At 43.4% G+C, this 72089-nt stretch overlaps 1 protein-coding gene across 4 annotated transcripts; it reads left to right on the top strand.

The window, feature by feature from the left end:
• The first annotated feature begins 26686 nt into the window (after window positions 1–26686).
• On the top strand, window positions 26687–71726 carry ZNF41 (zinc finger protein 41). Of its 4 annotated transcripts, none has more exons than XM_051827052.3 (5): window positions 26687–26821; window positions 44854–45076; window positions 65323–65465; window positions 65719–65814; window positions 69312–71726. In XM_051827052.3, exons 2-5 carry the CDS (start codon window positions 45024–45026, stop codon window positions 71354–71356), a joined length of 2337 nt encoding a protein of 778 aa, XP_051683012.1. In that variant the 5' UTR covers window positions 26687–26821; window positions 44854–45023; the 3' UTR covers window positions 71357–71726. The 4 variants fall into 4 exon arrangements, with proteins under 4 accessions (XP_051683012.1, XP_069923087.1, XP_051683013.2 ...); XM_070066986.2 differs by having other exon boundaries at window positions 26697–26821; window positions 65339–65465; XM_051827053.3 differs by having other exon boundaries at window positions 26713–26897; window positions 65339–65465.
• Window positions 71727–72089: the final 363 nt, after the last annotated feature.

Genomic DNA, 72089 nt, shown 5'->3' with positions numbered 1-72089 from the left:
GGCCCAGCTCCGGTCGTTGCGGCCATTTGGGGAGTGAACCAAGGGAAGGAAGACCTTTATCTCTTCTGTATCTCCATCTCACTGTCTGTAACTCTGGCTCTCAAATAAATACAATCTAAAAAAGAGGAAAGAAATTATCTTTAAAAAAAAAAACAAAAAAAAGATTTAGTTATTTACTCAAAAGAGTTACAGAAAGAGGGAGATACACACACATGCACACACACACAAAGAGAGAGGAGAGAGAAGAGAGGAGAGAGGAGAGAGGAGAGAGAGAGAGAGAGAAACGAGAATCTTCCATCTGCTGGTTCACTCCCCAAATAGTTGCAACAGCCTGGGACTTGGGTCATCTTCTGTTGCTTTCCCAGGTGCATTACCAGGAGCTGGATCGAAAGTGGAGCAGCTGGGACTCCATCCAGTGCTCTTATGGATGCCCACATTGCAGGTGACAGGTTAACCTGTTTCGCCGCAGTGCTGGCCTCCAACAAAACTTATTTTTATTTTTTAAAAGGATTTTTTTAGATTTTATTTATTTATTTGAGAAGTAGAGTTACAGACAGTGAGAGGGAGAGACAGAGAGAAAGGTCTTCCATCTGCTGGTTCACTCCCCAAATGGCCGCAATGGCTGGAGCTGCGCCGTTCTGAAGCCAGGAGCCAGGAGCTTCCTACAAGTCTCCCATGCAGGTGCAGGGGCCCAAGGACTTGGGCCATCTTCCACTGCTTTCCCAGGCCACAGCAGAGAGCTGGATGGGAAGTGGAGCTGCCGGGACTCAAATCAGTGCCCATATGGGATGCCGGCACCTCAGGTGGAGGATTAACCTACTGTGCCACGGCACCGGCCCCAAAACTTATTTTTTTATTATTATTTATTATTATTTTTTATTTTTTGACAGGCAGAGTGGACAGTGAGAGAGAGAGAGAGACAGAGAGAAAGGTCTTCCTTTGCCGTTGGTTCACCCTCCAATGGCCACCGCGGCCTGAGCACCGCGCTGATCCGATGGCAGGAGCCAGGTACTTATCCTGGTCTCCCATGGGGTGCAGGGCCCAAGCACTTGGGCCATCCTCCCACTGCACTCCCTGGCCACAGCAGAGAGCTGGCCTGGAAGAGGGGCAACCGGGACAGAATCCGGCACCCCGACCAGGACTAGAACCTGGTGTGCCAGCGCCGCAAGGCAGAGGATTAGCCTAGTGAGCCGTGGCGCCGGCTCCCAAAACATTTTTAAATGCCATTTTCCATGAGCTTTTGGACGTGCTCTCATATAGGCACATGAGACTGGAAAACCATCAGGCTCTAGGGCTGCCCAGACATTTTGTGTCTGCAAGAGGACATTAGCAAACTACAAACTGCTCTGAAAACTCCCCAAGTGCTTATCTCCCTGGAGAGCGCCTCTCTCTACACGCTGTCTCCCATTTCCCCAAGGCTCCCATAGGCAAAAATCAGCGTTTGCGAAGGCCTGTTATGTTTCCGATACTCAAAGAACTCAAACTGCAATCCACCAATAGGCAGCAAAAAGCAAGGGAGCTCTGATTCACTAACACCGTGATTTTTTTCTTTACAACTTTCCCTATCAGAGTGATCCATCTAAGAGTCATGAAATTATGCAGGTAACATTTTACATCATTTTTTATCATACACCCAGACGCAGTAACCACAGTGCACCAAGCCTTTTAAAAAAATCCATTCTTTTCACCTCAAACCATTAGCTATAAAAGCGGCATTTACAGGGTTAACACTAGAGCTGCCCAGTGTAAGACGCACTGACAGCTTGCAGAAGCAGCTTATTAAGCTGCAGCAAAGGCTGGAGTGTATTTTCAACACTTTCCCTCACTCTGACTTATGGAAAGCCTTGCTCCAGCCCTGCGAACTGATTTAACTCTTTTCCTTCTTCTTGGAGCAGAGAACGATTCACACCCATAACAACTCAAACCAGCCTTCACTTTTGGGAAAGGTTTGAGCCCTCTCTCTACCCAACTGGAGGAGAGAACAAAAACCGAAGTCATCGGATGAGCTGCACTTGCCCCTCCCTTGAGTCAGCATGGACCAAACCAGCTGGGGGCACCAGAATTGTCTCATCCTCCATTTTTTCTTTATTTTCCCCCAAACAACACCGGAGCCATATTTCAGTGAGTGGGATTGTTCTATTGAATCCCACCACTGCCACCACTGGGTCCCCACCATGTTCCATGATTGACTTGCTAAAATGACTCGCAGCACTCAGGATATAATTGTGTTCATAGCTAAGGTTTGAATAGCAAAAGAATATGTGACAGTGTTGGCAAAGGGAAAAAGATGCAAGTGGAGTCTGGAGGGTGCCATAATAGTCTTCCCCATGCTGTCTCCTTGCTAGGAGGGCTCACACAGAACACACTCTTCCCACAGCAACAAAAAGGCAGCCACTGTGTGGCATGTTCTGCCTATTAGAGACTCAACATCAAGGGCTTTTACTGGAAGGTATTAGCTCCTCTGGGTTCTCAGCCCAGCACATGCCATCATTTCAGACCCACAGAAGGAAAGCAGATGGTCAGTAGAAGCCACAGTGTCTGGATCGCTCAGGCACAGTGAACCCCTCTTATCAGTGAAGCTCCAAACGCTCCTGAGATCCCAGTCTCCAGAAGCCAGTCACTGGCAAACCTTGTCAGCAGAGTTTTCTCAGAACAGCAGTCTGAGGCCTGCTCCGCTCCCTTTCCAGGCACCCACATTATTCAGTCTCAGCAAACAAGACTGATGTCACTGATAAATTTACTGAGACTAGCTTTAAAGTGTGTGTGCCCGTGTGTGTGTGTGTGTGGGTGTGTGTGTATCCCATTATTTCCCAGTTGTTTTCCTAGTGGTCCTGCAGCTGTTATGACCTGAGCTGTTACATACTAACCTCTCCCTTTTAACTGTTAACTTTGGTCTTCCATCTTAGCTCAGCGCTCACCATCAGTCCTTCTTTGAGTGTCTCTGTCATCATTTTGATTATCTGAAGCTTGTTTTTTGATTCCTCAAGATGAGCTTATAAGGATCATAGGCCTTGCGTTCTTGCGTGCTGGGAACAATGTGTCTAAGTCCCCTTAGAGTTGAAACACAGTTTGGGTTGGTATAAATCCCTCAGCTCCTATTCTCTTTTCTGATATCCCTTAACCATTATTCTACTTTGTTCTGGCATAAAGTGTTTCTATCAAATCTTGATGAGAATCTAATTTTCTCATACTTTATGATAGTATGACTTCTTGTTGGTCATTCTGGATGGATATTATTAAGTTCATGATACACTTTTTCAAGTGTTTTTCTACATTCCCACTGCCCAGAGATACTAACTACAAGGATATTAGGCACTGGGGATTTATCTTACCGCTAACATTTTGTTCATTTTTCCTTTTGCATTTCAATTTGGATAATTTTTGTATTAATCAGATTTTGGTTACTACAAGGAAGTACCTGAGACAAGTTATTTATGAAAAAGAGGCTTATTTTGATTCACAGTTCTGTAAATTCAAGCCTAAGCTTCAGTGACCCCATAGTTTGATCCCTGATGAGGGTGGCAAAGTTGGAACTTGCAGCACAGATGGAGGAGGGGCCAGAGAGGATCTCTGCCAGGGAGCAGAGACAGAGAGGCAGAACCTCGCTCAGACTTTCTTTTCTTTTTTCTCTATTTTTTTAAAGATTCAATTATTCATTTGAAAGTCAGAAAGTCAGAGGGAGAGGGAGAGGGAGAGGGAGAGGGAGAGGGAGAGGGAGAGGGAGAGGGAGAGGGAGAGGGAGAGGGAGAGGGAGAGGGAGAGGGAGAGGGATCTTCCAACTTGTGGTTCACTCCCCAAATGGCCACAATAGCTGCAGCTGGCCCAGGCTGAAGCCTGGAGACAGGACCTTCTTTCAGGTCTCACACATGGGTGAGGGGCCAATGGACATGGGCCATCCTCTGCTGCTTTCCCAGGAGCATTAGCAGAGAGCTGGCTCGGAAGTGGAGCAGCCAGGACTCGAACCAGTGCCCATATGGGATGCTGGCGTTGTAGGCAGTGGCTTTACCAGCTATGCTCCAGCACCAGTCACCCTACTCAGACTTTTTAACCAATGCTTTTGTGAGAACTACCTTGCAAGGACACACCACCATAGACCTGAGGGTCTCCCACGAGGCCCAGTTCCTGAACACCAAAATCGGATTAAGTCTCCACACTCTTAGTCCCATTAACTTATGACTTTGGGATCTAAACGTCTGCGTGAGTTCAGAAGGCAAATTATGTTCAAATTGGAAAGTTTCTTTACTCTCTTCAGATTCACCAATCTCTTCTCCTGCAAATTATTTTCTGTTTTTAATCTCATCTAATGTATTATTAATCTCTAGATGTTCTATTTGGGCCATGTCTACTTAATATGCTTGATCTGGGCTTTTGAACATTTGGAATAGGGTTATAGTAGCAATTTTAATATTTGCAACTATTGAATCTATAATCTCTGCATTCTGGGTCATTTTTAATTGATTAATTTTTCTCCAAATTATGCATTATATTTTTAAAAGATTTATTTATTTATGTGAAGGCAGAGTTACAGAGAGGCAGAGGCAGAGCAAGACAGAAAGAGAGGTCTTCCAACTGCCGGTTCACTTCCCAGATGGCCGCAATGGCCCGAGCTGCACTGATCCGAAGCCAGGAACCAGGAGCTTCTTCTGGGTGGGTGTAGGGGCCCAAATACTTGGGCCATCTTTCTCTGCTTTTCCAGGCCATAGCAGAGAGTTGGATTGGAGGTGGAGCAACTGGGACTCAAACAGGAGCCCATATGGGATGCCAGTGTTGCAGGCAGCAGCTTTACCTGTTACCCCACAGCATTGGCCCCTATACAATATATTTTTCTGGTTCTTTGCATGCCTGTTTTTTTTTTTTTATCAGATACAGGCCAGTGGGAATTTTATGTTAATTGGGACTGGGTACTTATGCAACTCCTATAAATATTATTATGCTGCATTCTGAGACACAGTTCATTTACCTGGGAACAGTTTGATTCTTTCAGATTTTGTAGTTAAGATTTATTAGGCTGGGTCAGAGCAGCATTTAGTCTAAGGCTAATTTTGCCCCCAACTACTGAAATAAAAGCCTTCGAAGGACTCTGCTCAATTTCCTGTAAAGTATGAGGCTTTCCATTCTAGCTGGTTGGAACAGGAACTATTCCCAGCCTTCTGTGACCTCTGAGGGTTATTCCCTTTAACCCATTCCAGTGGTTCTTTGCCCAGCCATGTCTAGTTTCCTCACATGCATGAGCTGCAAAGGTGCCCCTCCATACAGCTCTGGAGCTCCTTCCCTCTCTGGTGCCTGCCAGGTGCCTGCCAGGTGAATACATGCTGCCTTGATCTGCGTGGACTCCCAGATCCATCCCCTTAACTCAGGGGAAGCACTGGGCTCTATCTAGGCTCCTCCCTCAGCACTGTGACTAGAAACTATCCAGAGCAAGTCACCCTAAGAATGACTTTGTTTGGGGCTGGTGCTGTGGCGTAGGTTAAGCTTCCACCTGCAGTGCTGGCATCCCGTATGGGCATTGGTTCGAGTCCCAGCTGCTCCTCTTCCAATCCAGCTCCCTGTTGATACTCCTGGGAAAGCAGTGGAAAAATGGCCCAAGTGCTTTGGCCCCTGCACGCACATGGGAGACCAGGAAGAAGCTCCTGGCTCCTGGCTTCAGATTAGCCCAGTTCCGGCCGTTGTTGCCATTTGAGGAGAAGTGAACCAATGGATGGAAGACCATTCTCTCTCTCTCTCTCTCTCTCTCTCTCTCTGTATTTCTGCCTTTCAAATAAATACCTTTTTAAAAAAATCACTTAATTTGTTTCCCCTTTCTCAAGAGTCACTCTTCTTCTTTGTCTGATATCCAGTGCCTTAAAAATCATTTTCTATGACTATTTTACCATTTTAAAGCTGTTACAGGTGTGAGGATAAAACTGGTTCTACTTATGCCTTTCAATCTGTAGCTTCAAATTCTTTTTTAGCTTTTTTTTTTAATTCCAGGAAGCTTTCTTGGATTATACTTCTCATTTTTTTCTTCTGTTAATCCTTGAATTCTTCAAGAACTCCTATGGTGTATGAATTGGACCTTTTCCAAATTTGATATGTGTCATTTGCCCTCTAATCCTCTTTTTTTCTTTTTAGAACATGTTCCAGGGACTGGCACTGTGCCATAGGGGGTTAAGCTGCCGCCTGCAGTGCTGGCATCCCATATGAGTGCCGGTTTGAGTCCCAGCTGCTCCACTTCCGATCCAGCTCTCTGCTGTGGCCTGGGAAAGCAGTAGAAGATGGCCCAAGTCCTTGGGCGCCTGCACACACATGGGAGACCTGGAAGAATCTCCTGGCTCCTGGCTTCAGATCAACACAGCTCCGACCCTTGTGGCCAATTGAGGAGTGAACCAGCTGATGGAAGACCTCGCTCGCTCTCTCTCTCTGTGTCTCTCCTTCTCTCTATGTGTAACTCTGCCTTTCAAATAAATAAATAAATCTTAAAGAAAAAACAACCAAAAACAAAACAAAACATGTTCCAGGCCCCAGGCATTGTCATGTAGTGGGTAAAGCTGCTGCCTGGGATGCCAGCATCCCATACAGGCATCAGTTTGTGTCATGGCTGCTTCATTTCTGATCCAACTCCCTGCTAATGCACCTGGAAAAAGCAGCAGAAGATGGCCCTAGTGCTTTGGGTCCCTGCCACTAATGTGAGAAACCTGGATCAAGTCTAGATCCTGGATCCTGGTTTTGACCTGGCCCAACCCTGGCCATTGAAGCGATCTGAAAAGTGAAGCAGCAGATAGAAGATCCCATGCCCCTCTGTCTTTCCTCCTCTGTAACCCCAACTTTAAAATAGATATATCTTTTTTTTTAATTTTTTTTTTGACAGGCAGAGTGGACAGTGAGAGAGAGAGACAGAGAGAAAGGTCTTCCTTTGCCGTTAGTTCACCCTCCAATGGCCGCCGCGGCCGGCGCACCACGCTGATCCGAAGGCAGGAGCCAGGTGCTTCTCCTGGTCTCCCATGGGGTGCAGGGCCTAAGCACTTGGGCCATCCTCCACTGCACTCCCTGGCCACAGCAGAAAGCTGGCCTGGAAGAGGGGCAACCGGGACAGAATCCGGCGCCCCGACCGGGACTAGAACCCGGTGTGCCGGCGTCGCAAGGCGGAGGATTAGCCTAGTGAGCCGCGGCGCCGGCAAAATAGATATATCTTTAAAAAAAAAAAAAAAAAAAAAAACCTGTGTTCCTCCTTTCTGCCTTCTATTTCTCTAAAACTATTATGTGTTATGGATGTTTGCTTTGTGTCCTTTGTAATTTCGTCTTCTATTCTGAAATGATTTTTCCTTTTATTTCCAAATATTTCTGGAGATCTATCACCATTTCAGAGTTTTTTGTTAGTTCTAATTTATGTTTTTCTTCCATCCCTTTATATGATTTTTGATGTGTTTTAGCTTCTTCAAAATAGCTGACTGCTGTTTTGATCTGTTCTGTGAGCATGTTTCTGGCATGCTTTCATTGACTCTAACGATGGTATTCTACTCTTTTTTCAGTCTTATAGCAACACTGTATGGGATTTGCTCTCTGTATATATTTGCTGCTCTTCTTAGTATCAAATGAGTTTTCTTACACTTTCAGGAGGTGGGGTTCAAGGCAGCTTCTCAAATGTCAGAGCTCCCTCTTCTGTTGTTTTTGCGTAGTGCTCATTTCTGAGATTTCTTGGCTCTATTCCCCCACTTTTATTGGAATATTCTCTTCCCTTATTGAGGTGTGCAAAATAATGATCTCCTAAAAAGAAATCCATATTCTAATCTCTGGAACCTTTAAATGTTGCTATATGGCAAAAAAAGAGGTTTCAAATGTGATTAAATTAAGGATTTTGCGATTAGGTGATCCTGGATCATCCAAGTGGGCTCTTGAGGCAGTCACAAGTGTCCTTAGAAGATGGGGAAATAGGGAGATGACTTAAGTAGAAGAGGAAAAGAAGAGGTAACTACAGCGGTAGCGATGGGAGTAGTGTGGTCACAAGCCAAGGAATGCCAGCCACCACCAGCAGCTGGAAGAGGCTCCCTTAAAGCTCCTGAAGGGAGTGTGGTTATTCCAACACTTTGATCTAGGCCCAGTGATACGGATTTTGGATTTCTGCCCTCTAGACCTATAAAAATAAATTTCTATTGTTTTAAGACACCAAGTTTGATAATTTGCTACACCTAGTATAGGAAACTAATACAGTTTGGTATCAGAAGTGGGGTGTTGGGCCAGCGCTGTGGCAGAGTGGGTTAAAGCCCTGGTCTGAAGCACCGGCATCCCATGTAGGCGTCTGTTTAAGACCCGGCTGCTCCTCTTCCGATCCAGCTCTCTGCTATGGCCTGGGAAAGCAGCAGCAGATGGCCCAAGTCCTTGGGCCCCTGTACCCACATGGGAGACCTGGAAGAAGCTCCTGGCTCCTGGCTTCAGACTGGCGCAACTCCACCCATTTCGGCCATCTGGGGAGTGAACCAATGGATGGAAAACCTCTCTCTCTGTCTCTACCTCTCTCTGTAACTCTGTCTTTCAAATAAATAAAATAAATCTAAAAAAGACAAAAGAAGTGAAGTGTTGTAACAAGTACCTAAAAATGTGGAAGTTGCTTTGGAATAGGGTAATTGGACAATAGGCCAAAAGAATTCTGAGGAATGTGATTTTTAAAAAACCTTAGAGGCTGGCACTGTGGTGTGGCAGGTAAAGCCACCACCTGTGGCACTGGCATCCCATATGGGTGCTGGTTTGTGTCCCAGCTACTCCACTTGAGATCCAGCTTCCTGTTAATCTACCTGGGAAAGCAGTGGAGGATGGCCCATGTGCTTGGGCCCCTGCACCCACAGGGGAAACCTGGAAGAAGCGCTGGGATTCTGACGACCCAGCCCCAGCTGTTGCAGCCATTCAGGGAGCGAACCAGCAGGTGGAAGATTCGTCTCTCTCTCTCCCTCTCCCTCTCCCTCTCCCTCTCCCTCTCCCTCTCCCTCTCCCTCTCTCTCCCCCTCTCTCCCTCCCTCCCTCCCTTTGCGTTTTAAATAAATAAATCTTTTTAAAAAGAAAACAAAAAAGCTTAGATTTCCTACAACAGACTGTTGGTAGAAAATGTGGATTTTGAAAATGCTGCTGGTGAGGACTCGGAAAGCAAGGAATATGGTAGAGAAAGTCTATATCATCTTAGAGAATACATATATCATCACAGGTAGAATGTTAGTATACATTCAGCCACTGAAGGTGTTGGTGAGAGCTCAGAAGGACATGGGAAACATATTATTGGAAACTGTCCCAATGGTGATCATTGTTATAAAGTGATGGATAGCTCATCTTGATTATGTCCTACAGTTATGTAAAAAGCAGGCTTGTAAGCAATGAACTTGGATATTTAGGTAATTTCTCGGGCTGTGGCATTCTGGTTTAGCAGTAAAAAACAGGATAATACAAGCGTTAATGCTCCTTGAAGAGACATCGAGGGAGATGACATAGAAGAGAAGACAATGTGACCATTTAGGAGAGATTGAAGTGTTGCAGTCACAAACCAATAAATCTTAGCAGCCTCTGTTAGGAGCAGAGAGAATACATTTTTGTTGTTTTTTAAACCACTCAGTTTCAGGTAATTTGTCACAGCAGCCTTAGGAAATGAATGCATAAGAGATCTGTTGTATAACATGATAACCATAACTAAAAGTAATATATTGAATATTTGAAAATTGTTAACAGAATGCATTTTTTTTATGTTCAAGGACTGCTTTTTTTTTAACTTTTATTTAATGAATATAAATTTCCAAAGTACAGCTTATGGATTACAATGGCTTCCCCCCCATAACATCCCTCCCACCCGCAACTCTCCCCTTTCCCACTCCCTCTCCCCTTCCATTCACATCAAGATTCATTTTCGATTATCTTTACATACAGAAGATCAGTTTAGCTTACATTGAGTAAAGATTTCAACAGTTTGCTCCCACACAGAAACATAAAGTGAAAAATACTGTTTGAGTACTAGTTATAGCATTAAATCTCAATGTACAGCACACTAAGGACAAAGATCCTACATGAGGAGTAAGTGCACAGTGACTCCTGTTGTTGACTTAACAAATTGACACTCTTGTTTATGGCATCAGTAATCACCCTAGGCTCTTGTCATGAATTTCCAAAGTACAGCTTATGGATTACAATAGCTTCCTCCCCCCCCCATAACTTCCCTCCCACCCACAACGCTCCCCTCTCCCACTCCCTCTCCCCTTCCCCTTCACATCAAGATTAATTTTCAATGATCTTTATACACAGAAGATCAATTTAGCACATATTAAGTAAAGATTTCCACATTTTGCACCCACACAGAAACACAAAATGTAAAATACTGTTTGAGTACTAGTTATAGCATTAATTAAACACCTAAGAGTAATTGTGTATTGATTACAGAGTTCAACCAATAATTTTACGTAGAACATAAAATGCAACTTTTGTATTGTTGTGGTCCCCCCCCAACCTCCCTCCCTCCCGTGGCCCTCCCCTCTCCCACTCCCTCTCCCATCCCACCCTTCATCACGTTTCATTTTCAATTACCTTCATATACTGAAGATCAACTTAGTATATACTAAGCAAGGATTTCAACAGGCTGCACTCACACAACCGAACCAGGTATAGGGTATTGTTAGACTAGTAGTGTTGTTTTTAAGTTTCATAGTTAAACACATTAAGGGCAGAGATCCTACGTGGGAAGCATGTACCCAGTGACTCCCGTTGTTGATTTAACAATTGGCACTCTTATTTATGATGTCAGCAATCACCCGAGACTCTTGTTATGAGCTGTCTAGGCTATGGAAGCCCCTTGAGTTCAGCAACTCTGAACTTGTTTAGTCAAGGCCTTATCACAGTGGAGGTTCCTTCCTCCCTTCAGAGAAAGGCGCCTCTTTCCTTGATGGCCTGTTCCTTCTGCTGGGGTCTTGTTCACCAGGATCTTGCATTTAGATTGTTTTTTGCCACTGTGTCATGGTTTTCCATGCCTGTGAGACAAGAGAATGCATTTTGAGTGTTTTTTTACTGAAAATAATATGTGTTGGGGCCCAGAACTGTGGCATAGCAGGTAAAGCCTGTGCCTGCAGTGCCGACATCCCATATGGGCGCTGGTTCAACTCCCAGCAGCTCTACTTCCAATCCAGCACTCTGCTGTGGCCTGGAAAAGCAGTAGAAGATGGCCCAAGTCCTTGGGCCCCTGCACCCATGTGGGAGACCTGGAAGAAGCTCCTGGCTCCTGGCTTCAGATCGGCACAGCTCCAGCCATTGCAGACAATTGGGGAATGAAACAGCGGATGGAAGACCTCTCTCTCTCTCTCTCTCTCTCTCTCTCTCTGCCTCTCCTTCTCTCTGTGTGTAACTCTGACTTGCAAATAATTAAATAAATCTTTTAAAAAAGAAAATATATATGTGAGGTAATACAAATGTTAATGAGCTTGATTTAGTCAATCCACAACATATACCTATTTCAAAACATCGTGTTATTCACCTGCTATATGGTGATTTATAAGATATGAATGTGTGTGTGTGTGTGTGTTGACATCATTTTCTGACACAGAGCTCTTAAAATTGTAGGAATCGCCAGAATTACAAGACTGTCTTTTGTGACAAGTAGCTGCTGACCCCTTCATATCTTCACAATGAGGCCTGGTCACCTGAAAGACCAAGGAGTGATTAAAGACTTGGGATTTGCAGTCTCATCCCCCAACCTCTAGGAAAGGGAAAGAGCTCAAGGTTGAGTTGATCACAGCCTTAGTTCATTTTCTGTTGCTATAACCAAATACTACAGATGGGATAAGTTACAAAGAAATTTATTTCTTACAGTTTTGGAAGCTGGAGAGTCCAAGTTGAGGGGCTGTATGTATTAAGAACCTTCTTGCTGGTGGGGACTTTGCAGAGTCCCAACGTGGTACAGGGTATCCCATGGCAAGAGATAGCCAAGGCATCTTTTATTTTGTATTATTTTTAAAATGTATTTATTCATTTTTATTTATAAACAGCTTTATTTATAAAATTATTTATTTGAAAGGCAGAGAGAGAGAGAGAGAGAAACAGAGGGCCCCATCTTCTAGTCCACTTTCTAAATGACTGCAATAGTCAGGGCTGGGTTAAGTCAATGACAAGTGCCTGGAACTCAATCAAGGTCTCCCACATGGGTGACAGGGACCCATCCACTTGAACCATCACATGCTGTCTCCAGGGTACATATCAGCAGGAAGCTGGGATTGGGAACAGAGCCAGGACTCAACGCCAGGCACTCCAATATGGGATACAGATGCTCCAAGTGGTGTTTTAACAATTACACCACATGTCCACCTCTCATCTATCTTTTATTTATGTTTAAAAAGTATTTACTTATATGAAAATTATCAATTATCTAAATGTAATAAATATTAACCTCTTTGTATCTTATGAGAAAACAATGTAATCTCTACTGCTATGTCCTCCCAACAAAAAATATTCACTTGTCTTACTACTTCAAAGAAGTGATCAACACATTTTTTAAAAATTTATTTTATTTATTTGAAAGACAGAGTTACAAAGAAAGGTAGAGACAGAAAGAGAGGTCTTGCATCCGCTGGTTCACTCCCCAAATGGCCACAATGGCTGGAGCTAGGCTGATCCGAAGCCAGGACCAGGAGTTTCTTCCTGGTCTCCCACACCGGTGCAGGGGCCCAAGGACTTGGGCCATCTTCTACTGCTTTCCCAGGCCATAGCAGAGAGCTGGATCGGAAGTGGAGCAGCCAGGACTTGAACTGGCACCCATGTGGGATGCCGGTGCTTCAGACCAGGGCTTTAACATGCTGTGCCACAGCATCGACCCCTCAATACCTTTTTTTAAACTTTCATTTAATAAATATAAATTTCCAAAGTACAACTTTTGGATTATAGCGGCTTTTCCCCCCATAACCTCCCTCCCACCCGCAACCATCCCATCTCCCCCTCCCTCTTCCATCCCATTCTTCATCAAGATTAATTTTCAATTATCTTCATATACAGAAGATCAACTTGGTATATACTAAGATTTCAACAGTTTGCACCCACACAGATACACAAAGTATAAAGTACTGTTTGAGTAGTAGTTTTACCATTAATTCTCATAGTAAAACACATTAAGGACAGAGATCCTACATGGGGAGTAAGTGTACAGTGACTCCTGTTGTTGATTTAACAATTGACACTCTTGTTTATGGCGTCAGTAATCACCCTAGGCTCTTGTCATGAGTTGCCAAGGCTGTGGAAGCCTTTTGAGTTCTCCAACTCCAATCTTATTTAGACAAGGCCATAGTCAAAGTGGAAGTTCTCTCCTCCCTTCAGAGAAAGGTACCTCCTTCTTTGATGGCCCGTTCTTTCCACTGGGATCTCACTCACAGAGATCTTTCATTTGGGTCTTTTTTTCTTTTGGCCACAGTATCTTGGCTTTCCATGCCTGAGAAACTCTCATGGGCTTTTTAACTGGATCTGAATGCCTTAAAGGCTGATTCTGAGGCCAGAGTGCTGTTTAGGGCATCTGCCATTCTAAAAGTCTGCTGTGTATCCTGCTTCCCATGTTGGATCGTTCTCTCCTTTTTAATTCTATCAGTTATTATTAGCAGACACTAGTCTTGTTTATGTGATCCCTTTGACACTTAATTCTATCTTTATGATCAATTATGAACTGAAACTGATCACTTTGACTAGTAAGATGGCATTGGTACATGCCACCTTGATGGGATTGATTTGGAATCCCCTGGCACATTTCTAACTCTACCATAGGGGTAAGTCCGATTGAGCATGTGCCGAACTGTACATCTCCTCCTTCTCTTATTCCCACTCTTATGTTTAACAGGAATCACTTTTCAGTTAAATTTAAATACCTAAGAATAATTGTGTGTTAATTAAAGAGTTCAACCAATGGCATTAAATAGAACAAAAAAATGCTAAAGGGAATAAAATAGTAAGTTGTTCCTCGACAGTCAGGACAAGGGCTGATCAAGTCATTGTTTCTCATAGTATCCATTTCACTTCTACAGGTTTCCTTTTAGGCACTCAGTTAGTTGTCACAGATCGGGGAGAACATATATTTGTCCCTTTGGGACTGGCTTATTTCACTCAGCATGATGTTTTACAGATTCCTCCATTTTGTTGTAAATGGCAGGATTTCATTTTTTTTACTGCTGTATAGTATTCTATAGAGTACATATCCCATAATTTCTTTATCCAGTCTTCTGTTGATGGGCATTTAGGTTGATTCCATGTTTTAGCTATTGTGAATTGAGCTGCAATAAACATTGAGGTGCAGACAGTTCTTTTATTTGCCAATTTCCTTTGGGTAAATTCCAAGGAGTGGGATGCTGTCTTCCATGGTGGCTTTACCAGTTTGCATTCCCACCAACAGTGGGTTAGTGTGCCTTTTCTCCCACATCCTCTCCAGCATCTGTTGTTAGTTGATTTCTGTATGTAAGCCATTCTAACCGGGGTGAGGTGAAACCTCATTGTGGTTTTGATTTGCATTTCCCTAATGGCTAGTGATGCTGAACATTTTTTCATGTGTCTGTTGGCTGTTTGGATTTCCTCTTTTTTTTTTTTTTTTGACAGGCAGAGTTAGAGAGAGAGAGAGAGACAGAGAGAAAGGTCTTCCTTTTTCTGTTGGTTCACCCCCAAAATGGCCACTACAACTGGCGCGCAGTGCCAATCCGAAGCCAGGAGCCAGGTGCTTCCTCCTGGTCTCCCATGCGGGTGCAGGGCCTAAGCACTTGGGCCATCCTCCACTGCCTTCCCGGGCCACATCAGAGAGCTGGACCGGAAGAGGAGCAACTGGGACAGAATCCGGCGCCCCAACCAGGACTAGGACCTGGGGTGCCGGTGCAACAGGAGGAAGATTAGCCAAGTGAACTGTGGTGCTGGCCTGGATTTCCTCTTTTGAAAATTGTCTATTTAGGTCCTTGGCCCATCTCTTAAGTGGGTTGTTTGTTTTGCTGTTGTGGAGTTTCTTAATCTTTTTGTAGATTCTGGTTATTAATCCTTTATCAGTTATATAATTTCAAATATTTTCTCCCATTCTGTTGGTTGCCTCTTCATTTTCCTGACTGTTTCTTTTGCAGTACAGAAGCTTCTCAATTTGATGTAATTCCAATTGCTAATTCTGCTTTTGACTGCCTGTGCCTCTGGGGTCTTTTCCAAGAAATCTTTGCCTGTGCTTATATCTTGCAGGGTTTCTCCAATATTCTCTAATAATTTGAGGGTGTTGGGTCATAGATTTAGGTCTTTAATCTATGTTGAGTGGATTTTTGTGTAAGTTGTAAGGTAGGGGTCTCGCTTCATGCTTCTGCACGTGGAAATCCAGTTTTCCGAGCACCATGTATTGAATAGACTGTCCTTACTACAGGAATTGGTTTTAGATCCTTGATAGAATATAAGTTGGCTGTAGATGTTTGGATTGATTTCTGGTGTCTCTATTCTGTTCCATTGGTCTATCCATCTGTTTCTGTACCAATACCATGCTGTTCTGATTATAAATGCCCTGCAGTAAGTCTTGAAATCTTGTATTGTGATGCCTCCAGCTTTGTTTTTGTTGTACAAGATTGCTTTAGCTATTCGAGGTCTCCTGTGTCTCCATATGAATTTCAGTATCATTTTTTCCAGATCTGAGAAGAATGTCTTTGGTATTTTGATTGTTGTCACATTGAATCTATAAATTACTTTTGGGAGAATGGACATTTTGATGATATTGATTCTTCCAATCCACGAGCATGGAAGATTTTTCCATTTTTTGGTATCCTCTTCTATTTCTTCATTTAAGATTTTGTAATTCTCATCGTAGAGATCTTTAACATCCTTGGTTAAGTTTATTCCAAGGTATTTGATTGTTTTTGTAGCTATTGTGAATGGGATTGATCTTAGCAGTTCTTTCTCAGCCGTGGCATTGCTTGTGTATACAAAGGCTGTTGATTTTTGTGCATTGATTTTATATCCTGCTACTTTTCCAAACTCTTCTATGAGTTCCAATAGTCTCTTAGTAGAGTTCTTCGGATCCCCTTGAGAAAGAATCATATCATCTGCAAAGAGGGATAGTTTGACTTCTTCCTTCCCAATTTGTATCCTTTAATTTCTTTTTCTTGCCTAATGGCTCTGGCTAAAACTTCTAGTACTATCTTGAATAGCAATGGTGAGAGTGGGCATCCCTGTCTGGTACCTGATCTCAGTGGAAATGCTTCCAACTTTTCCCCATTCAATAGGATGCTGGCCATGGTTTTTTCATAAATTGCCTTGATTGTGTTGAGGAATATTCCTTCTATACCCAATTTGATTAGAGTTTTCATCATGAAAGGGTGTTGTATTTTATCAAATGCTTTCTCTGCATCTATTGAGATAATCATATGGTTTTTCTTCTGCAGTCTGTTAATGTGGTGAATCACATTGATTCATTTGCGAATGTTGAACCATTCCTGCATACCAGGGATAAATCCCACTTGGTCTGGGTGGATGATCCTTCTGATGTGTTGTTGCATTCTATTGGCCAGAATTTTATTGAGGATTTTTGCGTCTATGTTCATCAGGGAAATTGGTCTGTAATTCTCTTTCTCTGCTGCATCTTTTTCAGGCTTAGGAATTAAAGTGATGCTGGCTTCATAGAAAGAATTTGGTAGGATTCCCTCTCTTTCAATTGTTTTGAATAGTTTGATAAGAATTAGAGTTAGTTCTTCTTTCAATGTCTGCTAGAATTCAGCAGTGAATCCATCCAGTCCTGGGCTTTTCTTTGTTGGGAGGGCCTTTATTACTGATTCAATTTCTGACTCGGTTATGGATCTGTTTAGGTTTTCTATGTCTTCATGGTTCAATTTAGGTAGGTTGTATGTGTTTAGGAATCTATTCATTTCTAATAGATTTCCCAGTTTGCTGCCATACAACTCTTTGTAGTAATTTCTGATGACTCTTTTTATTTCTGTAGTGGCTGTTGGTACATTCCCTTTTTCATCTATGATTTTATTTTTTTTATTTTTTTTTTTTACAGGCAGAGTGGACAGTGAGAGAGAGAGACAGAGAGAAAGGTCTTCCTTTTGCCATTGGTTCACCCTCCAATGGCCGCCGCGGCTGGCGCGCTGCGGCCGGCACACCGCGCTGATCCGATGGCAGGATCCAGGAGCCAGGTGCTTTTCCTGGTCTCCCATGGGGTGCAGGGCCCAAGCACCTGGGCCATCCTCCACTGCACTCCCTGGCCACAGCAGAGAGCTGGCCTGGAAGAGGGGCAACCGGGACAGAATCCGGCACCCCGACCGGGACTAGAACCCAGTGTGCCGGCGCCGCTAGGCAGAGGATTAGCCTAGTGAGCCGCGGCGCCAGCCTCATCTATGATTTTATTGATTTGGGTCTTCTCTCTCCTTTTTTTAGTTAGTTGGGCCAACAGTATGTCAATTTTGTTTATTTTTTCAAAAAACCAGCTCTTTGTTTTATTGCTCTTTTGTAATTTTTTATTCAATTCTGTTTTAATTTTAATTATTTCTCTTCTACTAGTTTTGGGTTTGGTTTGCTGTCATTTTTCTGGATCCTTGAGATGCATTGATAGCTCATTTATTTGGTGCCTTTCCAATTTCCTGATGTAGGCACCTATTGCTATAAACTTTCCTCTTAACACTGCTTTTGCTGTATCCCATAAGTTTTGATATGTTGTGTTGCTATCTTCATTTGCTTCCAGAAAGTTTTTGATTTCTCTTTTGATTTCTTCCATGACCCACTGTTCATTCAGGAGCATGCTGTTTAGTTTCCATGTGTTCGCATATGCTCTAGGGATTCCTGAGTTGCTAATTTCTACCTTCATTCCATTGTGGTCTAAGAAGATGCATGATATGATTTCGATTCTTTTGAATTTGCTGAGACTTGCCTTATGGCCTAGTATGTGGTCAATCCTAGAGTAGGTTCCATGTACTGCTGAGAAGAATGTGTATTCTTCAAGTGTAGGATGAAAAGTTCTGTAGATATCTGTTAGATCCATTTGGGCTATAGTGTCGATTAAATGTGCTGTTTCCTTGTTGACTTTCTGTCTGGTTGATCTGTCTATTGCTGAAAGTAGAGTATTGAAGTCCCCCAATACTATTGTATTGGAGTCTAAGTCTCCCTTTTAGTTCCTTAACATATCTTTTAAATAACCCGGTGCCCTGTAATTAAGTGCATATATGTTTATAATAGTCACATCTTCTTGTTGAATTGATCCCTTAATCATTATATAGTGCCCCTCTTTTTCTCTCTTAACAGTTCTTGTGTTAAAGTTTATTTTGTCTGATATTAAGATGGCTACGCCAGCTCTTTTTTGGTTTCTGTTGGCATGGAATATCTTTTTCCAACCTTTCACTTTCAGCCTGCATGCATCTTTGTTGGAAAGATGTGTTTCTTGTAAGCAGCAAATAGATGGGTTTTGTTTTTTAATCCATTCAGCCAGTCTGTGTCTTTTAACTGGAGAGTTGAGGCCATTTACATTCAAAGTGACTATTGATAAGTAGTGACTTTACCCTGCCATTTTTCCAAAGATATTTCTAATATATACTTTGAACTTCTTGTGATCTTTTACTGGGAGATTTTCTTCCTTTACCTTCTTTCATATTGATGATCGTGTTTCTGTGTTTCTGTGTGTAACACATCTTTAAGCATCTTTTGCAGGGCTGGATGAGTGGTGACAAATTCTTTCAATTTCTGTTTGCTATGAAAGGTCTTTATTTCACCTTCATTCACAAATGAGAGCTTTGCAGGATATCATATTCTGGGATGGCAGTTTTTTCTCTTAGCACTTGGGCTATATCTCACCATTCCCTCCTAGCCTGTAGTGTCTGCTGTGAGTCTAATTGGAGATCCTCTGAGAATAATCTGGAATTTCTCTCTTGCACATTTTAGAATCTTTTCTTTATGTTTCACTGTGGTGAGTTTCATTACAATGTGTCATGGTGAGGATCTCTTCTGGTCATGTTTATTTGGTGTTCTGTGTGCTTCCTGTACTTGGATGTCTCTTTCTTTCTCCAAAACCTGGGAAGTTTTCTGCTAGTATCTCACCAAAAAGGCCTTCTAATCCTTTCTCTCTCTCCATGTCTTCAGAAACTCCTAGAACTTGAATGTTAGTTTTTTTTTTTAATAATATACTGTAGATTCCCAACAGTATTTATTAGATTTGTAATTTCCTCTTCTTGTCTTTGGTTTGACTGTATACTTTCCTGTGCTCTAAGTCTGATATTCTCTCTTCTGCCTCACTGATTCTGTTTTTAAGGCTGTCAACTGTGTTTTTATTTGTTCTATTAAATTCTTCATTTCATTTTTATTTCTCTTCAATATCTCAATTTCATGTTCTACTAAATTCTTCATTTCATTTTAATTCCTCCTTAAGATTTAATTTTCATGAGAGAGATTTTATTTGATGTCCTGCATGGATTTCAGTAGTTCATGCATTTGTTTTTTGGTTACTTCTAAATATTCTTATTACCCCTCAATACATTTTTAAAAGTTGGGTCTTTTGATATGGTGTAACTAGTTAAAAACGTATGTCAGCTGGAACCCTTCTATCCCTGCACAGTGATGCTCTCTCTTTAACTGTTAGTTTGATACACCCACCTCCCCAGGATGCAGTGGTTGCATCCAGGACCAAAGCATATGCTCAGAACCCATCCCAGTTGTATTTCTGATTGGGGTGCCACCTCCTGCCTTATAAAAAGAGGTGAAGGATGAGGAAGGATGGGAAAGAGCTTTTTTTTTTTTTAACAGCAGAATGCACTCAGGGCTACCACTCTTGTTTTTCTCTGCCATGGACTAGTCTCAGATGGACTGCTCCCATATTTGCTTGGAGGTACCATTTTTGGTACCACTTTCTTTTTCATTTACGGGTAACTCTTTGACCCACTCATGTTGAGTACTTCACTGTGTAGGGCTGCCCACATTTTCATGTGAATGTGTGTTTATTCCCTCACTGTTAAATAAATTCGGTTCCTGTTTTTACACAATACTAGTCCAGGCAGGAACCTGTATTGGAAATGAATATATTCATTGCTCACATCACTTTGACAGATTGCATTCTGTAGGATTCAATAAGTTAAAGTATTAACAAAATATCTGAACCAGTCGGAAATTAAGAAACGCTACCCTAAATAAATCTGGACTAAATGGGTTTATGGTATATAAACTATTCTCAATTTATTTGATAAAGAAAAACTTTAAGTGGCTGGCATTGTGGCATAGCAGGTTACGCCACTGTGTACATTGCAGACACCCCATATCAGAGTGCAAGCTCAAGCCTTGGCTGTTCCACTTCTGATCTAGCATAGATGATGGCTCAAGTGTTTGGGCCTCCGCCATCCATATAAGAGGTCAGGATGGAGTTCCACATTCCCGGCTTTGGCCTGGCCCAGATCTGGCTGTTGCAAGCCATTTGAGGTATGAGCCAGTTGATGGAAGAGATTATTCTATGTTTCTCCCTCTCTCCTCTGTCACTGTGCCTTTCAAAAAAATACTTTTTAAAAAGAATAACCTTAAAATCAAACTGAAAAACATTGCTTGAAAAATCAGATAACAATCATACACAAATATGAATTAAAAATTATAAATAAAATATTAGCAAATCAAACCTAGATGTAACTCAATCTAGCTCTCTGCTATGGCCTGGGAAAGCAGTAGAACATGGCCCAAGTCCTTGGACCCCTGCCCCTTGCATGGGAGACCCAGAAGAAGCTCCTGGCTCCAGGCTTCAAATGGGCCCAGCTCCAGCTGTTGCGGCCATTTGGGGAGTGAACCAGTGGATGGAAGATCTTTATCTCTCTATCTGCCTCTGCCTTTCTGCTACTCTGCCTTTTAAATAAATAAATAAATAAGTAGGAAACTTATTATTAAAGTTGACAACATTTAAAAAAAATGGCACAAAACCTGATACTAATGTGTACAATGTTTAAATCCTCCCCATTAACATTGACAACCAGAAAGGGATGTTTTCTGCTACATCTATTACTTGATGTTATGTCAAAGGCTCAATCTTTGCAATGTCCAATGCAAATTTCTGCAATGATGGAAATATTTTATATTTAGTACCAACCAATACAGTAACTACTAGGCATATGCAGCTTTTGAGCACTTGAAATATAACTAGGCAACTCAGAAAATGAATTTTAAATCTTATTTAGCTTAAATTTAAGCAGCATATAAGCCTAGAGGCTGCCATATTAAATGGCTAAGACAGTGAGAAAAGATGAACAAATAATCATATCAAATATCAGCTAAAGGGGCACCCATTTGGCCTAGCAGTTAAGATGTCAGTTAAAATGCCTGTTTCCCTAGGGGCCAGTGCTGTGGCTCACTTGGTTAATCCTCCGCCTGTGGTGCTAGCATCCCATATGGACACCAGTTCTAGTCCCGGTTGCTCCTCTTCCAGTCCAGCTCTCTGCTGTGGCCCGGGAATGCAGTGGAGGATGGCTCAAGTGCTTGGGCCCTGTACCCATGTGCCATAGCGGCCATTTGGGGAGTGAACCAGCGGAAGGAACACCTTTCTCTCTGTCTGTCTCTCTCACTGTCTATAAATGTCAAAAAAAATTTTTAATAAATACCTGTATCCCACAACAGAATATCTAGGTTCAATACCTGGCTCTGGCTCCTAATTCCAGCTTCCTGCTAATGCACAACCTGGATGCATCAGTGATTGTTCAAGTACATGGGTTCCTACCATTCATGTGGGATACCTGGATTGAGTTCCTGGCTCCTGGCTCCTGGCTTCTTGCTCCTGGTTCCTCGTCCCTGGATGCAGGCTCCTGGCTTCTGCCTTATGCCATCTCCGGCCATTGTGAACATTTCAGTGAACCAGTAGATGGGAGCTCTCTCTTTCTGTCTCTCTCTCTCTCAAATAAATACATTAAAAATTTTTTAAATATCAGATAAATACAGAATATTATCTATATCTAATATAATTGTATAATCAGAAAAATAATTAAGAAATATAACTAAGAAATATACTAAATAAGAAAAATATTATATAACTACAGTTATTTAGCACGATATATAGTATGAAAAATACTAAGTAGAATTGATAAAATGTTGATAAGGAGCTGAACACCAGATAAAATTATAAAATGAGTACTTGTTCCTATACTAGCAGTAAGCAGATGAGATTGGCAAAAATAAATCATAAGAAGCACAACAATATGTTAGCAATACCTAAAAAAATAGCCAAAATGTTGATTCATCCGGTTCTCCCATGTGGCTGCAGAGGCCTAAGGACTTGGGCCATCTTCTGCTGCTTTCCCAGGCGCATTAGTGGAGAGCTGGATCCGAAGTGGAGCAGCCAGGACGTGAACCGGCACTCATATTGGATGCCAGTATTGTAGGTGGCAACTTTACCCATTATGCCACAACACCAGCCTCAGTTTCGGCATTCTAGTAAACAGATAGATTTGGAAGGAAGGAAGGAAGGAAGGAAGGAAGGAAGGAAGGAAGGAAGGAAGGAAGGAAGGAAGGAAGGAAGGAAGGGGGAGGGAAGGAAGGAAGGAAGGAAGGAAGGAAGGAAGGAAGGAAGGAAGGAAGGAAGAGGGAAGGAAGGAAGGAAGGAAGGAAGGAAGGAAGGAAGAGGGAAGGAAGGAAGGAAGGAAGGAAGGAAGGAAGGAAGGAAGGAAGGAAGGAAGAGAGGGAGGGATTGAGGGAGGAATCGAGAGAGGAATGAATCCCCTTACTCTTTTTGTTCTGGAAAATGGCTTATTGAAAATAACTTATGGATGCCCCTCTTGTTTGCCAATGAGGCAGCCAGACAAACCCTCCAAATTCCCAGGTTTTGCCTCAAAAATTACTAGACGAGGTAGTTGTCCCCACTGATGAATTGGAACAAGATAACTGTTAGCCAAACTTGAGTCAGGCTTCTTTCTTTCCTGCAGGCTCCTGAACTCTGCTTGCCCCAAGCCCCAGCAAGCACCAAAAACAAACATGGTACAACAGCTTCTCGTGGGAATGCGCACTGGCAATCAGCTCCCACTGCTCATTTCCCCTTTCATGTGCAGCTTCCTCTCCACAGATTCTGCTTATCACCACTTGCTTCCTTCTCACTCTATAAAAGAAAAAGCCTTTTTCTGTTTGCTTTTGAGATGCCTGCAGACTTCTGAGATGCAAGAGGTCTCCCTGTAGCAACAATCTTTCCTCCTAAGGAAAGTCTCTCCCTAAGTCCAAAAACAAACTTGATCTGGATCTCACGCCATACACCAGGGTAAATTCCAAACAGGTTAAAGGTTTAAATAGAAACAATTAAAACAATAAAACATTGAAATAAATGTTAAGACTATCTTTCTGGAACTATCTGGAATAGGGCTGGGGAATCATGCAAGACAGGAAATACATAAATCATAAAAGATAGCTTAGACATTCCTGATCAGAGATTATATTTTTCTAACTATATTAAAGGACATCTATAATATGCAAAGGACAAATAGAGTTAGGGAAAAATATTACAATGTAACTGACAGCTAATATCCCTAATTACAAATAGCTTCTACAAATTGATTTTAAAAAGTCACCCAAAAGAAAACTGGACAAAGGATATGAAAACCTGGAGAAGATGAAATCTAAATGGCCAAAAATGGAAGAAAATGTTCCATTGCATAAGCATTCAGGAAAATGCAAATTAAATCAATTAAACAGTATTAGTTCTCAGAATGGCAAAAATTAAAGACAGCATCAATTTTAATGAACTCATATTTTGCTGGTGGGATTAGCAAATGTTACAGTCTTTTGCAGGAAGGACTTTGGCTGAATCTACTTACCAACCACAAATACTCTTACCTTAATTTAATACTACAACCTCAAAATACACAAAAAAATTGACTGGCACAATTAAAACTTGACTTGCAGAGAAGGAGAACATCCTCTCTTTAATTCCTCTCAGTAACTCATGGTTGATAGCAGGAGAAATTCATCAGGAAAGATATAAACAATTTAAATGGCCCAACTAAGAAGTTTGAACGAATAGATACACAGAACACAGTAAACCCAATGTTGTAATGTGTGTTTTGCCATCTCACGAGTCTTGTGATTTTTTAAAAAAGATTTTTTAATTTATTTGAAAGGCAAAGTTACAGAGAGAGAGAGAGTGAAAGAGAGAGAGAGAGAGAGGTTTTCCATCCACTGGTTCACTCTCCAAATGGCCACAACAGCCAGAGCTGTGCCGGTCCAAAGCCAGGAGTCAGGAGCTTCTTGCGGGTCTCCCACGTGGGTATAGGGGTCCAAGGACATGGGCCATCTTCCACTGTTTTCCCAGGCACATGAGCAGAGAGCTTGATGGGAACTGGAGCAGCTGGGATATGAACTGGCGCCCATATGTGATGGTAGCACTGCAGGCAGCACCTGAACCCATTACACCACAGCACTGGCCCCAGTATATTGATACTTTAATTATTATTAGTGTGTCCCTGCTTTGACAGCACTAATTCCATTTTGAGCTTTCTCTTGTAACACAAGCTATAACTGAGTCAAATGGCTGGCTGATAGTCATTTTGATGACTGGCATGACTGATGACCACAATGACAAATGTGTGGTGATATGCAAATGAGATAGTTGATGCCTGGGACTCTTCCTTTCCAAATTCACATCTGGGAGCTGAGACAATGCAACTTTTGAAACCATAAATACCAGTACCTTCAGACTGCCATTTTGAGACACATCCCATTGTGAGTCCATGGTCTTGGGGTATTCACTCTGACAAGGCATCAGCTGCTGGAGGGTTTGCACAAGTCAGTAGTCTTTTGACTTCATGATTGGCGGCACTCCAGACCAGTGTGAGCATGATCTTGAAAGACTGCTCTCCTAGACCATTCAGACAACTTCTTCCAATGCTATAAGATGGGTTCAAGTTGTGGTGCTGTGGGTTAAGTGCCGGCATCCCAAATGAGCAACAGCTTCCCATCCAGATCCTTGCTAACACATCTGTGAAAGCAGCAGAAGATGGCCTGCCCCTGCCACTCACGTGGGAGACCTGGATATAGATCCTGATGGAGCTCATGGCTTCTGCCAGAACTAGCCCTGGCCATTGTGCCTATTTGGGTAATGAACCATGGAACATTCTCTCTCTCTCTCTCTCTCTCTCTCTCTCTCTCTGTCTCTGTCACTCTGCCTTTTTTATAAATTGTTTATGTGAAAGAATGACAGACAGAGACAGACAGAGAGAGATCTTCCATCTGCTGGTTCACTCCCCAAATGGCTGCAATGGCTGGAGCTGAGCCAGGTTGAAGCCAGGAGCCTGGAACTCCATCCAGATCTCTCATGTGGGTAGCAGGGGCCGAAGTACTTGAGTTGTTTTCCACTACTTTCCCAGGTGGATTAGCAGCAAACTGCATCAGAGGTGAAGCAGCCAGGACTCAAACCACTGTTCATATTGGATGCCAGCACCACAGACAGCAGCCTAACCCGAGAACACCAGCCCTGCCTTTCAAATAAAAAATAAATAAATTTTCATTAAAAAGATGTTTGGGGCCTGAGGTATGGCAGTTAAGCTGCCACCTGCAGTGCCAACATCCCAAATGGGGGCTGGTTGATTCTGGCATGCTCCACTTCTGATCCAACTACCTGCTAATGCACCTGGGAAAATCAGCAAAAGATGGACTAAGTGCTTGGGCCCTGCACCCAGAGGGGAGACCTGGAAGAGGCTCCTGGCTTTGGCCTGGGACAGCTGTTGCAGCCAGCTGCAGAGTGAACCAACAGATAGATCTCTCTCTCTCTGCCTTTCTGTAACTTTGCCTTTCAAATAAAAAATAAATATTTTTTGAAAAAAAGATGTTCTGTTGGTTACTTGCACCATGTGCTTGAATATTTTTTGCTTACCTATTTTTGCCTAAATTTTTATATATTCCTTTTGCTTATTCTGTTGTTAAGCACATTGCAATAAATGGATTCAATCAGAATCTACCTCACTTAGTTTGTCATTTGATCAAAGAATAAAAAGACTTTGCCAGGGTAGTCCATGTTCCCAACGCCTGGTCCAGCGTGACACCCAATAACTGGAAGCTACATACAATCTTTGCAATCAAAACCTGCAACAGTTTTGAAAACTACCTCTGAACTTGAACCTCAAGGCAAATTTCTCCAAATTTGGACTGAACATCATTCAAAAAGCATTATCAGGCCACAATAGAACTAGTTTAAAAATCACTGATACCTGGATTAACTTTTTGTTTGTGTGGGTAGTACAAAATGGTGTCAGAGACTGACATATTTTCTACTCTCCCTCCAGATAGATACCTTCTTTGATTGGGAGAAGAGCGTTTCCACCCCTGCTGACCAGAGTCCAGCAAAGGGGCAACTGACAGTTCTAGAACAAAGCTGTTCAGCCCCAAGCGCCGGGAGACACCGCGTTTGGGTGCCCTCTCTAGTTCAACAGCCAAAAGTAGAAACGCACCCATTACCTGGCACTCAGTGCCCCAGAGGATTTTTGCAAGTCCAACAATGGACCTCCAAAGAACTTGAGTGTGAGCAGGGTGTGTGTATGTGGAAGTGAGGGATTGAGGAAGGCTGTTACAGGCTAGCACTTGAAACTGAAATGCTGACACTAAAACCAATCCAAAGAATTACAACTTGAAGCTTCAGAAACTTTAGCCTTCATGCTCATACCGGGAAATCCGAAAGGTGAAACGCTGGACTTTGAAAGTTGAGCTAAGATACCCCCACCGCAGTCACCACCACCCCTCAACCCCTACCCATGACTCCCCACCCCTACTCCCACCCCACCCCGCCCCAGAACTTCAGTCCCTGGCGCCGCATCCCTTCAGCCCCCTCCGCGCACAGAGGTTAAACTCTCGCTGCTGGCGACTTCCGCTTCCTGGCCTAAACCTGACGCGCGCGACTCCCCCCGCGGCGACTGCACAGGTTCGGTGACAGCCGAGACGCTGGGAGGGTCCCTTTCGCGGCCCAAGTCCGAGCTTCTGACTGAGGCGCCCGCCAGGTGGGCCCGGAACAGCGTGGGCGCCGGGGGCTGGGCTACTTAAGGGAGCAGCCGGGGCTGCCGCGGGGCTGCCGAGTCCCGCCGAGAAACGCAGCCGAGTGGGGGCCCCGGGCTGGTCCGCCTCCCGGCCCGCTCCGGGATAGGGACCCTGGGCGAGGTTTCAGGGAGCCGAGGCTCCTGTGGGAGATGGCCTGGGACGAGGTCCCCCGCTGAGGGCTGGGAAGGCGAAGCGCCCGGGCCGCTAGGGCTTTGGAGTTAACTAAGTCCCTGAGGCTGCTGCGGAGGGGGAGAAGCCGGGTGTTACAGCCCAGGACCTGGTGCCGCGGTCACCGGCAAGTGCCCCAAGGGGAAGATCGGGCGGCGGGCTCCTTGGCTCAAATGCCCAGCCTTCCAAGATGGCGGCTCCCGTAGAGACACTCCCAAGGGGACAGCCATGTTCTGGGCCCGACAAAGTCACTGAAGAAAAGTGGAAAGCCCGCCTCTCCCCTACACACACACACACACACACACACACACAGTGTAAGTGCACCAGGTGTAATTGTCGGCCGCACACTGAGCGTGTGCAGGTCACCTCCAGAAAGGTGAGGGTCCCTCCAAGCAGTGTCAGGACTTAACGCTCTGGGAGCAAGTGTAATAGAGGCCGATTTAAGGCCAGTGGAACTTTGAAATCATTATGGGGATGTTATGACGTGGATTTCGCACTCAATGATGTACTCAGTAGGGTGAATGATAGGGTTTCTCTGGGGTCATTTATAAGAAGCTGCACACGGAAGGACAGGGGTTTGTGGGTAAGTGGCAGGCTCAGTGGACAAAGTGGCCCGAGTGGTAAGCACGGTGGAGTTAGTGGTGAGGCTTTGTGTGGGGTGAGTCCTGGGGGGTGTGGGTGAGTGATGGCAGCCTGTGGGGTATGGGATGGAGTTTATTGTCTGGGTGGCCCAGGATTCTGTGTGGGGTGCGTGATGTTTATGGGGGAGGTATAGAATCACATATGTAGCTTCTTGAGGTCAGGTCTGAGACGAGGTTGTTTGAAAAACTACCTTTGACTTTGTTGATTCTCTTGTATCTTTGTTTTCTTTGTCATTAATTTCCTTCCTGACATCATTATTTCTTTTGTTCTTTAAATTCCTAAATGCTTGTCTTACTGATCATTTTCTTTTATGACATTAAGTTTGTGAATTTTCTTTAAGAACATTTTAGCTCCCTGTAACAAAATTTGATACTGTAACTTTCCCACTATAGTTTACTTTTAATGCTTTAATATTTTCTAATTTCTGTTGTGCTTTTTCCCTTAGATCCCTGAGTTGTTTAGATATGAGATTTTGATTTCCCAAAATGTTGATATTTTTGATATTTATTTCCAAAGTGTGTTTAGAGACTGATCTAATCTGTCTGATCAGTAGGTGCAGCAATGGATGTTTTAAAGTTCAATACATCCCACCAAATTATTTTCCAAAACTTTTGTAAAATTGGAACTCCTGCCAGCAGCATATAAAAGGGCTCATCTTAAGATCTGCCCTCACACACTGAATGTTGTTACTTTATTTTCCTCATCCTGAGAACCAAACCCAGTGCTATCTAGTTTGCTATGATGTGCATTTTCTTTTTTGCTTTTTTAAAAAAAGTTTTTATTTATTTATTTGAAAGACAGAATTACAGACAGAGAGAGAGGGAGGCAGAAAGTTCTTCCATCTGTTGGCTTACCTCCCAAATGGCCACAACACTCAGGGCTGGGCCAGGCCAATTCCAGGAACCTGGAACTCCATCCAAGTCTCCCACGTGGGTGGCAGGAACCCAAGTACATGGATCATCTTCAGCTGTTTTCTCAGGCACATTTGCAGGGAGCTGGATCAGAGGTGGAGCAGCTGCAACTTGAACCAGTGCTCATGTGGGATGCTGGTGTCACAGGCAGCAGCTTAACTCACTGTACCACAATGCTGGCCCCAGATGAGTGTTTTCATGACAACTAGTGATCATGTTTCTTGGCTATTGAAATTTATGCATACTTTAAAAATTTTTCATATCCATTGCCTTTTCTTTCCCTTAGGTGGTTTGTCTTTCTTTCTTTCTTTTTTTTTTTTTTTTTTGACAGGCAGAGTGGACAGTGAGAGAGAGACAGAGAGAAAGGTCTTCCTTTTGCCGTTGGTTCACCCTCCAATGGCCGCCGCGGCCAGTGCGCTGCGGCCGGCGCACCACGCTGATCTGATGGCAGGAGCCAGGAGCCAGGTGCTTTTCCTGGTCTCCCATGGGGTGCAGGGCCCAAGCACTTGGGCCATCCTCCACTGCACTCCCGGGCCACAGCAGAGAGCTGGCCTGGAAGAGGGGTAACCGGGACAGAATCCGGCGCCCCAACCGGGACTAGAACCCGGTGTGCAGGCGCCGCTAGGCGGAGGATTAGCCTAGTGAGCCGTGGCGCCGGCCTGGTTTGTCTTTCTTATTCATTTGTGAATATTATCCCTGTCATTTGTTTGAACTATATTTCCTTTATATCTTGATTTTTGAAGTGTCTTCAAATTTAATTAAGAAAAATCATATTATTAAATATATCAGATACACCTGATTTTTTTCCTTTACAGATTCTGTGTTTCTTGCCCAGTGAATTCACCCTATTTCATGCTTAAAATATGTCTTAAATTTATTTTAATACTTTTATTGTTTTAATTTTTAAAGTTAAACTTTAACCCAATTAAAATTTATTCTGGTGTGTGATAGGAGATGGGATCAGTTTATATTTTCCAACTGGATAGCCAACTTCCCAACATTAATCATTAAATCAATATACCCTTTTCCAACTCAAGGCCACTTTCATCCTATAAATCCCCAAACATTTATTTTTTTAAACTTCATTTATTTATTTATTTATTTAGGAGGCAAAATATCAGAGAGAGAGGGAGAGTGAAGGAGAAAGAAAGAGAGAGAAAGAGAGAATCTTTCAGCTGCTGATTCACTCCCCAAATGGCCGCAACAGCTAGGGCTGGGACAGGCCAAAGCCAGGAGCTAAGAACTCCATCTCTGTCTCCCACACGGGTGGCAGAGGCCCAAATACTTGGGCCATTGTCCACTGCCTTCTCAAATACATTACCAGATAACTGGATTGGAAGTGGAGCAGCCAGGATTCGAACTGGCACTCTGATATGGGATGCTAGCATTGCAAGCAGAGGCTTAGCCCGATGTGACACAATACCAGCCCCTATTGTTTGAATTCTGAATTCTTATTTTGTTCTTTATATACATGTATATACATATACATATATACATATATACATATATACATATATATATATACTCGCTTCACAAATACTACATTGACTTCAGAAATAGTTTGAACACCACCTAGTGCTAATCTTCCTCACTATTTTTGTTGTTTTCTTTAATATTTTTAAACATGTGTTCTCTCTTGTGAATGGTAAAATCATTTTATTTAGTTTCAAAAATAATTGTCAAGGAAGCAGGCAGGTTAGCCTAGCAGTTCGATTCCCAGTGCCTGGGTTTGATTCCCAGCCAGTGCAGACCCTGGGAAGTAGTTAATGATAGCTCAAGTAATTGGGTCCATGCCACTCACATGGGAGACCAGGACTGAGTTCCTAGCTCCCAGACCAGCCTGAGCTATTGAAGGCATTTCGGGAATGAATCAGCAGTTGGGAACCTTCTCTGTTTCTCTGCTTTTCACATACATTTTAAAAAATTTTAGTAACCATTGAAACTTAAATATTTTATAGTTTTCTTCTTATAAAGTCAACTCCTTTTCTGAAAGTTCATTCTTAGAAATTGTAACTTTTTTTTATTTGACAGATAGAGTTAGACAGTGAGAGAAAGAGACAGAGAGAAAGGTCTTCCTCCTGTTGGTTCGCCCCCCAAATGGCCGCTACGGCCGGAGCTATGCCAATCCGAAGCCAGGAGCCAGGTGCTTCCTCCTGGTCTCCCATGCGGGTACAGGGGCCCAAGCACCTGGGACATCCTCCACTGCCTTCCCGGGCCACAGCAGAGAGCTGGACTGGAAGAGGAGCAGTTGGGACTAGAACCCAGCGCCCATATGGGATGCTGGCACCGCAGGTGGAGGATTAGCCAAGTGAGCCATGGCACCAGCCCCAGATATTGTAACGTTTGATAACTTAGATATTGTAGCTTTTTTGTTATTGTGGCTAGCGTATTTTTTTCTATTTCCATAGAGAAAATCTATCAGTTTTTATAGTTTTCTTATCCAATCCAATTATCAAATTCTCATGAATTCTGGTTGATTTTCATAGTCTCTTACTTTTTTGAGATACGATATCATATCTAATTAAAAAGGATACTCTCTTCCTTTCAGATTCTTAACTCTGATGACCTTATCATCTATCACATTAGCTAGAGCTGTGAGAACAATGTTGAGTGACACATGGTGGAGGGTATCACTATCTTGTTGCTAATGTTAATGAAAATAACTGGGACATTTTTATTTGAAAGTGAAAAGTATTCATTCATTCAATAAATGTTTATTGAATAGCTATGCCTTGCAAGATACTGGATTAGAAACCCTGCTTTGCTTCTTCCTAGCTTTTGTTAAAAGCACTATTGACACAATTCACTTACCATAAAATTTACCAATTTAAAACTTACATATGGTTTGTTCTATGATTCTTGGTATTTTCACAAAAATGTGTGACCATCACCAAAATCTAATTTTAGAATAATTTGTCACCCCAAAAAGAAACATCATACCCATTAACAATCATTCCCCATTCCTACCTCTTACCCTCTGCCACAGAAAACCACTATCTCTTTAGTATATTCTAAAAATTTTATATGAATGGGATTATAAAATACATGGCATTTTGTGATTGTCTTCTATCACTTAGAATATTTTCAAGGTTCATCCATGTTATGCCGTATATCAGTACTTCATTCCTTTTATTTGTTTTCATTGTGGTAAGAACACTTAATATAATATCTACCCTCAACAGAATTTTCAGTGAATGATTCAGTTCACTGCATGCACAATATTGTACAGCAGTCTCTAGAACTTGGTCATCTTATATAACTGAAACTTTATACCTGCTGTTATGGTTGGGGTGTGATTTGAGTGTGTCCCCCAAAGGTTCACGGCCAGAAGCTGTGGCAGTATTGTGGTGGTAGAACCTAGAAGAGGTGGGGCCTAATGAAAGGTACTTATGTCTTTGGGGGTGCTGCTTTCAGAGGAATTAATGCAGTTCTCACTGAGCCCCAGTTAGTTCCCCTGAGAGTGAGTTGTTGTCAAAGAGCAACCCTGGCTCCTGACCCCCACTGACTTCCTATCTCACCATGTGGCCTCCTCTGCATGCACTCCTGCCATTTTGATGCCATCTACCCTGGGAGTGAGATGGAGCCACCCAATCCTGGACTTGCAGCTTCCACAACTGAGCTAAAGAAACCTTTTTTCATTATATGTTACCCAGCCTTAGGTATTTTGTTAACAGCAACAGAAAACATACTAGGGTACCTTTTGAATTGCAACTCTCCCTTTCCCCCTCCTTTTCGCCCCTGGTAACCACCATTCTACTCTCTATTTCTAGGAGTTGGACTATTTTAGAAGTACATTTGCTCCTTGCTATCTATGAGAAAGGGGTTCCAGGACATCCTGTAAATACCAGACTGCCCAGATGCCCAAGTTTCTTATCAAAAGTGATATAGTATTTACATACAACCTATGCATGCCCTTAGATATACATTAAACCATCTATAGATTACTTATAAAACCTCATATAATGTACCTAATAGGTAGATAGTCATTGTACTGTATCTGTATCATTTAGAGAATAATGACAAGAAAAAATACATTTTCAGATTTTCAAAAGATATTTCCAATGAATGATTGGTTGACTTTGCATATATAGAGAGAGGACAAAACTTTATTTTTTTAAAGATTTATTTTATTTATTTGAAGACAGAGTTACAAAGGGAGGTAGAGACAGAGAGAGAGAGGTCTTCCATCCCCAGATGGCTGCAACGGCTGAAGCTGCACCGATCCAAAATCAGGAGCCAGGAGCTTTCTCTAGGTCTCCCACGTGGGTACAGGGGTCCAAGGGGTTGGGCCATCTTTTACTGCTTTCCCAGGGCATAGCAGAGAGCTGGTTCGGAAGAGAAGCAGCCAGGACTAGAACCAACACCCATATGGGATGCTGGCGCTTCAGGCCAGGGCTTTAACCCGCTGTGCCACAGCATCAACCAGAGCTTTATTTTTATTACTGTATAGACATACTACTACATTTTATTTATCCATATATCACTTGTTGGACGTTGGGTTGTTTCCACTTTTTAGCTCTTACTAATAGTGCTATGAACTTTTGTGTACAAATATTTGCATAAACATATTTTTCTCTTGGATGGATACCCAAGGAATGGAATTGCCTGGTGTAGGGGAATGAGGCCACATTTGATCTCTTCCCTTTTAGGATTTCTTTTCAACTGGGCCTGAGAATTAAAATCACATAAGACAGAGCAGCATCAGAAAAGCATACAAATGTATTTAATATAGATGTTACATGGTGTGGGAGACTTCATAAAGAAATAAAAACCCAAAGATGCAGTTAGAATCAATCAGTTACATACTTGATAGAACAAAGAATAGTTAAATTTTGAAAAAGTATATTTTGTTGTGGGGGAAGCCTTGAAACAAGAGTTAGTTTAACAAAGTCTGTACAGAATTGTCTCCATCTCCACTTCCTACCCTTGATGATGACAGTGTTGCTCTCCTTCTAGTAGAGGGAGGGCATGGTTCACATAGGAATTTCATCTGCTTTGAAGAACCAGAAGGAAGGTCACAATGATCCTCTCGCACCTGCTGTTTTTCAAGTGCCTTTTAACTCAAAATAGTCAATATGCCAGGGTGATGTATTTTTAACTTCCTCACTAGATCATATGGTAGCTCTGTGTTTAAAATTTTGAAGAACTGCCCAACTGTTTTCTGAAATATTAGCACCACTTCATATCCCATCAGTGGGCCACGGCATGGTTCCAATTTGTCACATGCTTGCTAATGCTTGTCACTATCTTTTGCTCTTTTTTTCCCTCCCTCCTTCCTTCCTTCCCTCCCTGCCTCCCTCCCTTCCTTCCTCCTTCCTTTTTGTTTGTTAATTCAAGTAGAGCATGTAGCAGATATGGAGAAACAACTTGTTTTTCTTCTTCCTCCTCCTCCTTCTTTTTACTTTTTTATCTGAAAGGGAGAGAAAGATCTTCCATCTGATGATTCAGTCTCCAAATCCCCAAATGTCCACAACAGCCAAGACTTGGCCAGGTGGAAACCAGGAATCTGGAATTCAAACCAAGTATTCCACATGAGTGGCAGGGACCCATGGGTTACAACCTGATGCTTCCTCCCAGGGTACTCATTAACAGGAAGCTGGAATTGAGAGTGGAGACTGGACTCACACCCATGCACTTCCAATATGGGATGTGACTGCCCCAAGCAATGTCTTAACCACTGCACCAAACATCCACCTGTCTTTTTTTTCCAAAGAAATCCTTTATTTAATGAATACAAATTTCATAAGTACAACTTTAGGAAAATAGTGATTTTTCCCACCATACCCGCCCTCCCACCCATTCTCCCACCCCTTCTCCTCCTCTCTCTTCACTTCCCAGTCCCATTCTCTATTAAAATTCATTTTCAATTAACTTTGTACACAGAAGACCAACTCTATACTAAAGATTTCAATAATTTCCACACACACACACACAAACACACACAAACCTGAGAACAAATTTTACAGTTAGCTCTCATAATACAGCTCTTTAAGGACAAAGGTGCTGCATGGGAAGTTAGTGCACAGTGACTCCTGTTATTAATTTAACAATTAACACTCTTATGTATGATGTCAGTGACCACCCGAGGCTCTTGGCATGAGCTGCCTGGGCTATGGGAGCCTTTTGAATCCACAAACTCCGTCAGTATTTAGACAAGGCCATAATCCAAGTGGAAGTTCTCTCCTCCCTTCAGAGAAAAATACATCCTTCTTTTATCACCATCATAGTAAGCATGAAGTGGTATTTCATTGTGGTTTTGATATCCACTTCCCTAATGGTCACTGATGCTGAGCGTCTTTTCCTGTGTTGGCTATTTGTATGTTATCAGTGGAGAAGTATCTATTCATATCCTTTATCTATAGATTGGATTATTTGTGTTATTGAATTGTGTGTTCTTAATATTCTGGATACAAAGTGCTTGTCAGATGTGTGATTTGCATATATTTTCTCTCATCCTGTGGGTATCTTTTCATTTTCTTGAAGGTCTCCTTGTAGTTTTCATATATACATGTTCCTATTTTATTTTGTATTTTTATTAAGAATGGCTCCTGAACTATGTCAGATGCCTTTTTGATGTTCCTAGCCTTATGATGTTATTCTCCTTAATTGATTGTTGTAATGAATTACATTGATATATAATGTGGATGGACATCCTTGCCTTTGTGGAATTGTTCTGCTTGGTAAAGGGCAATTTTCCTTGAGAGTCATGGTTGGATTTGAGTTAGTAGTATATTTATTTAGAATTTTTGACACTATAGGAAAATTGTTTATTGTTCTCTTGATTTGTACTATATTTAACAAGTGTTGGTGTGAAGGTTATGCCAGTTTTTATAAGGAAACCGGGGAATGTATATCTTTTCATGGATGAAAATGGCATAGACATGATTTTCTTTTAAAGTTCTGCTATAAACACATTTAGAGCAGATGTCTTTTAAAAATGATAAATTTTAACTATTTTCTTTTCTCTAATTATTGATCTTTACAGATTTATACTTCTGTGTCGCTCCCCCTCTTCGTGGAGGAACGACACTGAACCCTGCCTAGGCTTCATATCCGAGTCACGGCACCATTATGTCGCTCCCCCTCTTCGTGGAGGAACGACACTAAACCTTGCCTAGGCTTCATATCCGAGTCACGGCACCATTATGTCGCTCCCCGTCTTCGTGGAGGAACGACACAGGACCCTGCGCTGTTCTTTCGTCTGCTCGGCCGTCCCCGGGTTTGCTGCTGGTCCTTCCCGGGTTGGCTACCGACCCTTCCACCTCCGTGGAAGGGCGGTCCCCCCTGCCACATTCCCCACTTCCGCGGGGGAGCGGCACACCGCCGGCCGGCTCTCTCGGGGGCTGCACAGGTGTTCCCCTTAGATGTTCCTCTTAGATGTTTCTGGTGCATGCCGTCTCTCTCCTCCTTTATAGTCCTCTTCCACCAATCCCAACTCTGCTACCCACACGCCGAGTACGCTGCTCTCCTCCAATCAGGAGCAGGTCCCACAGTTTATTGGTTGAACTGGAGGCAGCTGTGTAGAAGCTGTTTCCCTTCTCAGCGCCATATTGTGGGAAAGCAGATGCATAGAATAAGTCTTAATTCCAGTAACTTAGTCTAGTCCGAGTTGCTCCCAGTTGCTCCCCACACTTCTGGAGAGTGAATTTTTGGTAGTTTATGTTTGCTAGGCATTTTATGTTTTCCTGGACCTACACATATTTCATTCATTTATTTTGATTATTTCCACACCTGTGGAATTATGTGTGTATATGTATATATGTATATTTTTTTCTTTCTCTCATACCTTTATCAGGTTTCTCATGGATATTTTGTTGTCTTTTTCTAATCAGGTTTAACACACTTAATTCATTTATCTTGGGCTTTTGATTATTTAACGTTTGTTTATTTGAAACGCAGAGTTACAGAGAAAGAGAAACAGAGACAGAGAGATAGAGAATGAGATCTTCCATCTTCTGGTTCACTCCCCAGATGGCGGCGACAGCCGGGGCTTAGCCAGGCCAAAGCCAGAAGCTAAGCTTCTTCCCATGTGGGTGCAGTGGCCCAAGGACTTGGGCCATCCTGTGCTGTCTTCCCAGGCACATTAGCAGGGAGCTGGATGGGAAGTGGAACAACCAGGACTCAAACTGGCACCCATATGGGATGTTGGCACCGCAGCAGGCAGCTTAAACCATTATGCCACAGCGCTAGCCCCACATTTACTTATTTTTAGAAGTTTATTTGAAGAAGTGGGGAGACATCTTCCATCCACTGGTTCACTTCCCAAATGTCTGCAACAGCCAGGGTTGGGCCTAGCTGAAGCCGCAAGCCCAGAATTCAATCCAGATCTTGCATGCATGAAGTACATCAACAGGAAGCAGAATTGCAAATGGATACCTGGGTACTCTGTTATGGGATGCTGGCCTCCCAAGCAGCAACTTAATTGCTGCATGAAAAGCTCAACCCTGGAAATTTTTTAAAAAAAGTTTTGGTTCACTCTTGGTTAAATCTGCAGAGGCAAAACTCAAATATGGAGGACTGGCTGTATATTGGGCACAATATGTCTTAAATCTAGTTTCTTATCAATTTTTTAAAATTTTATTATTTATTTTTGTTTTATTTATTTATTTGAAAGGCAGAGACAGACAGACAGACAGATACAGAGAGACAGAGAGAGATTGTCCATTTGCTGGTTCACTCCCTAAATGGCTGAAGTAGCTGGAGCTGGGCCAGGCTGAAGTTAAGTGTTGGTGCCTGAACATGTTTTCCTGGCATCTTCAGCAAGGAAAAATATATAATCTAATGATTCATAAAATATTAAAATGCATCAATGCAAATCATATACACATTTTTCTATTTCTAGAATAATGCAAATTAAACACTTGCTATGTATTATGGTCATAACTATTTACATAAAACACTTCATTATTACATTCAGTAAATCTGTTCCACTCACTCATCTGCTCTCAAGTGCTGACATCACCCTAATGACTGCAGGAATCATTAAGAAAAGTAAAAAACACAGATCATGATTTTTCAACAAGTAACCACAAATAGCAGTGTTCAAGTTTTCAGGCAGCAGTGCAGTCCACTACGCAGTACTACAAAGTTTACATTGTCCCAGTGCCCTATTTATAAGACAACTGTCTCTGAGCATTGATAACTTGAAGTATAGGGCATTCCTTGACATAAAATGCAGCCTAGTTCCAGAAAATACTGTAGTGAGTGCATTTTTAAAGATTTATTTATTTATTTATTTGAGAGGAAGAGTTACAGAGGCAGAGAGAAACAGAGAGAAAGGTCTTCCACCCACTAGTTCACTCCCCAAATGGCTGCAAGGGCTGGAGCTGGGCGGATCCAAAGCCAGGAGCCAGGAGCTTCTTCCGGATCTCCCATGAGGGTGCAGGGGCCCAAGCACTTGGGATATCTTCTACTGCTTTCCCAGGCCATAGCAGAGAGCTGGATTGGAAGAGGAGCATCTGGGACCAGAACCAGCACCCATATGGGATGCCAGTGCCACAGGCGGAGGCTTAGCCCACTATGCCACAGTGTTGGCCCCAAATGCATTTCTTATATTAAAGATCAGTTATGTACGTAATCTTTTGTTCAACTGAATACTTAATAACTTCGGCAGTAAGTTTATGCAATTTTCACAATGAATTTAAGATATTTTAATGCTCTAATCATTCATCTAGTACTTTCTCAAAAGAATAGGACTCTAAAATATAGTATTTATTTCAGTTACCGTAAGTGCTATATTTATTGTTCAGTTTAAGTTTTCGTAGGTGACCTATATTAAGATGATGTGACACGATGAGTTAAGAGGGTAGAAACTTAGCCTGCTGTTTGGACTTTCAATATCCAGAATTGTGAGCCAAAATAAGCCTCTTTATAAAAAGTTAGATTACCTCAAGTACTTTTCCTGTTGTTTCAAGAAACCCAGTATATGAAAATCGGCCACCAAAGGTGGAAGGTGCCATGAGACCAACGAAAGAGCACAGATCCAAACTTACAGATAGTATAGTTTATTTGGGATGATTTAGGGACAGAAACTTGGTCTCAGGTGCCTGCACCACCACACTGGAGAAAAAGCGTTTTTAAAGACAATGGTGTCCTGTGCCTAATTCGAATGCACCTGGACTTTTTTTTATGAGACATTCCAGGCATCAGATAAAAGCTTCAGATGAGAGTAGCAGATTATCTTTACAGCTTTGTTTATCCGGTAAGGTTTGAAATGACCATCAGGGTTACCATCAGGGCAAGATAGTGTTTACTGGAACTGCTGCCGTCATGACAAGCTGGGTCCACACAGTTGTAGTAATGAAAAACTGACCTATATGATGACCCTGACATAGAAGAGATCTCCAAACTAAGACAAAACGAGTACCAACCGTAAAGAAAAGAACGATAATAATATAATGTATTTCTACCCAGTACTTCATTTCAAACATTTTTGTCTTTTTGTTGGATTCTAACACTCATACGCTAAATTTTATGCCTCCCATTATTTTATGTTTACTACTTATTTTGCTTAGTTGATGTTTGCTATCTTTCTCTTTTCGTAAGTTTACTGACTTGGCTCTCTCTACTTACTTATTTATTTATTTAAAAGGCAGAGTGATAGAGACAGGGAGAGACCTTTCCTCTGATGGTATGGCTACAAAAGCTGGGGCTGCGCCAGGCGGGAGGCAGGAGCCAGGAACTCCATCTGAGTCTCCCAGTGGGTGGCAGGAGCTCAAGTGCATCCCAGGCATGTTAGTAGTGAGCTGGACTGGAAATGGAGTAGCTGAGACACAAACTGGCACTTCGATATGGGATATGGGTGTCCCAGGCAGTAGCTTAAAGCTAGACCACAACAGCTGCCCCAAGCATGTCTCTCTTAATCCCCCTCTACATTACTGTAATTTTGAAATTGTGACAGTTTGGAATTTTAATTATTTTTATGAAGTTCTGCTAGTGGATGCCTTGACATTGCTTAAAAATATGATTGTTGCTTCTTCATCACTAGGTCCATTTTATATTGTCTCAATATATGCTCATGGAAATGCATTGCCTTCTCCCTCTCATTTCACTAGATATTTTCCCCAGGGTATTTTTTAATTGCAAAAGGTTAAGGTACATATCATGATTTTGTATATACATATCCTTAGTAAAATGCGTCCACATCCAGGAGCCCTGTAGGGAGCAGACATGGCAGGGAAACAGATCCTCCCGGAAAACTTCCAGGAAGCGGTAGCCCAGTGAACCCCTTGACTGTATCCCAGCGACACTGAGTGACACTGGCTTTGGAATTCTGACCTTCAGAACTTTGGTGGCCATGACACTAGGAACTGTAAACCTCAGGGTGTGCAGTCCTCAGACTTACACCTTGGTCCTGGGCTACATGATTCTTTGCCTGTTGGATGTTCCCTCCAGGGGGCAGCCTGAGTTCCTTGGATTATGATCCCCTTCTTCCTTGAAAGCAAGAGATGGCAGATGGAACACTTGTCATCTGACATATTTCTAATCGGTGCAGTTGGGGAAAGTTACAGAGTTTTCAGAGCCTATGCAAAGAGATTGAGCCCACGGTATAATTTAGGATGATTTCCCCTTTGCAGGTCCGTAACCTTAATCACATCTTCACAATCTCTTTGCTGTGTCTGATACATTCATTCATGTATTCCAGGGATTAGGGTGTGGGTATATTTCAGGGCTATTATTCCGCCTCCTACTTTGAAAAACTCTTTTTTTTCCAATCTTATTTTTTCACACCTTAATGATTGCAACATAAAATTTGACATGAAAAATTTGACATAGACTCAGATGTGGTTATAAGTTTTTGAGTACACAATTTTATAATGTCTAGCTTCAAAAATGAGTGAACCAAACCTTTTGTTTGGATCTGAATTGTAGTTTGCTTTCAGAATATAAACCTTGGCCTTGGGTGTACACATTGTTATGAAAAAAAGTGAAAGAAATTATAAAAATGCAATGGTAGTCCTGTGTCTGTAAAGTATCCCACCCAGACTAAATATGAATTTTCTCTTAAGGCCACAAAGTTTCCATTTCTGGGTCCCTCCAAGAAATCCTTAGTATGGGAACAACTCCTATTTTCCTCCTAAAACAAATCTTTTTGGTCTGTAACCAGGGTCTACAAGCTATATATACATCTTCTATATCAAGACATGAATTCCCAGCAAAAATCCTAACAAATCTGAATTTTAGGCATAAATTGGACATAATAATCTTTTTGAGTCATTGACTATAACACAAATAATAAAAACTGTTTGTATTTTTTATTCTGTTCAGCCAAACATTTGCCAAGCTTTCCATGATAAGCATATCAGAGTATTGGATTTGATATTTGTATAGAAGATAAATTGGTTAAAAAATGCTTACTACAAGTAAGAAGTTTAACATTCCTATCACCTTCCATCGTAGTGTGTGTGTGTGTGATTGCCTAAAATATACTCATTTAGCAATTTTTAATATACAAAAGGACTTTAAAAGGTTCATAGACAATTGTCATCTTTTAGTTCTTTGTACAATATGATATTCTTAATTCTAGTCCTCTTGCTATACATTAGATCTCTAGAATTCTGTATCTGACATAACTGTAAGTTCATACCCTTTCATCAACATCTCATTTCTTCTCCCTCTCTTCCCCTATCTTTGTACAACAGAGGAAACAATCAACACAGTGAAAAGATCATCCAAGGTTTGGGAGAAAAATTTTTTAAAGATTTATTTATTTATTTTTATGTCAGAGTTACACAGAGAGAGGAAAGGCAGAGAGAGAGAGAGAGAGGTCTTCCATCCAATGGTTCACTCCCCAGTTGACTGCAACGGCCAGAGCTGTGCCAATCCAAAGCCAGGAGCCAGGAGCTTCCTCCAGGTCTCCCACACGGGTGAGGAGCCCAAGGACCTGGGCCATCCTCCACTGCTATCCCAGGCCATAGCAGAGAGCTGGATTGGAAGTGAAGCAGCTGGGACACAAACCGGCACCCATATGGGATGCTGGCGCTTCAGGCCAGGGCATTAACCCTCTGTGCCACAGCGCCAGCCCCAGGGAGAAAATATTTTTGAATCATGTATTTGATAAGATGTTCATATCCAGAGTGTGGATCCCACATTCCGTATTGGAGTGCCTCGTTCAAGTCTCAAGTCTCAACCTCTCCGTTTCCACTGCAGCTTCCTGCTAATCGCTTCTCGGCCTTTTGGCTAAGATCAAGTGTAGCTTCCTGCTAATGGGTACCTCGAGACGCAGCAGATGATGGCTCAAGTGCTCGGGGCCTTACCACCCACATGAGAGACCTGGATTGGATTCCATTCTCCTGGCTTTGGCCTGGCCCAGCCCTGGCTATATTACAGGCATTTGGGGAGTGAAGAAGCAGATTAAAGATCTCTCTTCATCTAGTTCTCTCTCTCCCTTTCTCTCTGTGCCCCAAACTTTCAAGTCAAATGTAAAATAAAAAAAAAAAAATTAAATCTAAAAAATTGAACCAAGGACCCGAATAGACATTTTTTCAAAGAAGGCATAAAAACCGGGGGCTGGCATTGTGGCGTAGCAGGTAAAGCCGCTGCCTGTGATGCCAGCATCTGACATGAATGCTGATTCATGTCTTGGCTGCTCCACTTCCCATCTAGCTTCCTGCTAATCCACCTGTGAAGGCAGCAGAAGATGGCTCAAGTGTTTGGGCCCCTGCCATCCACATGAGAGACCTGGATGAAGTTCTTGGCTCCTGGCTTTGGCCATTGCAGCCATCTAGGGAGTGAACCACTGGATGGAAGACTTCTCGCTCTCACTCTCTCTCTCTCTTTCTCTCCCTCTCTCTTCTCCCTCTCTGGTAACTCTGACTTTCAAAATAAAGTAAATATTAAAAAAAGGCATTTAAACAGCCAAGACATGCCTTTGAAAAGGTGCTCAGCATCACTAATCATCAGAGAAATATGAGGGCACTTCAAAAAGTTCGTGGAAATCTGGAATGAAGATCTGTTTAGGTGCAAAAAATTGAAATCCATGCATAGTTTTTACATAATACGCATTTCCACAAACTTTTGAAGACTCCTCACATGCTAAGATTTCAAAATATACACAAAGGAAATGAAATCAGTACACTGGAGAAATACCAAGACATGGAAACAGCATAAATGTCCTTCACTGGACGAATGGATAAAGAAATTGTGTTATGTATGTACAAGGGAGTGTTACTGAGTCCTGAAAGGGGGAATATTGCCGTTTGTGACATTGTGGATGAACCTGGAGGACATTATGCTAAGTGGAATATCCCAGGGTTTTTTTTAAGTTCCTGCTTAATAATAGCTTTATTTACTCCAAAAGCCTAATTACGTTATCTTTCATTATTCAGATGTTATCATGTTATCAGTTGTAAGAATCACCTCTTAAAACTACTTTCTTCCTGCTTAAGGTTTTTGTTACTATTCAGTTTATAATTGTGTAGACTAGTCCCTTGACTGTTGTCCTGAGATAGGAATAATGGCATATTATGCTATGACTGGCTTGATGTCTGAAATTGACATTCTTTTGCTCTGATAAAAGAATGGCATCTAGCTAGGACAGGTTTAAAATTCTTGGATTTCAGTCCTTTTCTCTTGATAACTCTCAGATATTTTCTTCTTATACAACTTCTATCATTGCAAAGAAGAAGTCAGGTACCATTGTGATCCCTTTTCATTGTAAATAATTCGTTGTTTCTGCCTGAATGTACTTTTAGGTTTTCTTTTTATCCTTGAAGTGAAATGTCATACCAGATTCGGGTTTGATTGGATTCCTCTGGCAGTCAATGACTCAGGAAATTTCTGTGGGGAAGGATCAATGAGTTAGAGTCCAATAGGATTAGATAACCCAGAGCCTAGAGGAATCATTCACAAGGCAGCCAGGAGTGACACTTTCAGGAAATCCTTGAAGGCGGATAATTAGAGCTATGCATGTAAGTAAATGATTGAGAACTCTGTAGAAATCCTTGAGGTTTTGTAAGAGTTGTACATGTAAGTTCCTGCAGTGTTTGGTTCAGTCTCTGAGAGTTATTGATTTGGGGGCTGGGGTGGTGAATGTTTAAAATTTGGGAGGACTCAGCTTGGGGGCATCTTGTAGGAGTCATGGATTGGGGCCTGTGGACACTGGTTATTGCAGGACTGTGTGAGTTGGTATGTGCTACACCAGAATGGCTAGTCCTACAGGTGTTATAGGATTCACTGACTTTCTCATTGGGCTGTGCGTTATGAGGTCCTAAAGGTCAGATTTGGTGCTCAAGGTCTCAACATTTTCACCCCTTGAGCAGATCAACGTTAATTTTCTGTTGCTGGTATGTTGGTGACTGAGAAGCCTGTGGAAATGAGTCAATGGCATTATTTGGGACAGTTTTTGTCAGGAACTGTGGGCTAATGATCCAGGAGCTCGCACACACCTGCTGGTTTTCAGGACCCAGATGGGGATTGTGGGGGAGGAGAATTTCAGTTTTTATCTTCGACAGAAGATAGGTTTTATAAATCGCCCAGAATATACACCTAGTTGCACAGAAGCTCAGCTTATGTGCATGGGACACAGTTGCTCCTCAGCTAGAGCACTTTGAAGGTGGCAGGAAACAGAAATAATGTTTACTGTGACTCTGCCATGTATAGAAAACCAATACAGCTCAGCGCTTAAGAAAATGGACTTTAGAACCAGACACACCTTGGGTTTGAATTCTTGCCCCTAATCTGAGTGATCCTGGGGCAAATTTCTTAGCATTTCTGAACAACATTTTCTGATGATATATGAGAATAAGAGTAAAAAATAAAAATAATAACAATGCCTTGGCTACAGGATGAGTGGAAATAACATGAGGTACCTAATAAAATATGTCTTGCACCTTGCAGTAATAGCAACCCTGGTGATTGAGTGCGTGCCAGGTGCCAGGTGGGTGGGTGTGCTTTAGATGCATCATCTCATCTAACAACCCCATAAGATGGGTGTTTCCATCCTGTTTTAAAAAATGAAGAAACGGCCTAAAGTGACTCTGCTAGATTCCAGCTAGAACGGAGAAGAGCTGGACATCAAACCTTCGTTCATGTTGCAGCAGATCTCATTCATTTCCCCCGTATTCCATGCTACTACTTAATGTTGCTTTGACTAAACTTTCCCACAGTATCCAGCACAGCGAGCTGCCCCTAGGGACCCCCCAGGAAGCATTTGAGGGTGAATGTGGAGTGACTAACCACGTGGCCCCTGTCTTTGCAGGTTTCTTAGAGCCTCTGCAGTCTGGGGCCAGACCCCTAGTGGCAACGGCAGGCTCTTCCCTAGGTCACCAGCTCACCTCCCCCAGCAGCTCCAGTTGAACCCACAGGTGCCTGCCCTGCTCCAAGCTTCTGGGAAGAAGAGCGGAGTTGTCAGCGTGAACATGGTAGCCGATGAGGACTCCCCGCCATGGTCCCCTGCTGAGGCTGCAGCAGGTCACCCAGAGGTGAGGCGGGAACAGATCCAGCGGCAGGAAAGCACTCAGTGAGGGAGGTACCTCCGACCTGTGCCCAAGGTCTCGGGGTGGGGGCAGGGGAGTCACAAGAAGTGGCAGATTCCGGCCTTGCTGCCCAGACACAGATCAGGATCCTCCCGCGTGGCTTATGTCACCACATCCAGAGGCCTGGGTGAGACGCGGCTGCCGGGGAAGAGGGTAAAGTGGAGGGTCCAGCCCCCACGGCCTAGGGCAGAGGGAGACGGTGAAGCAGCTCCTTGTAGATGTCTGAGGGCAAGGTCCAGGCGGGAGCATCCAGCCCAGCCCAGGGACCCTTCAACAGCCGACCCCCACCTGAGCTGCCCATCCCCGCGGTCTCTGAGCAGCTGCTGATCACGCCTCTGTCCTGATTTCGGTGCTGGCAAATCCTTTCTCTTTGGAGCAGAGAGAGCAGCAGGCAGGGGAGCAGGGCGGCCGCAGTCTCCAGGGCGCTGGTGGCCCTCGCTTCTCCTTTCAGAGGTGACAGAAGCGGCCTGCAAAGGGGCAGGAGCTGTGCAGGCCTCTCGGGTGGGCGGTGACCGCGCTAGACTGGAGCCAGGTCTCTGACCCTGTCCGCCCCACTCCCCGCACTGCAGCTGAGACCAAGGCTCCCGCCCAGAGCCCCTTTGTAAGAGGAGGAAGAGGTGAGAGCCCAGTCCCGCCCACAGTCCCTCCGCTCCCAGCTTCTCACAGATGTTGTGGCCTCCTGGAAGGGCTGCTTGTCACAGGGCTCAGGCTCACGTGGTCATTAAGATAATATTAAACTCTTAACATTTATTTTGCTTTTTGTCATGACATAATTTCAGGATTAAGTGTTTTTAAAAAGCACAGACAGGGGCTGGCCCTGTGGCGCAGTGCCTGAATCCCATATGGGCGCCGGTTCGAGTCCCAGCTGCTCCACTTCCGATCCATCTCTCTGCTGTGGCCTGGGAAAGCAGTAGAAGATGGCCCAAGTCCTTGAACCCCTGCACCCACTTGGGAAACCCTGAAGAAGCTCCTGGCTTCTGGCTTCCAATTGTCCTAGCTCCAGCCATTGCGACCATTTGGGGAATGAACCAGCGGATGGAAAACCTCTCTGTCTCTCTCTGTCCCTCCTTCTCACTCTCTGTGTCTGTAACTCTACCTCTCAAATAAATAAATAATTTTTTAAAAAAAAATCACAGACACGTTCACAAATAAACAATAATTTAAAAAATTACTTGGAATCCCAGAATTACCCAAAGGTAACCATTTTTAACCTTTAGTTCTTTTTCCTTTTGGCTGTTTTTTTCCTATGTATGTGCATGTGTGCGTGTGTGTGGGCATTTGTGGGGGGCTGTGAGTTTCCGTGCATAGCATATAAAATATTTCAAAATACAAGGGTACTTCAAAGAGTGGAAAGTGGAGTTAAAATATAGTGTTGTTTTCGTGCAAAAAAGTGTGAAACCTTTGCAGTTTTATTTTAATAATATGCATTTTCCATGAACTTTTTGAAGAGTCTACATATGCATGGATTTCAAAGATTTTGGGTTTTTTTGGTAAGAGAAACCTATCTTTTAATTCCATTTCCCATGAGCTCTTTGAAATCCCCTCATAGCTAATAGAGCATAAGGGATTTTTAAAAAAAAAAGATTTATTTATTTGAGAGAGAAAGAGAGAGAGAGAGATCTTTTATCTGTTGGTTCACTCCCCAGATGGCCACAACAGCCAGTGCTGAGCCAGGCCAAAGGCAGGAGCCAAGAGCTTCATCCAGGTTTCTCATGTGGGTGGCAGGGGTCCAAATACTTGGGCCATCCTTTGCTGCCTACCCAGGTGCATTGGCAGGGAGCTGGATCAGAAGTGGAACAGCCGGTACTCGAACTGGTGCCCATATGGGATGCCGGCATTGCAGGCCGTAGGTTTACCTGCTATACCACAATATCAGCCCCATAGAGAGCATTTGAATGATCTTGACTCAAAGGAATGATAAGTCTGAGGTGATGAATATGCCAGTTACCCTCATCTGATCATTAAACATTGTATAGATATATTGAAATGTCACACTGTAGCCCAAACGTATGTACAATTACTACCTATCAATTAAATATATTTTTTTAATTTAAGTTTAAAAATGGAATGGTATTTTTGTTTATCACTTTTTTGTAAAGGACAGAACCCTCTCTTTATTTATTTACTTACCTATCTATCTATTTGAGAATGAGAGAGAGGAATAGAGAGAATGAGCAATCCAGAGAAATAGAGCTTCTGTGTCCTGGTTCATTCCCCAAATACCTATAAAGTCTAGGACTGGGCCAGGATGAAGGCACGACTCAGGAACTCAATCCGAGTCTCATAGCAGGGTGACAGGGACCCAACTACTTGAGCAATCACCTTTTGCCTCCCTGGGTGCACATTAGCAGGAAGCTGGAATCAGGAGTGGAGCTGGGACTGAAACCAGGCACTCCAATACGGGCTGCAGATGTCTCAGCTGATGTCTTACCTGCTAGGCCAAACTGCTACCCTGGTTACCTCCTTTTTAACCAGTAGTTTTCTAGACAGTAAATGTTTTCTTCATATACATATAATGTCCATAATTTAACTAGCTTTCTATTTTAAAAATTTTACTTTTAATTGAAAAGTGATAATTGTAGATACTTATGGGGTGCAATGAGATATTTTGATATATGTATAAATTGTAGGATGATGAAATCAAATTAATCTCTATCATGTTACATATTTACCATTTTGTGTGTGTGTCATGTGAATATTTGAAATCTGCTCTCTTAGCAACTTTTTTTTAAAAAAAGATTTATTCATTTATTTGAAAGAGTTACACAGAGAGAGAAGGAGAGGCAGAGAGAGAGAGAGAGAGAGAGAGAGGTCGTCCATCCACTGGTTCACTCCCCAAATGGCTGTAATGGCTGGAGCCGGGCTGATCTGAAGCCAGCAGCCAGTTGCTTCTTCACTTCTGGGTCTCCCAAGTGGGTGCAGGGGCCCAAGGACTTGGGCCATCTTCCACTGCTTTCCCAGGCCATAGCAGAGAGCTGGATTGGAAGTGGAGCAGCTGGGACTCGAACCGGCGCCAATATGGGATTCCAGCACTGCAGGTGGCAGCTTTACCCGCTACACCACAGTGTCGGCCCCTCTTAGCAACTTTGAATCCAAGTACAGTGGTCCTCTCTTATCCATGGGGAATATGTTGCAAGATTCCCAATGGATACCTGAAACTGAGGATAGTACCTATATATGCTATGATTTTTCCTATACATACATATATACATTATAAAGTTTAATTTATAAACTGGGCACAGTGAGAGTTTAACAATAGTAACTAACAATGAAAAAGATCAATTACAATAATAAAGATTATGCAAATGTGGTCTCTCAAAATATGGAAGTTTTCATTTAATATTTTTGGGCCGGCGCCACGGCTCACTAGGCTAATCCTCCGCCTTGCGGCGCCGGCACACCGGGTTCTAGTCCCGGTTGGGGCGCCGGATTCTGTCCCGGTTGCCCCTCTTCCAGGCCAGCTCTCTGCTGTGGCCAGGGAGTGCAGTGGAGGATGGCCCAGGTGCTTGGGCTCTGCACCCCATGGGAGACCAGGAAAAGCACCTGGCTCCTGGCTCCTGCCATCGGATCAGCGCGGTGCGCCAGCCGCAGCGCGCCGGCCGCGGCAGCCATTGTAGGGTGAACCAACGGCAAAGGAAGACCTTTCTCTCTGTCTTTCTCTCTCACTGTCCACTCTGCCTGTCAAAAAAAAAATATTTTTGGACTGTGGTTGCTTGGTCGCAAGTAACCGAGGCCTTGGAAAGCGAAACCAGAGAAGGGAGATTCCATTGCATTGTCATTCACTGGAGTCACCATGCTCTTCAACAGGCCCTAAAAGCTTATTCCTGCTGCCTAACCAAAACTTTGTATATTTTCACCAAATTCCCATCATCACCCCCCCCCCCCACCAAGTAGTCCTCTACTAAAATGCAGTTAGGGTATTCCAGGTTTTATGTTATGATTAAAACTGCAGTGGGTAAAATTCCTATATGTAAATCTCTTTCCTAAGTCAAAATTGCTTTTTGGAGTGAAAGGGATGGGGCATGAAGTGGTACATGAGTCAGTGCTTGATAGTGGCGTGCTTTCACTCGTCTAAGCTCTGCTCAGTAATCACCTTCACAACCACACACACGCTGGGGCTATGCCATTTGGTCCTCCCCAGTCCTGCAAATGGCCTTCTTGCGCATTATTGTGGGGATTTCTAGACAACTGATTCTGGGCTCTGCACGGCACATTTCTCCATTCATTGCTTCCTTACCAAGCACAGGCCTCGCCAGCCTTTCTCAACAAGAGACAGACATGACCAAGACCTTGGTGCATATGAGTTATTCGCATATTAGTTTGTGAGGTTCTTGGTTTTTTCATTAGCTCTCAGGGAGCAGGGTATAGACAAAGATACCAAGAACCAATAAAACTGTCCCTAAGGGATGGAGAGCAGCCACTTGGACCAAGAAGAACTAGTGGCTGAAGCTGAAAAACAAGCAGAGTGGTAAAGAAGAAAAATAAGGCCAGGAGACATCCACAGGGCATAGCAGCGAGATAAGGAACAGGGAACACCTGGAGGGAACAAGGTGCATTTAGCGGAGATGGAGAAGAGCCCAGGGGCCCAGAGGACACAGGGAACTCCAGTCAGCTGCTGAGTAGCAGCCAGAGACCAAGTACATTAGGTGGTCATCACTGGGGAGCAGGGAAGAGCCAGAGGTTAAAGAAAATCAGAAGACTTAGGAAATACAAGGATGAAACCAGAAAATAGAGGAACCAGGTAGCAGTCAGGGGGAGCAGGAAGCATCCAGAGCTGTGAGGAAGCAGAAGAATCCGATAAAATGGGGAAGAAAAACCAGAATATTCAAGGAACCAGATATGAGCCTGAGAGATAAGCAACCTCCCAAGGAATCAGGGACCATTTCCTTGGTGTAGAAGAGACTGTTATGGTATAGGGAAAAGGCAGGGATACTAGAGAACAAGAAACAGGAAATAGACTCCTGATAATGGATAGCAGCCAGAGGGACAGGGAGACACTTGCTGAGATTATAGAACAGGTAGAGAGATCAGCGAAGGGGTAGATCCCTGGAACCGGGGAAGGATGAGAGAAGAGCCTCTAAGGCTGCACAATGGCCTAGGGTACCAGGAAGCATGTGGCACAGGGAGCAGTCACCAAGGTTTAGGGAACAGCTTGAGGGAGCAGTGAACATGTGTTTGCAGCTGGATGTCCAGCAGGGGTCCTGGGTAATGACCAGAATGTTGACAGAAATAATCAGACTCTAGGGAAAGGCTTTTAGCACAGTGGTTAAGACACTGCTTGGGATGCCTGCATCCACGCTGGCGTGCCTCAGTTTAACTTTCAGTTCTACTTCTGATTCCAGCTTCCTATTGAGTCCCTGCCACCCACATAAGGGGACCTAGATAGAGTTTCTGGTCCCTTACTTCAGCCTGGGTCAGCTCTGGTTGTTGTGGGCATTTGGGGAATGAACCAGTAGATGGGAGATCTGTTCTCTCTCTCTGCCTTTTAAATAAATAAAATGTTAATGTAAGTTTATTCATGATAGAATATGAATGAACTAGGCCTGGGAAACATAAGCCAAATGACTTTTAAGGAGTCTTAGTAAGTGTTCCAAAATGGTCGAATTTTAGTGAGAATTTATATTTTCCAAAACAGTAAATTTTCCTTTATCATTATATGAGGAACATACATTGATTTGGTCCAAAAAAGGCAGGCTTTAGGTAAGTGAGGGTGAGTTTCTCACAGGCAATTGCTGTTTTTCTAGCATGATTCATTACCAGCATCTTCAGAGACAGGACATGCTGCAAACAAGGCTATTGATTCATCTGAAGAAGGATTTTATACACACACACACACACACACAAAGGGAATGTATAGATAAAGAACAAAAGGATTGTGCAAAGCTGCTGCAGATGGCTAAGATGAAATAGACCTTGTGCTGCACATGACCTGAGTCAAATTGACTGACAAGAATAGCTTTGTACACAACAGTGCTCGGATGGGTCCCAGCAGGTATATCTCTTGAATGCTTTGTAGGCTTTTTAGGGGCAGTTTGTTCTCAGCTGTCCCTGTTGGCCACATATGACTAGCTTGTGCATATGTAAGCCCAATCACAAGATGATCTCACAAAACTGGGAAGGCTCATTCCCAGGAGGTCTCTCAGTGGTGATACAGCAATGATTTGAGGCTGTATAGGTCTAGGATAGAGTTATGACTAAATAATATCTTGGATCACACCTAGTTGTTGTGCTGTCATTGAAACCGGAGGCTGACCCCCTAAAAATCCCATCTGGGGTGCCATATGATATTAGAATATGGGGTGCCAATTATGATATCACCATGTGCTTATTAATAAATTTACAATATTAATAAGCCTGTGTGGGTTCTTGCCTAATATTCAGAGAAGAATTCTGAATACCAGCATAAATGAACAAAGCAGCATGATAAGTTTGTAGGCTTTTTATTCAGTGGGAGAAATGCATAGGAGAGTGAGGGCCCTATCTGAGAGAGAGAGGGAAATCTGGATTCATACCGAGTACTAGGAGCCAGCCATGTGGAGGAGCATGTAGGCTAGGAAGCATGGAACGGGTGGCCCAGAGACCACGTGCCCTGGAGGCGCAGGGCAGCAAGGGCCCTCAATGGCAAAAGGCCAAAGAAAAAAGGGTGGGCCCACTGTGTCCCAGGCCTTTAATCCACTTCCAAAGGGGAGTGGTTAATTAGCCTGATTGGCCGGTGGGCAAACAGGTGTGGTCAGGTAGGGGTATAAGGTCACACTGGGGCATGGTGAAGGCGTGGCCTTCCAGCTCACAAACCTAATCAATTTTATCCTATATGCCTGCCTAGAGCATCATGATTTGGGTTTTCATTTGGGTCTGACCACATCTATGGCATGCAGACTAACATTTTCAAGCAAATATACATACAAAATCTATAACATATATAATAAACAACATCTGAAACAATTAGCAGTAAGAATGATTATATAAAGTACATGCTCCAAAAAGAGTATACTGAATCAGATGGTAATATACATCCTAACCAACCAAAAAATTCCCATGCAACCCTTGTTGTATTCCTTTAACCAACTCCAATGTGTGTTTGTCTTCTTTATTTACAGCCATTGGACCTTGTGGTAGACCTCATTAGAAGTTTGTAGTATCATTATTAAATCTTGGTTTTGTAATTTTAACTAATCCCATTTCCATTGGGATTACATCATGCAGAGGATGTAACTTTAATTCAAGAAAGAGCTGGTCTTCTGCATCTAAGTTGTTATAGGACTTACTGGAAGAGGATAGCTCTAACTTTCCAATTATCTTAGTATTACACCAAATACTGGTCTTATTGTGAATATATGAGGTTTTGTTGCAGCGAAGTCCTAAAGGTTGTATCATCCAGAAGTCCTTCCCAACAAAAACAGCCCTTTCCAATCTACCAAATTGGTAGGCCAGACCTGTGAGAAGTCTAGGTGCCAATTGGTCTGTGGATATACCTCTTTGGTTACCCATGGGAGGCAACCTAGTATTTTTTTTTTTTTTTGACAGGTAGAGTTATAGACAGTGAGAGAGAGAGACAGAGAGAAAGGTCTTCCTTCCATTGGTTCACTCCCCAAATGGCTGCCTTGTCCAGCGCTGCGCTGATCCAAAGCCAGGAGCCAGGTGCTTCTTCCTGCTCTCCCATGCGGGTACAGGGCCCCAAGCACTTGGGCCATCCTCCACTGCCCTCCTGGGCCACAGCAGAGAGCTGGACTGGAAGAGGAGCAACCAGGACTAGAACCAGTGCCCATATGGGACGCCAGCACCGCAGGCAGAGGATTAACCAAGTGAGCCATGGTGCTGGCCCTGCAACCTAATATTATTTATTATAGTTCTTAGGCCAACTAACTGGACAATGAAATATTTTATAACAATGCTTAGCCTGGGAACATGAGTTTTTAAAATACAATATCTTAGGTTACATTTCCCACCTAAATTTTCCATAAATCAAGGAATCCATAATTTTTCCCGAAGTTGCTGGACTGTGCTTCAGCATTAACTAAGGTAGGCCATTGTCTCAGTCCTACCACTGGCTCCATTTGCAACAAAATGGTTAAAAGTCATGTTACAAGCTGGTTCTTTTTTTTTCTTTTTTTTTAACTTTTATTTAATGAATATAAATTTCCAAAGTACGACTTATGGATTACAATGGCTTCCCCCCCATACCGTCCCTCCCACCTGCAACCCTCCCCTTTCCCACTCCCTCTCCCCTTCCATTCACATCAAGATTCATTTTCGATTCTCTTAATATACAGAAGATGAGCTTAGTATACATTAAGTAAAGATTTCAACAGTTTGCTCCCACACAGAAACATAAAGTGAAAAATAATAGATGATTTTTTAAATGATGATGAAATAAGATCAGACCTATTGTCATGTTTAATCCCAGTGAGAGTCAAGTTGGGAATTGATAATTTCTTTTTTTTTTTTTACAGAAGATCAGTTTAGTATACATTAAGTAAAGATTTCAACAGTTTGCACCCCCATAGAAACACAAAGTGAAATATACTGTTTGAGTACTCGTTATAGCATTAAATCTCAATGTACAGCACATTAAGGACAGAGATCCTACATGAGGAGTAAGTGCACAGTGACTCCTGTTGTTGACTTTACCAATTGACACTCCTGTCTATGGCATCAGTAATCTCCCTATGCTCCAGTCATGAGTTTCCAAGGCTATGGAAGCCCTCTGAGTTCTCCGATTCTTATCTTGTTTAGACAAGGTCATAGTCAAAGTGGAGGTTCTCTCCCCCTTCAGAGAAAGGTACCTCCTTCTTTGAAGACCTGTTCTTTCCACTGGGATCTCACTCACAGAGATCTTTCATTTAGGTGCTTGTTGTTTTTTTTGTTTTTTTTTTTTGTTTGTTTGTTTGTTTGTTTTGTTTGTTTTGTTTTGTTTTGCCAGAGTGTCTTGGCTTTCCATGCCTGAAATACTCTCATGGGCTTTTCAGCCAGATCCGAACGGACAAGCTGGTTCTCAGCAACAAGTCTGTGAATGGGTTTTCATAGTTTGCTGGGTCTCCTAACCATTGAAGTAGACAGCATTACCATTAAATAGATTTTCCATCCTTCTTTTTCCTGAAGGAGCATTTATGCTGTTTGCCTTAGTCTTTTACCAATGAATATCTTTCTTCATTGGCCAAAAATTCAGCCTGCCCAAGTATCCCTAGTCTCATTACCTATCTCAACAAAAAGGTCCCTCTTCTGCCTTTGGAGGGACTAGTTATGGTTTACTCTCCAGAAATGTTGTTTCAAGAGTGTTCTAACGATATTTGTGCAGTTTGAGTAAATTATCTCACCTAGAATTGTTGGGGGTCCCAGTTCAAGATTAAATGAATAGTTGTAACTCCAAGATGTGTAGTAGTTTGGGTGTGCCATAAGGCCTCGCCAAAACTCCCTGATCTATAAAAAGAGTTAATTCTATCTGGAATTTCAGCCTGCCAATTTATGCCTATAAATTGATCTGTGAGTGTGATTTTAATATTTTTGATCCATGAGTGGAGATAGTTTCCACAAATATTGAGTTTCCCCAGGATATCATCTTATTAGGGACCCAGTAGGTAATGAACAAATTGCAGCAGGAGCACTTGTGCTCCCACAGGAAGTATAGGTTGTCTATTTGGTCCTAGCCACAAACTTCTGTTGGAATCATATTTGCCTCCTTTTCACTGTCAGAGCTGGTGTTTAAGGGGAGAGGGAGGGTGGCTTTCTGTTAGTATTATAAAGAAAGTTAGAAGCCGGCGCCGCGGCTCACTAGGCTAATCCTCCGCCTAGCGGCGCCGGCACACCGGGTTCTAGTCCCGGTCGGGGCGCCGGATTCTGTCCCGGTTGCCCCTCTTCCAGGCCAGCCCTCTGCTGTGGCCCGGGAGTGCAGTGGAGGATGGCCCAGGTGCTTGGGCCCTGCACCCCATGGGAGACCAGGAAAAGCACCTGGCTCCTGGCTCCTGCCATCGGATCGGTGCGGTGCGCCGGCCGCAGCGCGCCGGCCGCGGCGGCCATTGGAGGGTGAACCAACGGCAAAGGAAGACCTTTCTCTCTGTCTCTCTCTCTCACTGTCCACTCTGCCTGTCAAAAAAAAAAAAAAAAGTTAGAAAGTTAGAGGGGTTTTGTTAGTGAAAGGACAGACTCAGGTAGGACAGACCGATTCCCTTAAAGCAGCATTTTTTTTTTTTGCTACTGATTCTGCAGGATTGTTTTCTTTTGTGCTCTTTGTATTAGCTTTAGGATGGCTAGAACTTTTTATAATAGTGAGCTGTTTTGGCGTTTGTGTTGCTTCTAACAGTTCCAAGGCGTATTGCCCATTATATTTGGGTTTACCTGATGAAGTAAGGAAATCTTATTACTTTCATAACATACCATAATCATGGGCTACCCCAAGGCATATATGCTATCAGTATATATATGGGTAATTTTGTCTTTAGTTATTTGGCATGCTCTGTTTAATGCTATTAGTTCAACTGTTTGGGCAGATTTAATCCTAATGAGAACTTTATTTCTCTTTCTAAAGAAAATTTGTGGGTGACACTTTAATTATCTATTTTATAGAAAGAGAGAGAGAGAGAAAGAGAGAGAGAATCTTCCATATCCTCAAATGCCTGCAACAGGCCAGGCCAAAGTCAAGAGCCTGGAACTCAATCAGTGTCTGCACATGGGTGGTCTCCTGTACTTGTGCATAAGCAGGAAGTTTGGATATGGACCTAGGCACTTTGATAAGGGATATAGTTGCCCCAAATGGCATCTGAACCACTGCAGCAAACACCTGCTACAAGTTAGGGACTTTCTGGAATATCTGTTAGAAAGTTAGCAGCATATCCAATCTGATGATGTGATTTTTTAAAAATATTTATTTATTTATTTATTTGAAAGTCTCGAGTTACACAGAGAGAAAAGGAGAGGCAGAAAAAGAGAGAGGTCTTTCATCCGCTGGTTCACTCCCCAATTGTCTGCAATGGCTGGAGCTGCACTGATCCAAAGCTAGGAGCCAGGAGCTTCTTCCAGGTCTTCCCACATAGGTTCAGGGGCCCAGGCACTTTGGGTCATGTTCCACTGCTTTCCCAGGCCACAGCAGAGAGCTGGATCAGAAGCGGAGCAGCTAGGAACTAGAACTGGCACCCATATGGGAAGCCGGCACTACAGGCAACGTCTTTACCTGCTATGCCACAATGCTGGCCCCTGATGATGTTTTCTTTAGAAGTTTATTGTATTTACTTGAAAGGCAATGAAGTGATGTAAGCCCAGCAAACACAAGCCAAATGACTACTTAGTATGTATGTATGTATGTATGTATGTATTTTATTTGAAAGGCGGAAAGACGGACAAAGAGAGTCAGAGACAGATAGACAAAGAGAGCTCTTCCATCCACTGGCTTACTCCTCAAATGCCTGCAACAGCCAGGGAGGATGAGGCCAGGCTGAAGTCTGGATCCCAGAACTCAATCTGTGTTTCCCACATGGATGGCAAGTATCCAAGTTCTTGAGCTACACCTTCTGCCTTCCAGAGCACACATTAGCAGGGAGCTGAGATCAGAACAAGGACATGGACCTGAACCCAGGCACTCTGCCATAGGATGCAAGCATCTTAAATGTTGAAGCCCAACAACTTTTAAGGAGTCTTGGGAAGTATTCCAAAGTGATCACATTGTGGTCAGAATTTGTGTATTCCATGACAGTAAGTTTTCCTTGATCAGCACATGGTGAATATATATTTGTTTGACTTGAAAAGGTGTTAAATTTTTCACAGGTTGCAGATTACTGCTTTTAGAGCATGACTGCTGGCAAGCTTATTTCAGAGACAGAATACGTTGAAAAGAAGGACGCCGATTAATTTGAAGAAGGACATTTCTGAGAATGGGTCACTCAAGGTTGCTCCAGATAGCTAAGATGAAACCATACTCTCTGCTGCACATTACCCAAGTCAACTTAACGTGGTCAAGCAAATTAATAACTCTATACATAACACCCCTCATATGTTTCTCTTGAATGCTTTGCAGGCTTCCAAGGGTGCAGTTTGCTGTCAAGAGGAACTAGGGAGCAAGCAAAGTGAGCATTACACGTGTATCGCATGTGAGGCAGCAGCCTGGTCAACTAGGGAGCAGCTAGGGATTCTACAGAAGAGCCAGCGAGAATCGCATAATTGACTGAGTTGACAGCCAGAGTCCATGAAGTGGGCAGTGAGGCTGAAGAAGCCAGGGAGAGGCTGGGGAACGGCTGGAGTTCCTGAGAATCAAGAATCGGGTGACAGAGCATCCTGGTTTGTCGTGACTGAAGGGACATGGGACTTTCAGTGCTAAAACAGGGAAATGCCTCAGCAAATTGGAACAGTTGCTGACCCTACCCAGAAAACAACCAGAAGACCCAGCCAATAATATGAGTAATGGAGACGTGGAAGTACAGACTCCAGCCATAGCCTAGGATACACGGAAGTAGTGAATGTCAGTGGTTGAGAGCCTAGGCTCAGAAGCAAGCTCAGTGTGTGGCCTGCGGACCAGATGCACGAGGATCATGGGCGAGCCTGTGTGAGAAATGTACTCCGGAGCGTCCGTTTGGTGCAGGAGTTAAGCTGCTGCCTGGCCCACATCCCATATCGGAGTGCCTGATTCAAGTCCTGGCTCTGCTTCCAGTCCAGGTTCCTGGAAGGCAGCAGGTGATGGCTCAAATGCTTGAGTCCCTGCCACCCACATGGGACACTTCGATGGAGTACCTAGCTCCTAGCTTCAGCCTGGCCCAGCCCAGGCTATTGCACATATTTGGGGAGTGAACCAGCTCTCTCTGTCTACCTGTCAACTGTCTCTGTCTCTCTGCCTTTCAAATAAAAATAAATAAATAAAGTTGACAATTTAAGGTTTCAAAAAACATGTGTATTTAAGGAACTGTCCAAGGGTACAGGGGAGAATCAAGAGACTAAGGAACGGAGGAATCCAACAGAAGTTTTTTTGTAAGTCAGAGACAGCTGGAAGGAACAAGAAAAGCCCTTAGGAACCAGGTCACAGTGAGGTAGATGGACCAGAGCACAATCAGAAGACTGATGCCACAGAGCAAGGGACAGCTGAGGAACACAAACGACCCAGGTAGAGCCAAAGGAAGCAATACAAGAATAAAGGGCACTCAAAACAGGAAGCATTTAGGAGGAATAGTAAGCACAAGGGCCAAGGAGGAGTCTGAAAGAACAACAAATGAGCAGATGGGGAACAGTGAGAAGAGGGAACGTGGAGATGTTGGGGGAGCAGAAAATGGACGCCTGGAGAGGAAGCGGCCAGGAGACGCGGAGAAAGGCAGAGAGGGCGAGGAGAGGCTGCCGGGCACAGAGAACAGCCTGAGGGGAGGTGCAGAGGGAGTCTTCTCGGAGTCGGATGAGAGCACATCCACGCGCACAAGGTACATGGAGCAGGTTTCTTGTTTGCAGACAGGCAGCAGAGCACAGCAGGGGCCCAGGGTTCCCTCAGGAACACTGCTGGAGGGGGCACAGTCTCATCTACACGTGTCCCACTTGCACCACTGCTGAGAGACCCCAGAAAGCCACCCACCCTGAGTTCAGACCCTGGAGCTGCCAAATTCACTAGGCGAACGCATTGAAGGACATGCTGTTTCTAGGGGTTCCTGGACCAGAGGCTGGGTTAGGCCAGCCGGTCCCCTCCACAGCTCAGGGCATTACATTTCCAGCCCATTCTACAGCTATTCTTGAGCATTACAAGCAAGAAATGGGGGAGGACTGGCTTGATTCAAGGCCACCTGCAGAACAGTCCTGCAAAAACCAGAGCACCCCCAGGCAAGGGGGAACCTGCAGAGCAGCTGGGTACCTAGCCTCAGGTGAAGGCAGGGCAGGCCAATCCCTCGCTGCACACTTGCTGCTACGCATCTTAGAGGCCTGGCAGCCCCTCTGATAGGTGAAGGGCAGCACCCCATCCAGGGAGGGGATGTAAGAAATGTGCTGGAGCAGGAGCAAGAGCAGACCTGAGACAGGAGGCCTGAGGTCCCAGCCAGCTGCCACATAGGACAAAGTGGATGGCCAAGGGATCAGGGGACAGAGTGGGCAGTCCGGCATGCCCTTAGGGGTGGGGGCAAAGAATGTGCTGGAACCAAGATGATCCTGAAGCTAATCGGTGTGTGATTAGCTGGAGCAGGGATGGGGGGGGGGGGGTGGGCTCACCTAGGATGGGGAAGTTCCTGTAGGGGGTCCCTGTGGTAGTAAGGACATCTGGCAGAAAAACTGAACCTTTTCATATGTGGCGAGAGAAGCTGGAATCTAGGGGAGGAGGGTCTGTTTTTCTCACTTTGTCTTTCTGAAGTCCTCTTCTCCTGCCTCATGTATGCCCTCCCAGCCATGCTGGGGTCCAAAGCTCCTCTTTGAGTGGACAAAGGGATAAAACAGAGGCATCGGTGGGCAGTGCACCTTGTCCATGTTCCCTGTGATGGCCGACATGGCCTTTGTGCATGTGGCTATAGTGACTTTGCAGGAGTGAGAAACAAGTGAGGGTGGCCTTTGGTTTACCAGCCATGGCTGTGGCTCCACAGGTAGGCAGAAGCACTTGTTAAAATGCTTAACACAGGCTGGCGCCGCGGCTCACTAGGCTAATCCTCCGCCTAGCGGCGCCGGCACACCGGGTTCTAGTCCCGGTCGGGGCTCCGGATTCTGTCCCGGTTGCCCCTCTTCCAGGCCAGCCCTCTGCTGGGGCCAGGGAGTGCAGTGGAGGATGGCCCAGGTGCTTGGGCCCTGCACCCCATGGGAGACCAGGAAAAGCACCTGGCTCCTGCCATCGGATCAGCGTGGTGCGCCGGCCGCAGCGCGCCAGCCGCAGCGCGCCAGCCGCGGCGGCCATTGGAGGGTGAACCAACGGCAAAAGGAAGACATTTCTCTCTGTCTCTCTCTCTCATTGTCCACTCTGCCTGTCAAAAAAACAAAATGCTTAACACAGTCAGATGTTAAGCTAAGTTAACACATCCACACCGATGGGCAGATAACCACTCCTCCCCCCACACCAGGTGGCTACTTCTCTTTAGCAGGGCTGAGAGCAACTGCACAGGCTGAGAGCCTCCTCCAGCCCTAAGCCCCAAGGTTCTCCCTGAATGACAGTCTTTGGGAGATGAAGGGGGCAAGCAGATGTGTTCTTTGGGATTCACGTGGAGGTCCTGCTCCCAGCAACCCTCAGGCTTGTGCAGGGCAGGGCCTCTGGTTGTTCCCTGCCTGCTCTGTGCCCCTGAGTCCTCACTGACAAGGGGACAGTCTGCAGGGCCCTGAAAGACTGAAGGCTCTTTCGAGAAACAAAAAATTCCTCATTTAATTGTTGTGCGATCATTAGAGCCTCTCTTGCTACTGTAGTACGTTTTCTGCCTTGTTGAGCAAATCCTCACCTTCTCCTGGGATTTCGTGGTTACTCACCTGTATTTTCCATTATGAGTTTTAAACCTTGGACGCTTTTGTAACTTTTTGTTTTGTAATAATCTCAAAATTAAAGTTTAGACTAATAAAGGATAACAAACTACATAAGCATGTGCCTTTCGTTACCACTTTCCCACATTTGCTTTTGTTCTCATCTCAATTTATGCGTGCCTGTGTATTGCTGTGTGCGTGTGTGGGTATCCACACCGAGATACTTGTATTTTTTTCTTTTCTGAACCACTTGAGAGTGACTCGCAGACAATTCCCCTTTACCCTGATATTAGTCAGCTGTTACTTACTTTAAAATACCCAAGAGGACCTTCTGAGGGAGGAAGAAGGTTTCTTCTGCAGTTTTGTTTTGAAGGTTCACATTCCAAGGACAGGCGACCTGGTTCGTCTGGCATCTGATGGAGGATTACATGGTGAGCCGGGAAGCCGAGAGAGACACAGGAAGAAATCACGCTCAGCTTATCTATCCAAGCTTCTCTCTCTCTCTCTCTTTTTTTTTTTTTTTTTTTTTGACAGGCAGAGTGGACAGTGAGAGAGAGAGAGACAGAGAGAAAGGTCTTCCTTTTCCATTGGTTTACCCCCCAATGGCCGCTGCGGCCAGCGCACAACGCTGATCGAAAGCCAGGAGCCAGGTGCTTCTCCTGGTCTCCCATGGGGTGCAGGGCCCAAGCACTTGGGCCATCCTCCACTGCACTCCCTGGCCCCAGCAGAGAGCTGGCCTGGAAGAGGGGCAACCGGGACAGAATGCAGCGCCCTGACCGGGACTAGAACCCGGTGTGCCGGTGCCGCAGGCGGAGGATTAGCCTATTGAGCCACGGCGCCGGCTCCAAGCTTCTCTTGAGTACTGCCTTCAGAGGGCACACCCACAATGACCTAAAACCTCCTGCTAGGACCACCTCCACACACTGTAATTAACTCAAGTCTCTATGAACTGTTAACAGAAGACTTTGGGGTTTAGACCTCTGCCAAATCCTGTTCAAACTGTAACAACCCCTAGATGCTTCAACGTGTATGTCTTAAGAATAAGGACATTCTCCTATGCAATGACAATACAGCTATCAAACCAGAAGTTTGACATTGATACGGTACTATCTAATATACAGAAGATATTATCTAATATTCAATATATAATACATTCACGCCCCAATTTTTGATGGGCTTTTGTCCTGATAAACCTATCATAAGTTAAAAATGTAGTTAAGCTGGGGCTGGTGCTGTGACTCAGCGTGTTAAAGCCCTGGCCTGACGCGCCAGCATCCCATATGGGCGCCGGTTCTAGTCCTGGCTGCTCCACTTCCGATCCAGCTCTCTGCTGTGGCCTGAGAGAGAAGAGGACGATGGCCCAAGTCCTTGGGCCTCTGTGCCCATATGGGGGACCCGAAGGAAGCTCCTGGCTCCTGGCTTTGGATCGGTGCAGCTCCAGCTGTTGCAGCCATCTGGGGAGTGAACCAACGGATGGAGGACCTCTCTCTGTGTCTCTACCTCTCTCTATAACTCTGTCTTTCAAATAAATAATAAATAAATAAATAAACCTTAAATATATATATATAGTTAAGTCTAAAATGCATTTAATCTACTCAACCTACTGAACATCAAAGGTTAGCTTAGCCCTACCTCAAATGTGTTCAGATCAGTTGCACTCTCTCTGTGCAACTCTGACCTTCAAATAAATAAATAAATCTTTAAAAATAAAAAAGATTTATTTATTTATTTGAAAGATAGAGTTACAGACAGGCAGAGGCAAAGGCAGAGGCAGACAGAGAGGTCTTCCATCCGCTGATTCACTCCCCAAATGGCAACAACGGCCAGAGCTGCGCTGATCCGAAGCCAGGAGCCAGGAGGTTCTTCCGGGTCTCCCACATGGGTGCAGGGGCCCAAAGGCTTGGGCCATCTTCCACTGCTCTCCCAGGTCACAGCAGAGAGCTGGATCAGAGTGGAGCACCCTGGACTGAAACGGGTGCCCATATGGGATGCCAGCACTGAAAGTGGCAGCTTTACCCACCATGCCACAGTGCCAGCCCTCGTGTTTTCATCTTTTGAGGAACTGGTAGACTATTTTCCAAGGCAGCTGTATCATTTTGTATTTCCCCCAGCAGTGTAGGAAGTTCCCAATTTGTTTACATCCTCAGCAACACTTTATTATCTAACTTTTTGGTTCTAGCCATCCTGCTGGGTATGAAGTGGTATGTCGCTGTAGTTTCTATTTGCATTTCCTAATAATGATGTTTCTACTAAGTGGCCTTGCTATCCGTAACGGTTTGTAATGGTTCATAATATCCACTAGCTCAAGGCCTTTGTTGCTAATGTGTGCTACAGATAGCTCCTCTTACTCTTTCATTTTTTCTTCCCCTTTAAATGAATGGAATCTATGCCATCCTCTCCTTACTTTAAATTGTATCTAGATGATTTATAATGCATAATATAAGGTAAATGCTATGTGAATAATTGTCTACTGTATTATTTAGAGAATATGACAAAAAAAATCCTGTGCATGTTCAGCATAGATGCATTTTTTCCCAAAATATTCTCAATCTGTATTAAGTAGAATCCATGGATGCAGAAGGCCAACTGTATCTTCTGCTATTTTGAACTGTGTTTTTTACTTTAAAATTACAGTTCTTGGGGTACCTGCATAGCCTAGTAGTTAAGACAACCATGTCTCATATTAGAATACCTGGTTCAGTTCCTGGCTCCAACTCCTGACTCCAGCTTCCTGGAACTACTGGGAAGACAGCCATGATGGCTCGAGGAATTGGGCTTCTGCCACCCATGTGAGAGTCCTGGATTGCGTTCCCAGCTCCTGGCTTCAGTCCCAGCCCAGTCCTCGCCGTTGCAGGCATTTGGAGAGTGAACCAGCAGATGGGAGCTCTGTCTATCTATCTCTTTCTCTCTCAAAAATAAATTGAAAAAAAGGTAAATGGATTCAACGTATAAATTTTAAAAATACATAAAATGATGGTGTGGGGAGCAACCCGGACTAGACTAAGTTACTGGAATTAAGACTTATTCTATGCATCTGCTCTCCCACAATATGGCACTGAGAAGGGAGAAACAACTTCTACACAGCTGCCTCTCGCCAATTTGATTGACTGAGCTGCAGGAGCTGATCTTGCTCCTGATTGGAGGAGAGCAGCGTACTCGGCGTGTGGGTAGCAGAGTTGGGATTGGTGGAAGAGGACTATAAGGGAGGAGAGAGACAACATGCACCAGGAACATCTAAGGGGAACATCTATCTGAAGGAACACCTGTGCAGCCCCCGAGAGAGCCGGCCGGCGGTGTGCCACTCCCCCGCGGAAGTGGGGAAAGTGGCTAGGGGGAACCGCCCTTCCACGGAGGTAGAAGGGACGGCAGCCAACCCGGGAAGAACCAGCAGCAAACCCGGGGAGGGCCGAGCGGACAAAAGAACAGCGCAGGGTCCTGTGTCGTTCCCCCACGAAGACGGGGAGCGACATAATGGTGCCGTGACTCGGATATGAAGCCTAGGCAGGGTTCAGTGTCGCTCCTCCACAAAGAGGGGGAGTGACAGATGGTTCTTGAGATGTTCCTGTTTATTACTGATATCTGACTCAACTGCATTGTGTTTAGAGATGGTCTACAAAATAAGGTTCCTGTATCTTCTGCAGCTTCTATAGCTTCTATATCTTATGCCCTTCCTTGAGCAGTCTCTTCAGTTTCTCAGCTTTATACTGAGAACTCCCAAACTTTGCCTCCACCCTTGCCCAGCAACCTACTGTATAACTCTCTCTGTTTTACCACCTTCATTTCAGCATGGACAAAGTATAACATGTGTCCTCCTCTTCTTCCCCCTCCACCCCATCCTACTGTACTAACCCCTGTCTCAGGATATATAGCACCATGTTCTACATTGGCTGGATAAAATCAATGGCTGAGAATTAAGACTTCATTTTTCTCACCTCTTCAATCTAGCCTTCTACAAACCTAGCATCAACACCTTCCTCAACATCCTCATTACCACTACTACCTTGAGTCCACATTGTTTTATTCTCTCACATAAAGACCCTAGTGCATCTCCAGACTGGTCATCTAGTCCCACCCATTAGAAACTTTCCCCGTGGTGTATTTTGAATATTGTTCTAAAACACACAATTAGGATGGTATCTTTTCCTGTATATAAATGGCAGTCCATTCTCTATTAGAAAACAAAAAAAGACTCATTCATTGTTCTGACCCCAATATATTGCTACCAAATTTTCTTCATAACCACTGTCAATGTACTCATACCATGGACATTCGTCTCCTTTATGTAGAACTATTTGCAATTTCCTGAATCCACCATGTATTTTTCTGTCTTCCTTCCTCCACATTTTTGCTCATTCTTCTCCCTTCCAGATAACTCTTATCCCATCATCTCTATATAGCATAACCTTATGCCTCCCGTTCTTTTCTTCCTTTGTGTCTTTCTATGTTGATTATCCGAGTATTTAAATTGTTCTATATTTTATTCAACTCTATACTGCTGTTGGCTAGCATAACATCTGGCACATAGCTAATCAATAAATGTATTATATCTGGTTCTTAAGTTTCATGGAGGACTTAAAGAGAGCTTATCTAAATCCTCATTTTTGAAAAAAAAAACAGTGACTGATTAAATAAATAAGTGGATGAAGAGAATGTCAAGATACTTTAATAAGTTTTTTCCTATCATAAAATAAGAAAAAAGATTAAGAATTTAGCTAAAATCTTACATTGCACATTAGGATTTTTAAAAAGCATTCAAAACAACTTCCCATCTGTGTTCCATCCGCCAGTGCTGACCGTGTCACCTTCACCAGGATTGTGTTGTTACAGGTATCAGTGTCATTCAAGGATGTGACTGTGGACTTCAGCAGGGAGGAGTGGCAGCACTTGGACCCTGCTCAGAGGCGGCTGTACCGGGATGTGACACTGGAGAACTACAGTCACCTGCTCTCAGTGGGTAAGGACAGCTGCCTATGTGTCTGCCAGGACCTCAGAGAGAGCATTTTGTTCTCAGCTGCCGAGTGCTTTGGCTTCTCAGAAATGGGTGATGATGTCACCCTTGATTTCTCTGAGATTCCTCAGTCCATTTTCACCTCTGTGATAATTACTCTGTTCCCAGTGAAATGTGGTTACTTCTCTGAAGAGCAAACAGAAAGTGTCATTGAAAGTCAATAAGCTGGACCCAATCCTGTCTTCTGTCCTATGAACAGGGTACCAAGTTCCCAAACCAGATGCCATCTTAAAGTTGAAGCAAGGAGAGGGGCCATGGACTTTGGAGACGGAAGCTCCACATCAGAGCTGTTCAGGTGAGTGAGTGTGACCCAGATAGATGGAGGACACAGAAACAGGCTCACTGTTTCCGGGAGAGGCTGATGCCTTTGAAAGGCCATGAAGATAACTGATCTTGAAAGGTTTACACTTTTGAAGCTGATTGGAGAAAGTTGACAATAGCCCTCAGATACCTAAACACCATCTCCATGTATGACCCTTGCCACATCACCTGTCTTCTTTTTTGCTTGGCTTCGTGCCAATAGAGCTGTCTCTAATATATCTACCATTGGTTGTTTGCCACTCCATCTTATTTAGAACCTTTTTATTCTCCTACTGTAGTCCTACCCCCAATCTTAGATTCTTTCCTTGTACTTTCATTTTTTAAAATTTATTCTTTTATTCCAATTCCCATGCTGATTTGTTATGCTTTCTTCCATGAGCATCTGGTCGAATATATCTGATCCTTGAAGTTGTGCAGTATTCTCTTAAATCCCAAAGCATTGATTTATGAGTGTATATTTTAGTAAATGTAAATTACATCATGCTATATATCTTAACTCTGTTCCTTTTTTTCATTTATCCCTAAGGCTTCTCTCTATTACAGTATGTTTAACTGTCTTTGTTCTTCAAATTGCTCCATAGAATGCTACTGCCTCCTCCTCACTCCAGTATGAGATTTCTGATATATATCGAGGTGTGACTTCCAGGTGAAGGTTTTTCCACAGTCACATCCTACTTGACCATTGACCCACTCATGGATACTGAGGGTTTCGTCTAACTCCCAGCTGATACAAACAATTGTGCAATACATTGACATAAGCTTTTCTCTTACGAGGCATGAGAATTTCTAGAGGTACTAATCATTGGTGCTTTCATTCTAAATTTAACTGAGTCCCACCATATTGCTCTCAGATTGGCTGCCCTAATCTGTATTCCTAGCCACATCACACAAGGGTTCTTGCTGTCTCTCTCAGATTCTCTGCCAGCAAACACTACTCCCAAAGTTTCTCATTTTTTAATCTCACCTGCCCCATGAAATGACTCCTAATTATTTTAGCACATACAGCACTTTCCTTTTACTCATGCCCCATTGGAATCATAAGGGATTAGCCATGAAGAGGAAAGAGACCTCTAAAAACTAAATAGCAGATACAGACATAGCTAATTCCTCTAGGACTGTGATAGAGTTCTTAAGGACGAGGCCCCAGTGTTTCCCAGGGATAAGATCCCGGCTGTGGCTTACAGCATGGCCAACAAGTGGCTATGGTACCACAGTGGAATGTTCTAGATGTCTGCCCTGTCAAGTTCCAGAGAAAGCTATTCACGGAGAAATGTCTCACTGGAAGTATTCTACTACCAATCAGGTGCGAGGCGTGCCAGAGTAAGGTGTCGGGTGCTGCACGCTGCTGACTGCAGTGCACTGCAGCAACCTGGAGCTGCAAGAGTTACTAGCACTGCCTGAGCTGGGTGCTTGATAGCCACAGGAGCTGCAGAAGCTGAGCTCCAGAGAAGCCTTCTGGATTCTGGAGATGCTGTATGTGCCTCAGGAGCCAGATGCTGGCAAAGCCACTGGGCTGCAGGGGCCTGGTGCTAGACAGGCTGCCTTTGCTGCAGGAGCCTGCAGAGGAAGCTCCACAGAACCCAGAAACAAAGCCCCCTTGTCCTGCAGTAGCTCTCCAGAGCCCTCCACTGACAATGCTTAAGATTGTGCCAGATGGCAAAGTGAAAACAAAAACCAAAACACAGACCTGGACCCATTTCAGTGGAGCAGGCAAGGAAGGGTGAATTTGGAGCTGAGAGGCAATCAGCTGACAGCTGGCACACTATCTCTTCAGTTTTCTGAAGCAAAGCATGTAGGAGATATAAATTTAAATGAATTAATTGGGAGATAGGGAGAGGAGGATGTTTTGTTCTCTTTCAAACATCTATCCAGAGGAATTCCAAGGACTGTAAGAAAGACCTTCAAAAAGTTCATGGAAATGCATATTGTGAAAAACTGTGCAAGGATTCAAATGTTTTGTACCAAAACAAACTTACCTTTTAATTTCATTTGTCCATGAACTTTTCAAAACACCCATGTACATTATATTTGGAAAGGGAAGATAACCGCATGAAATGTTAACACTCTTATCCTCTAGATATTAATTCTTTCTATGTCAGTATTAAACTGTGCCAAATTGGGTATTGATATGAGTGATCATAGTGTCTTCTTTATAAATTCATAGCAATACGACCTTCCTAAAAGTGTGCTGAAGTTAGAGGTAATATTTACAAAGACACTGCATTTTCAGTATGTACAGAGGGGCGAATCAATGAGCCAAATAAAGGGGGAGATCCTTTCTTTTTATAAGAATTCTGAAATGAAATGGGTCCAGTTCAACAGCTCATCTCTGCTCCTGACAGATCAGGGACCATGTTTCAAGTCATTGCTCTGCTAACTGCTAGGACAGCTGCAAGTTTAATAGAGAATAGAGATTTGCCCGCTGTCTTAAAACCTGCCTTGGAAGCGGCACATATCACTTCACAAAGTGAAGCTGATGAATGGGAGGTTCGGCTACATTCTGTCACTGTAAAAGAAGGAGTAAGGTGTGAGCATTATGGTGTAGCAGGTTAAGATGGCCCATCTCAGAGTATGCGTTTGAGTCTTGGCTACTCTGCTTCAGATTCAACTTCCTGCTAATGTGCCTGGGAAAACAGTGAATGATGGTCTAAGTACTTGAATCCCTGCCAACCCATGTGGGAAATCCAGTTGGAGTTCTGGGCTCCTGGCTTCAACTTAGCCCAGCTCCAGTTTGTGCGGGCATTTGGGGAGCAAACCAGCAGATGGAATATCTCTCTCTTTCTCTGTCTGTCCCTCTCTTGCTGTCACTCTGCCTTTTAAATAAATAAATAAATCTTAAAAAAAAAGAAGGGGCAATGGGATTCTGGCAGATGGCTTCCCCTGTCCTATTTTACACTTCTTGTTATAAGACTGTATTGCTGGGACCAAGAAAAGTTTACAGCTGGCAATTTGAAGGGACTTCGAAAAGTTCATGTAAAATAGAATTAAGACCAAAAGCAATAAATTCCTTATTACATATAAAGAAATATTTCTTCCGTGTCAGGCTTCACCTCAGTAGGCTTTAATTTCTTCTGATGACTCACTACACAGACCTCTTCCATAGTGGAGCTGGATTCCAGAGGGTTCAAAACCCATCTATCCCACTTATATAAATAACTATTTGATCTTCAGTAAGATACATAACTTCCCTATGCCATAATTGTAAAATAATTGATAATGGTAGCTACCTCATAGTTTTTAATGAGAATTACATGAGCTGTTAGAACAGTGCCTGGTGCATCATAAGTGGTATATAATAATTTTGCATCAATTAAGTAATTGTAAAAATTTTGTATTACTACATTATTGGTATTATTATTATTATATGGAACCTTCCATTTCTCTGTGTTCATCCTGTCCCAACTACATATACCTTCTATCCTCTGAAAATTGTTCTTTGTGTCATTTTCATCCCTTCTTTTTTCCTTTTAGAAAAGAATGTTGTTAAAATTCAACAACAGAGGTTTTCTGGAGAAGTTTCATTCCACCATGAGAAACTTGATCCACCAATAAGAGAAGATGTGTTGTGCTCCATTTTAGAAGAACTGTGGCAAGAGAATGACCAACTGGAACACTATCAGGAAAACCAAAAGAACCCTTTAAGTAATGTAAAAATACTGATCAAGGAGAAGGGATATGAATTTGAAAAACTAATTCATGTGACTACCAAGCTTGTTCCTTCAATTAAAAAACTCCATAACGGTGACACAATTGGAAAGAATTTGAAGCACTCTTTAAACTTACATAATCATAATGAAAGCAATGCAACAAATAACTTTGATAAGGTTTTCGGAAATGGCAACAATTTTACCCATAGCTTTTCCTCCACTAAGAATGAGACTACGAATACAGTAGCAAAAGCTATTGAACACAATCAATGTGAAAACCATCTGGGCCACAAGCAAGCTCTCATCCACCACCGGAACACTCATACTGGGGAGAAACTTTATGTATGCACCGAATGCGTAAAGGGCTTCACCCAGAAGTCACATCTCTTTGAACATCAGAGAGTCCATGCTGGGGAAAAATCCCATGAATGCAACCAAAGCGAGAAAGTCCTCACTCAGAAGCCACAACTTGACGTAGCTCAGAGTATTTACCCAGGAGCAAAACCTCACCTATGTACTCAGTGTGGGAAGGCTTTCACCCTCAAGTCAAATCTCATTACACATCAGAAAATTCATACTGGGCAGAAACCCTATAAATGCAGTGAATGTGGAAAAGCCTTTTTCCGGAAATCCAATCTCTTTAGACATCTGAGAATCCATACGGGAGAAAAACCTTATGAATGCAATGAATGTGGAAAGGGCTTCTCCCAGAATTCAGACCTCAGTATACATCAGAAAATCCACACTGGAGAGAAACACTATGAATGCAGTGACTGTGGGAAAGCTTTCAGAAGAAAATCAGCACTGAGGATGCATCACAGAATCCACACGGGAGAGAAACCTTATGTGTGCACCGAGTGTGGGAAGGCCTTCATCCAGAAATCACACTTCAATACACATCAGAGGATTCACACTGGAGAAAAACCTTATGAATGCAGTGACTGTAGGAAATCATTCACCAAGAAGTCACAACTCCATGTGCATCAAAGAATTCACACAGGAGAGAAACCCTATATATGTGCAGAATGTGGAAAGGTCTTCAATCATAGGACAAATCTCACAACACATCAGAAGACTCATACCGGAGAGAAGCCCTATATGTGTGCTCAGTGTGGAAAGGCTTTTACTGACCAGTCAAATCTCATTAAACACCAGAAAACTCACACTGGAGAGAAGCCTTATAAATGCAATGGTTGTGGAAAGGCCTTCATATGGAAGTCACGCCTCAAAATACATCAGAAATCTCATATTGGAGAGAGACACTTTGAATGCAAGGAATGTGGGAAAGCCTTTATCCAGAAATCCACACTAAGTGTGCATCAGAGAATCCATACAGGAGAGAAACCCTTCGTCTGTCCCGAATGTGGGAAGGCCTTCATCCAGAAGTCACACTTCATTGCACATCATAGAATTCATACTGGAGAGAAGCCTTATGAATGCAGTGACTGTGGGAAGCGTTTCACTAAGAAGTCACAACTCCGTGTGCATCAGAAGATTCACACAGGGGAAAAACCCAATATATGTGCTGACTGTGGAAAGGCGTTCACTGACCGGTCAAATCTCATAACACACCAGAAAATCCATACTAGGGAGAAACCCTACAAATGCACTGACTGTGGGAAAGCGTTCACCTGGAAGTCACGCCTCAATATACATCAGAAATCTCATACTGGAGAGAGACACTATGAATGCAACAAGTGTGGGAAAGCTTTCATCCAGAAAGCAACACTAAGTATGCATCAGATAATTCATACAGGAAAGAAACCTTATGCTTGCACAGAATGTCAGAAGGCCTTCACTGACAGGTCAAATCTCATTAAACACCAGAAAACACACAGTGGAGAAAAACACTATACAGACAGTGACTGAAAAAGCTTTCGCCTGGAAATCACCATTGGGTCTGCATTGGCTGTTTCATGATTATGAAGAGGAATGCCTTGTGCCACAATCATTGTGCAGGGGGAAGTGAAGATAGACTGTAGCTTGAGTGAACAGAAGGCAAACAAAGCCCAGCGCATCTTTGGTTGTCTGGAGTAAGGAGTCCCTGCATCATCACGGTTGATGTGCAGTTATATGCACAGGGAAACCCTTTAGATAAAGCATCTGAGTGGTAGTCATGTTTGGTTATCTGAATGATACGGGGATTCTCGAGTTCCTGCAAATGGTAGAACTAAAGATGGAGGAGGTGATTTGTCATCTCTTAAATCTCACTTTTTGAATAAAGGACTTTTACAATTCAGCACTCATTAGTTCTTTATATGCTGGGACATAAAAATACCTAATATTGGCCACTATTTTTTTTTTCAGACTTCTAGGGTAGAATGAAGAGTTTTCATTGTCCAAACACTTGCAGTGCACTGAAGTCAAGGGGAAAGCTCATTTGGGAATTCAGATCTAGGAGTAGAAGCTAGAAGTTTCTGTGGTCAATGACATTTAGGACACTGAAAAGATTCCCTTGAAGAGCTGTTCTTTCTGTTTCCTTTTGGAAGTCACCTTGGTATACTTTTAAAAGTGAAACAGAATTTCTAAACTGAAATTTTGACTTTGTGCATTGGAAACTTAGACATAGCCCTAGTGTGTCTTACAGGAATATATAGTGAGT

Source organism: Oryctolagus cuniculus, chromosome X, assembly GCF_051225735.1.
Source record: "Oryctolagus cuniculus isolate XC-2025 breed Fujian yellow rabbit chromosome X, ASM5122573v1, whole genome shotgun sequence".
Classification (NCBI taxonomy): Eukaryota; Metazoa; Chordata; class Mammalia; order Lagomorpha; family Leporidae; genus Oryctolagus; species Oryctolagus cuniculus.
The sequence above is the reverse complement of the archived record's forward strand: the minus strand, read 5'-3'. Positions and strand labels throughout refer to the sequence as shown.

What these genes read in the sequence shown, in the direction of transcription:
- ZNF41 (XM_051827052.3), top strand. Translation starts at nt 45,024, where the DNA reads ATGAGGACTCCCCGCCATGGTCCCCTGCTGAGGCTGCAGCAGGTCACC. An exon ending in CAGTCACCTGCTCTCAGTGG is followed by an intron (nt 65,466 to 65,718) that starts GTAAGGACAGCT and finishes TCCTATGAACAG; the next exon opens with GGTACCAAGTTCCCAAACCA. An exon ending in TCCACATCAGAGCTGTTCAG is followed by an intron (nt 65,815 to 69,311) that starts GTGAGTGAGTGT and finishes TTTTCCTTTTAG; the next exon opens with AAAAGAATGTTGTTAAAATT.